The 56,983-nt window shown below is 37.8% G+C and overlaps 1 protein-coding gene across 4 annotated transcripts; it reads right to left on the reverse strand.

Moving 5' to 3' along the window:
- Positions 1 to 9,104: 9,104 nt before the first annotated feature.
- Positions 9,105 to 48,239, reverse strand: LOC107824625 (protein SHOOT GRAVITROPISM 6). Of its 4 annotated transcripts, none has more exons than XR_012698859.1 (51): positions 48,053 to 48,239; positions 47,858 to 47,948; positions 47,197 to 47,251; positions 46,958 to 47,089; positions 46,050 to 46,121; positions 44,481 to 44,571; positions 44,293 to 44,388; positions 42,535 to 42,613; positions 42,378 to 42,441; positions 40,384 to 40,487; positions 40,066 to 40,171; positions 37,757 to 37,846; positions 36,524 to 36,601; positions 36,174 to 36,241; positions 35,995 to 36,094; positions 35,724 to 35,900; positions 35,255 to 35,344; positions 35,046 to 35,111; positions 34,769 to 34,867; positions 34,611 to 34,685; positions 31,319 to 31,378; positions 30,155 to 30,244; positions 29,582 to 29,703; positions 27,529 to 27,658; positions 27,325 to 27,404; positions 26,322 to 26,457; positions 26,039 to 26,120; positions 24,870 to 25,015; positions 24,206 to 24,286; positions 24,028 to 24,128; positions 22,069 to 22,307; positions 21,885 to 21,994; positions 21,638 to 21,766; positions 21,367 to 21,441; positions 21,158 to 21,291; positions 20,964 to 21,036; positions 20,661 to 20,792; positions 17,465 to 17,646; positions 17,257 to 17,379; positions 17,087 to 17,147; positions 16,896 to 16,991; positions 14,256 to 14,356; positions 13,804 to 13,909; positions 13,321 to 13,434; positions 13,172 to 13,226; positions 12,474 to 12,572; positions 11,288 to 11,359; positions 11,128 to 11,213; positions 10,960 to 11,053; positions 9,675 to 9,782; positions 9,105 to 9,587 (listed from the first exon to the last, which is right to left on the reverse strand). XR_012698859.1 is itself a non-coding variant. In XM_075230252.1 (51 exons), exons 1-51 carry the CDS (start codon positions 48,090 to 48,092, stop codon positions 9,405 to 9,407), a joined length of 5,187 nt encoding a protein of 1,728 aa, XP_075086353.1. In that variant the 5' UTR covers positions 48,093 to 48,239; the 3' UTR covers positions 9,105 to 9,404. The 4 variants fall into 4 exon arrangements, 3 of the variants coding, with proteins under 3 accessions (XP_075086353.1, XP_075086351.1, XP_075086355.1); XM_075230252.1 differs by having other exon boundaries at positions 13,172 to 13,246; positions 21,891 to 21,994; XM_075230250.1 differs by having other exon boundaries at positions 13,172 to 13,246.
- Positions 48,240 to 56,983: the final 8,744 nt, after the last annotated feature.

Below are 56,983 nucleotides of genomic sequence, written 5' to 3' on the forward strand. Positions count from 1 at the left end.
GAGAACTTAAACACAAGAATTTTTCTCACAAGGATCTCGTCCTTATATAACTTCCACCGCATCTCGTAGCCCGGTTTAAACATATCAATTTGTATAAAAATGTAAGGATCTCATCCTCAGTTCTGAATCACAAGTAATATGCACATCGTGCCAATTGAAAATTTCTATTTTCTCCTTTTAAATAATTTCGGTTACACCAAATCACAACACATAATGAACCCCACACCGGTAGGGCATATAATTCATAATTTGCAATTAATTATTCAGAATTTACATCAAAATTTACCGAAATGAGTAACAGAAAGCCACATTTAGCCTCACAACTCTTATTAGTGACCAACACGAAATGATAGGCGTAGTTATCTCCATAAAATCTCCCAACAGGGGTAAACACATAAGTAGATTATAGAATTATGAAGCTCACTCATAAGTGGAGCACAATAGGAAGACTCGTTTCGATATTGGAACCGAATCAACTTAAGGAAATTATTCCTTTATATTAAATCGAGGTCCTACCTGTAATGACACCATCTGATGTAGCGACCTCCGCCATACCGTAAAATAAATATATCAACGGCTGGGTCTCCACCGCTAGGACGCCTTTTACTCATCTGTCCTCCACCCCTAACTGGTCGTGTGGGTGGTGTAGTAACTGCAATGGGGCACGTAGCGTGGGTGATTTAATGAAATAAGTCTCTCCCAAGTTTGGGAAATTTTTCTCCTGATGTTCCAGTATCACCGTATTCATAACAACCCTTTTTGCGGGTTAGGCTGCTCATATTGAGTCTGTGCCAGATAACTGGAATAACCATTGTAGGAACTCATGTTGGTGGTACATTAAAAGAACTTACTGGAGTACCCCGAGTAATCCGATGTGCGGACTAGGCTGGCCGACTGCCCGAGCCCCCTCCATAATGATTTATACTTGCACAGTAGAATCCACTGAATCCCCCAGAACCTTGAGACGTCTTGGTCTCCTTAGTTTCTTTTTTTTTCACCCCAAACACATTCTAATATCTTTTCTTTTTTCACCCCGAACACATTCTAATATCTTGGAAATTTGTACAACTAGCAGAAATGAAGTATCAGCTTGTAGCTCCCGAGTCGTACAAAATTGTACGATTATAATTAAGTCCTTTAATGAGTCTGTGGACTCGCCCTCTGGCTGTAGGAAGCAAAGTAGGAGTATGACGGGCTAACTTATTAAACTTGATGGCATATTCTGACATCGTCAATGGTGACATGACATAACCGTTCAAACCCTATGCGCCACGCATTACGGAGAGTCTAGAAAATAAACTATTTCAAAAGCATTTCTGAGAACTAAGCCAAGTGGGCGGTGTTGCATTGGCTGGTCTGCCCTCTTCATAGGCTTGCCACGAACACTAGTGGAGAATTATCTCTCCCAAGGCAAATTTCTTCTTTTGTTATGCTGACTCAACACTGTTGAGCTGATCAATTTCTTAACAAACTCTTCGATTTTTCTTTGGGGTAACCTTTACCTCTATTTATACATAACGATCACAAAAGTAGAGCTCCATACAGACAAATCTTGTCATGAACCACATAGTCCAGACTCTCGTCAACAAGTGCATTTACTCCGAAGCAACCCAAAATCCACAACAATGACGTCCACGCTGAGTAGACCTTCTACAAATTTAGAGTTGTTTCTATAACTCCTTTGATATTGAAGTATAGGATTATTAAGGAAGCGGACATACCGCAAGTCCCAACCTTATCCTCTACGAAATCTCAGGCCTTAAACATGTGTAAATTTTAGGGAACTTTCAGTACCACATATATACATTTCAGGCCCAAAACTGATATAATACATAACCCCGCAATCCACCCATTGGTAGTGGACTCCCCCCACTCGGCGCGAAGTCATAGGTCACAACGTCCAATGATCCTCAATAATAACTTTCACAGCTTGTATAAATCAACCAGACGCCAACGTCCGTTGCACCCCCACATGATTCACTAGGTGATCTCTCAATACGTCCGCATCTTCAGTCGGAACCACACGTTGAGGAAATGTTTGAGCATCTCTGACTCCCTCATAGTCCATATACGACATTACAACCATCGACGGACAACTGATACCGAGTGCGCAATGTCATACACGAGTGGATACAAAGGAATATAAGATATATGTTTCAAGCTAAATCAATGCCGCACGATAAGGAGTCAAAGAAGTGAATATTTTCTAACAGTTCCATAGCCTCTCGAAGATAAGTACAGACGTCTCTGTACCGATCCGCAAGACTCTACTAAACATGCTTGTGACTCATAACACCTATGAACCTAGTGCTCTGATACCAACTTGTCACGACCCCAAATTCCCTCCGTAGGATGTCGTGATGGCACCTAGTCTCTAAGACTAGGTAAGCCTATCAATGCGAAATAATAATAAATATATGAAATAAATAAACTACAATTCAAACAATTTCAACTCCCAAAACCCGGTAGAAATAAGTCACAAGCTTCTAAGAATTTATTCTCAATGTCTCTATATGTCAAGGTCTAAATAAAATATAAGGAAGCAACATAAAATGATAGAAGGGGACTCCGGAGTCTGCGGATGCTAGCAGATATACCTCGAAGTCTCCGTGCGCAAGTAAATCACTTACGTCTAGGCTGGTAAAATGTACCTGGATCTGCACAAAAAGATGTGCAGAAGCGTAGTATGAGTACACCACAGCGGTATCCAGTAAGTGCCAAGCCTAACCTCGGTAGAGTAGTGACGAGGTCAGGTGAGGCCCTACTGGAATATAATAATGGCATGGTAAAATGTTTATCAATGTAGTAAAATAAAATGACATTGAAAATGAATCAAATAGTATGTCACATTTAATGACACCAAATAATTGCAAATAATATCTCGTGGAAATCAAAACAGAATTTCCTTCAACTTTATGAAAATCACAATAATAATCAAAGGCAACTACGGCCATAAATCAATATCAACAAGGGCACTCCCGAGGTACCGCCTCGTAGTCCCAAATCATAAATAAATTCACAATATCTCATTTCCTTATATCACCGCGGGAGCCTTCACAATTTATTTAAAGAAAATATTTTTCCCGAAATAGCATCCCGCGTTTTAGCCACCCTTATCACACCGCATGACTTCTAGTAGTTCCCCTACTAGCCACGCGTATCAAGCCACCCTTATCTCACCGCATGCGTTTCAACACCCAGACCTTATACCACCGCATGCGTATCAATATCACAATATATCACAATTTGCACCTCAAGTGCTCAAATAATTTAACTTGCCAAAATAATTCAACAACAATATTTTTTCACAATAAAGAGCTCACGGCTCATGCCAAAATAAATCATCAATAATAGTTTGCCACAATAAAGAGCTCACGGCTCATGTCAAAATAAATCATCAATAATAGTTTTCCACAATAAAGAGCTCACATCTCATGTCAAAATAATTCATCAATAATATTCTTCCACAATAAAGAGCTCACGGCTCCCTCACAATGAGTATAAAAATATTCAGGAGTAAATAATTTAGGAAAATAATATTTCAAAATCTTTACTACGTTGCTTCAATATCAAGTTTAAAAATGTCAAATACTTCATATTAATAATATTTAATTTAAAGAAAATCAACCTTCAAATAATGCACAGAATAAAAGAAACCAAGTTTTAACTAAACAGGTAAAACAATTAGTAAGAAAAGATCAAACAAATTCGAAGTATATATCTCACATCAATGATGAAGAATATAACAAGATAAAATAATTTAATAAATGCGCAACAGTGATCTACACAATTTAAAAATATAATCTTTCGCAATTTAACCCGTGTACACACTCGTCACCTCGTGCACACGACTTTCAACACATTTCAATAATCACATCAATACCAATCCTAGGGGAAATTTCCCCACACAAGGTTAGACAAGTCACTTACCTCGACTTGCTCCAATTTAACCAAGTATTATGCTTTTTCCTCGAATTTTCGACTCCGATCGACTCGTATCTAGTCATAATTAATTCGATGCAGTCAACAAAAATTATAGTAATCACTTTCATAAGAAAATATTACATTTTTATTAAAATCTGAAATTAGCTCAAAATTTGCCCGTGGGGCCCACATCTCGGAATCCGGCGAAACTTATAAAATCCGACAACCCATTCAATTACGAGTCCACCCATACCAATTTTACCAAAATCCGATAACAACTCGACCTCCAAATCTTAAATTTTTGTTTTTGAAAGATTTTGCAAAAATCTTGATTTTTCTTCCATAAATTCACGGATTCATGATGTAAATGAGTATGGAATCATGAAATATAATCAATATAGGATAAGGAACACTTACCCCAATGTTTTCCCGTGAAAATCGCCCAAAAATCGCCCAAGAACCGTGCTCCAAAAATCCAAAACGAAATGAATGAAATGACCATTTTTGGTCCTTAAGTTTCTGCCAATCCGTCACTAAAAGTCCATTTTTCGTCACTAAAAGTCCACCAGAAATAGCTCTATCAGTCTTACTTCAATTGATCATAACTTTATGTAAAAATGTCCAAATGATAAATGGTTTAACTTTCTGGAAACTAGAATCCACGGACTACAACTTTCATGTTTTGCAATTATTCTGATTCCTTATGCATTGCGAGATATAAGCTCCCAAAATCGGCTGCATGCATCAGAATTTCTGGCGAAACTGCTCTACCAGCCTTCATTCAATCCGTCATAACTTTATGTACAAATATCCAAAAAATGTATAGTTTAACTTTCTGGAACCTATAATCATACGACTACAACTTTCATGTTTTACACATTTTCTGATTCCTTATGAATTTCGAAATATAAGCTTCCAAACTTGGCTCCATGGACGGAATTTCTGCAACAGAAATTTCTGCAAACAGAAATTTCCAGCACTTTCTCCGAAATCCATTCCGTTTAACTTTCGAAATCCACCCGAGACCCTCGGGACCTTAACCAATTATTCCAACATGTCCCAAAATACCATACGAACTTAGTCGAGGCTTCAAATTACATCAAACAACATCAAAACGATGAATCACACCTCAAATCAAAATCAATGAACTTTGAACTTTCAAATTCTATATCTTGTGTCGAAACACATCAAATCAATTCGGAATAACTTTAAATTTTGCACACAAGTCATAAATGACATAACTGAGCTATAAAAATTTTCAGAATCGGATTTCGATCCCGATATCAAAAAGTCAACCTCACGGTCAAACTTCCCAAAAATTTAACTTTCGGCATTTCAAGCCTAATTCTACTACGGACTTCCAAATAAAATTTCGATCACGCTCCTAAGTCCAAAATTATCATACGGAGCTGTTGAAATCATCAAAATTCTATTCCGGGGTCGTTTGCACATAATTTGACATCCGGTCACTATTTGAACTTAAACTTTTAATTTTTCATCAAAATTCCATATCTCTGGCTAGGGACCTCGGAATTTAATTTCGGGCATACGCCTAAGTCCCAAATCATGATACGAACCTACCAAAATTATCAAAATACTGATCCGAGTCCGTTTGCTCAAAATGTTGACCAAAGTCAACTTAGTTGAGTTTTAAAGCTCTAATTCACATTTTAATTCATTTTTCACCTAAAAACTTTCCGGAAAATTTTTACGGACTGCACATGCAAGTCAAGTAATGATAAATAGTGCTTTTCGAGGTCTTAGAATACAGAATTAATTATTAAATTTAAAGATGATATTTTGGGTCATCACAGAGGCAAACAATTAATTTGACGACGTATAGACACTTGTCACCTCGCCTATACGTCGTTCACATGCATTTCACATAACAAATAATTTAAGGGTTCTATTCCCTCAAGTCAAGGTTAACCACGATACTTACCTCGCTTTGCAAATTCCAATCAATTACTCAACCACAACTTTTTCTTTTAAATTTGACTCCAAAAGCTTCAAATCTATTCATAAACAATTCAATACACTCAATACAAATCATAGGAATTAATTCCCTATGAATTTATTAATTTTCCGTATACAAATCTGAAATTCATTAAAATATTCGACAATGGGACACACGTCTCAAATCCCGAAAAAACTCACGAAATCCAAACACCCGTTCCGTTATGAGTTCAACAATACAAAAATTATCCAATTCCGATTTCAAATGGACCTTCAAATCTAAAATTTTCATTTTTTGGAAGATTTTATAAAAATCTGATTTTTCTTCCATAAATTCACGGATTCATGATATAAATGAGTATGAAATCATGAAATATAATCAATATAGGATAAGGAACACTTACCCCAATGTTTTCCCATGAATATCGCCCAAGAATCGCCTCACCCGAGCTCAAAAAGGAAAAAGGGTTGAAATGGGACGAATCCCATTTTCCAGAACTAAAGTTGTATTTGTCCAAATTTTACCCTACACGATCGCAAAGCACATTTTTGGCTGCCCAGCTTTCCTTAATCGTGATCGCATGAATAGCCTCGCGATCGCGAAGCACATTTTTGGCTGCCCAGTTTTCCTTAATCGTGATCGCATGAATAGCCTCGCGATCGCAAAGCTCTACTTTGCTGCCCCAGAAATTTACTCTACGCGAACGCGTAGAATGTTACGCGAACGCGATGCTTTGACTCACGGACTTACGCGATTGCGAATGAACTCACGCGATCGTGATGAGTAAGCGCGTGGCTCAGCTTTAGCCTCTTTAACTCTACGCGAATGCGACCTTGTCCACGCATTCGCGAAGCACCTCTTCACACCTCTACGCGATCGCAACCACAAATTCGCGAACACGAAGAGCAACTTTGGCTGACCTCTTAGTTTGCCTTACGTGATCGCGAACGACTTCACTCGATCGCGATGAGTAAAAATTCTGCAACAAAACACCAGAAACCTGCCATCTTTCTTAAGTCCGAAATGGCCAGTTGAGCATCCGAAACTCACCCGAGCCCTCGGGGCTCTAAACCAAACATGCCCACAAGTCCTAATATATCATAAGAACTAGTTCGCATGATCAAATCGTCAAAATAAACACATAAAACTACGAATCGGACATTAAATCAAAGGAAGTTTTCAAGAAAACTTTAAAACTTATATTTTCACAACCGGACGTCTGAATCACGTCAAATCAACTCCGATTCTCACAAAATTCGGCAGACAAGTCATAAATATTATAGTGGACCCATACCGGACTCCGGAACCAAAATACAGACCCGGGTCAATAAATCCAATATCAGTAATTTCTTAAAAATCATTAAGCTTTCAAGCTTTTAATTTTTCATCAAAATTCTATATCTCGGGTTAGGGACCTCGGAATTCGATTTCGGGTATACGCCCAAATCCCAAATCACGATACGGACCTACCGGAAGTGTCAAAACACTGATCTGAGTCCGTTTGCTCAAAATATTGACCAAAGTCAACTCAGTTGAGTTTTAAAACTCTATTTCACATTTTAATCCCTTTTTTCACATAAAAACTTTCCGAAAAATTATACGGACTGCGCACGCAAGTCGAGGAATGATAAATGGTGTTTTTCGAGGTCTTAGAACACAGAATTACTTATTAAATTTAAAGATGATATTTTGGGTCATCACATTCTCCACCTCTAAAATAACTGTTCGTTTAGAAGCGCCTGAATGGTAAATGATTGAAGGTTTTCCTATGTGCTTAGTTAGATGGTCACTTAAAAATAATTGGATTCTATGCAACATAAATGTAATACTATATCTCAATCTCCCACGATGCTATATATGTCAATATATCTGATAAATATCCCTACATCTGCCTTCTTCCTTCAAGTACAAAAAGGAGGAAACTTATATAGAAAAAAGGTGAACATAGTTCTGTCAATTTTCGACATGTTTTGTACACCAGGCAAATAATCATAAAAAGGGATGTGCCAAATTCGTTCTTTATTTCGACATGTTTTGTGCACCAAACCAGAAGACATCCCTTGCACTGGCTATTAAACAATAGACCTGTTTCAGCTTTTAAATAAAATAAATTTGACATATGCTTACAGGATTGGAACTTTAATGAGATACCGAGCTCCCAAGTCTCCAAAATGGTTGTAAAATTAATTGAAAAAAGTCTGAAATTCGCCCCTTTATATAGCACAACTATCTGGCTCTGTTACCTTCCTATAAAGAAGGTATCTGAAAAAGGTTAAAAGCATTTTACTGCAAAGACAAATAGTTCACAAATATTTGATAATATTACACCACAGGATAAATATTCACGCTTATTACACCAGCATCCACCAGAAATAAAAGGCTAAGAAAGAGTTTAATTTAATTCTTCCTTCTATCAAGACGGCCAGGGTATGCAACATAAGTACTCTTTTACCCCATCAGATTAAAATGACTAGCAACAAGTACAACAACAACAACATACCCAGTATTATCCTACATCGTGGGATCTGGGGAGGGTAGTGCGTACGCAGACCTTACCCCTACCTTGTGAGGATAGAGAGGTTATTTCCAATAGACTCTCGGCTCAGGAAAGCATAAGCACCACATTAATAAAAATATAGACAAGAAAAGACAGTACCAAAAAGCCATATAAAAGCAGAATAAAAACAAGATAGTAAGGTGATCAACAATGAAAGAAAACGGCTAGTCATAAAAACCTACTACCAACAAAAAGCGAGACTACGTGCCAATCCTACTGTTATGAACACTCTAGACTACCTACTCTACTACTCTAATCCTCGATCTCCATACTTTCTTATCAAGGGTCATGTCCTCGGTCAGCTGAAGTTGTGCCATGTCTTGCCTAATAACCTCTCCTCACCTCTTCTTTGACCTACCTCTACCTCTCCGTAGTCCCACGTTAATGATATTACTTGGACCAGCAACAAGTAATATCTATAATAGTCATAATTCGGTAAATCAAAAAAGTGCAGTAAATAATTTGCTATGACCGATTAAAATACACAGATACTGTAAATATTCTTCCTGCTATCAATGCATATAAATTAAATCCAAACATAAAAGATGCTCGACAAAGATAAAGGTAGAGCAATTGAACAAGAAACAGCACATAAGTTGGTGGCTTCCAAAAACATTGCTCGGACAAGTAACTTTGCCGAATTGTCTCTAGTTCCAGAATTGCCAATTAGCGGTTGGACTCAAGCTTTTACATAAATAGAATTAAATGTTAACATGAGATGTTAGAGAGAATCACTTTACAAGGATGTACAAACACGGGCACACTATTTTACACAGATACAACAAAAAGCCAAACCTTTTATACAACCCTAATATACACAAAAAGAATAGAGGCATAGAGACAACAACAAAAAATATTGTCGAAAACTATACACTTTGAACCACCATAAGAGCTCTTGAAACGGGAAGATTTAACGTGAGAGTTTCCTGCTTTCATGTAGATGCTGTAGGTTACGCTAATTAATAATCATAATCTCCTAGCAGATTCTGGTTCATGGCCCCTATGCGATGAATCAACTCGATCAAGTCGAACGTCCTTCCAAGAGCTTGCATTGGATGATTTGAGCAACAAGCCTAGGGCTGAAGAACAAGTTGCTCTAACAATTGCATCCGTTGAACGACTCATTTTGCCAACTAGCATCCCGAAAACCTAAAAGAATGCAGATCCCAAAAAAAAATTAGAACATATAAGGATCCTTTATTACAATCAGACATGGAAAGGGTGACATGAAATGACCTGATTGTAGAAGAGGGCTGATATGTGCTTGTCGTCGGAGAGAGAAAGCACGCTGCTACATAAATAAACAGCATTTGCCTGGACAACTGGCCAAGGAGCATCAAATGCCTGTACACCAGAAATGTTTTACCAAGTTGTTTTCTGAGTTTAGATGAGGCTATAGAAAGCAATTCATCTCCAGTTTAACTTTAGAAAAGGCTATAAAATTTACTTGGTCTCACAGTTTTCAACTATTCTAGTGACACGGTACTCAAGTCGACTCCTATTAGCAAGTACATCAACAAATCAACAAAGAGAGAAAAGCTCCACCAAAATAAATCTGTGACTGTCCTTACAGCAATCCCATAAACTTTCTTACACCAATATATCAAGTTTTTTCCTCAGAAAATGTCTTAAATAGTTTCATATTATCAGCAACATAACTAATCATGCTAGAATTAAAATGCAACTGCAGCATCCACTGTCAACAGATGCATAGCTTCACTCATCTCTGAGACAGGAGCAACTTGTAAGTTTTCTCACTTTCAATCAATAAGCATCGGCTTATGCAGCCTTAAGAGTATTCAATAGATAGACAGAATCACAGAAGGAAGCTTCAAGATTATTAACTTAGTTAATTTCACCTTTCTCCCCCAGTCAAACCCTTCTAGGAGAATTGCAGTCAATCCCTAGGCACATTAGAGTAAAATTTGTAGGAGACATATTAAAGGGAATTTATTCATCTTTAATTTTTTATTTGTTACTCAGATATGCCAAAAATGGTATATCTCTATGACAACAACATTATGGCTTGCAATACATGCTAAATCTTCTTATTTTGCCATTCTCTAGCTTGGTTTTACATAGACAACCTCATCTTTTGCTTCCCATTATATGTTACTGCATGGACGAATCAAGCACACTGCATGAACATCAAAATTTGACAGCTATTTTAGCATGAAATGAGAAAACATTCATCCCAAAATTTCACAACTTCGTCTTTGGCAATTTTACTTGTTTCAGGTTGATTCGACTACGGTGTATATATCAGGCAACAAGTAAAGACATAATAATGGATCAGGCAACAAAGACGGTTTAAGAAAGTATTTAGTAGAATTTGATATAAGAAACCTACCATCCTTTTAGGAAAGGAAGCTGCATTTATCTTTGAATGGTAGGAGATCACAATTTTTTTCTTGTACCAAGTCATCATAGAGCTAAACTTAATGGCATTTTCAACACAAGGACAAGTATATATTCAATAGTTCTTCTCTTAATGAAAGATTAAAAAAGGAACAACATGGACCTGTATTATTGATGCCATGTACGTATCAACTCGGGCAGCAAGATGTTGAGTTAGTTGCCTTGCAAGCTCTCGGAGAAAGTCTTCATAGTCGCTTCTAAAAATAAAGGGAACTTAATACCATTTCTTATAAATAACCATTAAGGACTACTCAAATCAATGGATACATACCGGTGGTCCGAACTAAACCAATGAGTGTTCAAAAGAGCATTTATTCCATCAATTTCCATCAAGGGAGCAACGCATTTCAAAGTGCTCTGGCATGTTGAAAAGTTAACTCATTTCGCATCCTGAACAACGTAAAAAAGACAAGCTAGCAGTTTAAACTTACTCGGCAAGCTTGTCTCACACTAAGATCATCCTCATGAAGATGTAGAACCATCCGTGGGAAAGCAGCATGGACCTGACGAGTAAAAAAAGTGAAGATCATTTCTTGATAAAGTTCAATGAAAGGAAGGAAACAGACAAGAAATTGATTATCCAAATGGTGAAGTGAAAATTAACATATTTTTACTCAGCATACCTCTAACAGAAATGTAAGCTCAGTTAAATCATATAGCCCATTCATAAATAATGTGTGACCAAGAGGATGCGGATAGAAGGATACATTCATTACCCTTTTTTAACCAAGTAAAGTCTAATGATGGATAGCAGAAGAAAGAAGCATGAGATCCTTCAGATTAACAGTGAACTGATCAAGAAATGTGGATCGTAAAACAAAATATTTTCACTGCTGACTGAGGCCTCGGGGGGAAAAGTAAAAATGATGTCATCCAAACAAATGATGCCATGATGAGTGATAACACTGAAATTAACAGACCCATTAACAGCAATGAGTAGCCTAGATTATGCTCCTCAGAGAAACAAGTTTAACTCAAGCTCAAGAAAAATGTAAAGTGGTAGAATATCTCTAAGGGAAAAAGTTTATCACAGCATTGCTAGTAACAGTATTTCTTTATAACGGCTCCACATTGGGCAAAACATCAGACATATCCACTAATGGGCAATCCCAGCCTAAGGCAATAGATTAAAGGTATTAAAAGTCAAAGAGATCCAGCATAAAATAGAAATACATCTAGGAATTTCATGATTCAATAAATATACATAAAGAGCATCTATTACTGGAAAGTGAAGGCATTTTTATAAAGAAATGGCAGCATGATTGACTTGGCCAATTCAGCTACATAACTACCAAGTTTAGTTGCCCCTTATTTTTCCTCTAACAAATGAATTGTATCGTCAATAAAATAAACATTGTTCATTTGATGAAGAAGAACAGTTGAATATGAAGTTTTGGACAATAAACTCCTTTATACGCGCTCAGCGAAATATGATAAAGCCAACACAAACAAAACATCAAAGTCTGAGACATTCTTGACTTGTGATGTTGGATATAGGACCTTATGATGCAATCAAAATTGATGAAATTCAGAAGAATATCTAAAAACTATGTATTAAAGAGAAAAATATTAAATCAAATATAGGTGGTGACAAATGGTTGATGAGAAACAAGATACCTGCTCAAGAAAAGAGTCTCGTTGAGGCCCAGTTCCATAGGTGCTCAGTGCTCCAAATGCAGCATACGCATTGGCTCGGATCTTCTCATTCATGCACACCTTTCATTAGATAGCAATTAGAACTGTACATTATGACCATCTCAACATGGACTTGCTAATATTTCTAGTTATCCACAGTTTAGAAGATAATGATGAAACAATGTGCTTCTTTCCCAAGGGATGATAACACAATGATATGCACCAGTATTCAGAGACAAATTATAAAACCTACCATTAAGTTCGTGCAAAACTAAATTACTTCAGCTCTTATAGAACCTAGACCACAATAGTGGCAACAACAGCACAGTACATTATATTGGTGTCACTCACATACGTAAAAAACTTGCACATAAACTTAACAAGGGGCAAAATATAAAAAAGTACAACTTGTATCATGAGAGATGTCTTGAAAGCTGACAAATAATGCAAAATATTGTGATCAAAGCAAAACACACATCACCCTAGGATGTCCAAACAGAGTTGTGTTAGACACTGTCATGATGTAAAATTCTTTCTAACACAATGGCACCCTGTTATTAATAATTTAGAATGTGACACAACCGGACTAATACAGTAATTCAACATGTTTCAAGCTATTAGAATGGCACCAGAAAATCCAAAGTTGAAGAGAGGTAAATTCTGATAGTCAATCAACTTACTTGCAGATTTCGAAGCCGTATGGAAAGGTTCAAGAGAACAGGTTCTACAGCATCCCTGGATGAAGACTCAAGAACCTACATCATGGAATATCAGCAAGAACATTTGAAAGTAAAACAAAAGAAGATAACAAAGACGGAGCAAGTTTTACCATCAGCAAACATGAGACTGCAGTTAATTGAACCGACTCATCTGAATCATCGAGCAAAGCTAATATCACCCCTAGGATTTGGGTAGTATACTGGAGAACATGGATAGATGGCATCTGCAAGACCAGCATGCGAAATGAGCATCAACCCGAGAAAAGTGAAAGAAGTCGTCCAGCAATGATTACGGTGGTGTTTTACTAGTTCATCTTAAACATTTCATGTTCTTTTGGGAGAAGAATTAAACATGTATGTAGTCAAAGCAAAGGGAAAAACAGAGGGAAGAAAAATATTAACTAAAGGAGTATCTCCGAAGTGATGCCATGATATTATTTAACCAATGAAATCAAACTGACAGAGTGACTCCTTACTGATAAAGTCAAAAAAGGGGGGAAAAACACCATCCAGGAAAACTCCTCGAGAAAACATCCCTCCTCATGGCCCAGAGAAAAGAAAAAGAAAAATGAACACTATATGTCCAGGAATACCTGGACAAGCCCTCTTAGACAAAGGCGCCTAACAGTAGGAGAAGCATCCGATACATGCCGGCAAAGTGCTTGCACCATCTGCTCTAATAGGGGACCAAAGCCGTCACTGCATAAATTTGCATCCACGCCTTAGGAAGCTTAGGAGAAGAGTAGGATTTGAGAACATCAATATAAACATTACTATCACAGTGTAAACTATCACTTAACACTCTTGAAGGCTGTAAGCTTACAAAGCTTTCTATTTACTTGTTTTTACCAGCACATGCTGGGTGCTTTCAACATAGTTCATTGTGATTCATCAATTGAGTAGGGAGAACGGATGTACACAAGTTGCCTCTAACTCAACTAGCAAGCTCAGATGTGCCCCACACGTTTCATAACTTTGTTAAATTTCGAATCCAACTTCAAACATCATCAAATAATTAATAGAGCAGTTCAGAAATTTCATATACCTATGGCGTAAGAATTCCGACAAAGCCGCAGCAGCTGATTCTCTTTGAAATCTTAAAGATCGATCCAGTGCTTTGCTCAGTATCAAACATATGTCTGGAACCTGATAAAATACTCCTAGTGAGATTTTCAAATTTATCACACAAATTTAATCGAGGAACTAAATATCTACAAGCACACTTTACATAACAAGAAATCTGGCCGTCTCGTTGAGCTTTAGGGCCCGATATGGAGGCATGAGTTAGATGGACAACAGCTTAAGATGAAATCTGGATATTCTCATAGAGCATCATCTGGCTATGATGTTAAGGTCCTTTACATTTTAGGGTTCTTTCTCATTCACTTTCATTTTTTATACGTGTAAATACTAGTAAATGAACCAAGAACATGACAAAATGGTCCCTTATCTTTTGGGGATAGGTCTAAAGTAGTCCCCTAAATATTACCTTGAGCAGTTTTGGGCCTTTAAGTTTGTCAAATGTAAGCATGTTTGGTCTCCATTAAATATTTAACAAACTCCAGTTACTAGATATAATATAAACTGTGAAAGTAAAAAAATTAACGACAACTCACATTGGAGGTGCAGTTTTGGCTAATTTAAGTCTCTTTCTGGTATCTGTTGCCATTGGTTGAGGTGCAGTTTCTGCTAGTTTTGGTCTATTTCTGGTGTCTAGTGTAGCTTTTGGTGTTGCAGTTTCTAGGGTTTGACGGGATTTTTCCGGTGTTTTTGGTTAAACCTTTTTTTGTTCATAGTTCCCGTTAAATCTAACTGCCAGAGTTTGTTAAATATTTGACGGAGACCAAAAGTGATAAAACTTTTGGCAAACTTACAGGACTAAAACTGCTCAAAACTGCTCAGGAGTATATCTAAGGAAGTATTTTAAACCTACCCCCAACATAAGGGACCATTTTGTCATTTCTCAAAATGAATCGATAGTACTTTTTTGTCGTCATTCACATGGTCCTTTAGAATTTTGATGTTAGGTCCTTTATATTTTAGGATTCTTTCTTATTTAGAATCTTTGCAGTTATTATTACTTGTTTCACCCTTCCATCTCTTCATCTTCTCGGGAAAGTTCCTTTTTTCTCTTAGTCTCCATGTTCCCAAGTTCCTATCAGCTTTTCACTTGGCTTTTTTCACAAAGCCAACAGTTTCTAGTGGCATTGCATGGTTTTCAGTTTATTAAAAGGATCAATAGTAATGACAAACTCTAGATGCACAGATATAAAGGAAGTTCTCACTGATCTGGGTTGTAGGAATGTAAACTGTAAAACTACACAAGTATATTTCCATCTGATTTCAGTTTATTTCCATCTCTTTGCACCAGTCTCAACCAAAATTTATGACGACAGAATTAACAAGATGACGAGGGGATCTCTGGAACTTAAACATGCTTTTGAAAAGGGTTAAATAAGGGTAGAAATCTCTCCTGACCAGGTAACTTCTTCAAGGCTGTAGACGAATTAGAAATTGTTAGTTTTCCTTCCAAACTCAACAAGAGGGGAATAATAGAAGATTGTTACAAGACTGGGAACTAACTACAATAACAGAATTTTACAATACTTTGGAACAATGCAGAGGATTACAAGAGGGGGAAGACACTCTAGTATGGCAGAAACATAGCAGCGGGAGGTTTTCAGTAGGATCAGCTTATAAAAATCTGAATCGGGTAGGATCTCAACTCAGCCTATGGCCCTGGAAGCATATCTGGAAAGTCAAAATACCATATAAAGGGGCATGCTTTACTTGGTTGGTGGCTAAAGAAGCAGTACTCACTCAAGAAAACCTCATGAAAAGAGGGTTACCAATCTGTTCTAGATGTTATTTGTGTGGCCAAGATGCAGAGACATCTGTTTCTACATTGTAGAGTGGCAAGACAGCTGTGGGAGTTGTTCATTAACATCAGGGGTATCCGATGGACAATGCCAGGAAGAACCTATGAACTTTTGTCTAGCTGGAACCGGGGGGGTTGGTCTACACCTAACAAAGATAGATGGAAAATTGTCCCAGTAGCCATGGACAATTTGGAAGGAGAGGAATGCAAGGTGTTTTGAAGATATAAGTAGCCCTGTACAGAAGATCAAAATGAATTGCATTCTACTTTTTAGTTTTTGGTGTAAAGCAGAATATATAGATGGACAAGATTCAATCATAGAAGTCTTAGGCTCCTTGTATGAAGAACAAGGAAGTTTAATTTTTGTTTTTGTCTTAGCTCTTCTTGATGTAATCTTGGTTCCAGTACAAATTTTGTGCTGATGATTTATTAATATATTGGATCTGTTACCATCTCAAAAAAAAAAAACTCAACAATTTATTTCCACATCCACAAATTACTTGATCCTAAAAAAAGTAATTTTCTCACTTTAAAAAATTTTCTAGAGCAATGCACCTTGACAAAAGAAACAAAAACAAAAGTGATAGGAAAAAGGAATGGGACAGAAGAGGAAAAATAGGAAAGAAAGGGTAAACAAATATTAAAATGTGGGTATATTGTCATCCCAGCAAGTTTTTTCTATTTTCGTAAGTATCATTATAGCATCCATAATCTTGACAAAGTAATGCGCAGAGGGAGACAGGAAGATAGAAGTAGCAAATAATGGACAAAGGAAGCAAGAGGCAGTGTTTGTGCAGGATATCCTACCTCTTTTGGTCTTTTTATAGAAATGCAGCCAGACAGATCTCTTATAAGGTTGATCCACTTCTCATTTTCACTTTGCTCTCCATCTCGCGCAAGAATCTGATCATACAACAGAATCCTTATCATCAAAACCATCTTTAAAAAGGTCAATTATTTAAGAAGATTTCCAGAAGTGTAGTCTGAAAAATCTTCACCTTTCCCATTTCCAGATCACCAACACATTCACAGAATGCTTGAAATGCAGCCAGTAGAGCACTAGATAGAGTAGGGAACAGGTGAGGTAACTGTAATAGGTACAACAAATAACATGCTTTTGAAATCTTTTGATAACCATATATAAAAAGTGAGTTTTCTGGAACACTACCGCAGTGGTTCTAGTTCACCAGTCCTAGCTAAGCCATGACAACTGCCCAGGTGAAGCGTAAGTGTTGCAAGAACAGAAGCATAACTTTGCTCAACTGCTTTTTTACCAACTTTACCACCACCCCTGATGAATTGGAAGAGCAAAAATGATAGGGCAACAAATTCAACAGGAAAGAAAAGGAAAAAGACAATGCAATTGGAAACAATACCTGAAAAAAGCAGTAAGCGCAACAATAGCTGCTCTTGCAATATTATCTTCTACAATACTATCAACTGCATGCTCAGAACTTTCATCGTGATCCAGATCCCCTCCAAGAGGAGGCAACTGATTGATGACAGACATAACATGGTCCAGAAACGTGAATGAAAGTACTGAATGCTGTGAGAACACCTATTCAAGACAAATATAAATTGGCAATTAGTGGCAATTCAACTCAGATAAATAAAACTAGAACACCGATGAAGAAAAGAAATAAGTTGGTTAATATAGCATATATTAAAGTTTCTTTTTGACAAGGAGCATATGATAAAGTTTCTTGTAAAGCATGATCATGTTAAACATTTAGATTTTAGGTTATATGGGCAAAACCAAGATGATTTTGTTGTCCCCTATTCTAGCATTCCTTCTTTCTTTCATGGCATAGGTTCTCCTCGTTGCTGTTACCAACAAAAGGTTTGACATCATTGAGGATCTCAGATTTCCCCAATGACATATAAGCTAGGAAAAGAAGAATTTTGAAGTTGTTCAGCTTGTCCCACATTGACTGTAGAGGGATGGGAAGGTCTCTTTATATGGTGTTGGGCAATCCTCACCTCATGAGCTAGCTTTTGGGATTAATTTAGGTTCAAGTTCCATTTCTTATCATGATATCGAACACGACCCATCCAATTCTTGGTTTACCCGACCCCCATATTATGTCCTGCATCGGCTATAGAGGGATGGGAAGGTCTCTTTATATGGTTTTGGGTGAACCTCAGCTCTTGAGCTAGCTTTTGAGGTTGAGTAAGGCCCAAGGTCCATTTCTTATCAAAAGCAACATGAGCTAGGAAGAGTACATCTCAAAACACTATAAAACAATACATTTCTAAAAAGGTGAAAGCTCCAAGGTGTGGAGTTCCCTCTAAAAGTAATTCACCCCAGTTAACACTTCAAATATTCTGTAATATCTTAGCCTTTTAGGTACGAACTGTGAGAATGCAAGGGATAAAAATCTATTTTAACAATGATACAATGAGCCCTATATATAATACATATTCTACTCCTACTACATATGGGACTAGGACTATTTATACATAAATCTAACACTCCCCCTCAAACCGGTGCATACAAATCATATGTACCGAGCTTGTTACATATGTAACTAATATGAGGACCAGTGAGGGGCTTGGTGAAAATATCTGCAAGCTAATCATTCGACATGCAAGGCCACTACACTCCTCTTGAGCAACAAAACCAGGTGGTTGCTGATAAACAGAAGTTTGCCGAAAAGTCACAGGAAAAATTTGAATTTGAAAATAATGAGACTAAGCCGAATTCCACACTACAAAATAGGTTCTAAAACACCACCAGAAAACAGAAACTTTTCTGGAAATTACTGTTCATATCAGAAAATCATTGTTCACACCGGAAAAGGTGCATTGTTCACGCCGGAAAAAAAGTAGTTGTCAGAATTTGATGTAATTTATATGCGTAGGCTCGGAATCACGGGACGAGTAAGTTGCCCTGAAGAAGTTTTGTCAAAAAGTGGCTGGAATGGCTCACACGCCCCGGAAAAATTACTGTAGCTCGCCAGAACCCTAGTTCTGGCGGCGCGTGGAGGCACGTGAGTGACTTTCTGCCGGAGCGATTGACTAAGGTTTTGTCACCTGACTTTTTCGAACAAGATGGTAGTATTGGTTTTCGCATAACACTTACCAATGAGGAGATAACGCAAATCAATCTTGAGTCGTCAATCGAAAAGACGCACTGACTTTATGTTCCGCTGGGACTGGAATTTCTGGGGTTTGGTCGCACAAGAGTTTTGGATCTGATGGTGGTATATGCACAGTACCACAGTAGCAGTGATGAACCCTGGGAACAAGACGAAGTTGCCGGAAAATTACACGGCGATGAGATCTTTCTTCCCGGATGTCGCTGGAATGACGCACAACGATAAATTTCTCACTGAAGCTCCGATAGCATGTGAGAATGCACGGGAGAAAAATCTATTTTGACAATGATACAATGAGCACTATATATAATACATATTCTACTCCTACTACTTATGGGACTAGGACATATTCTACTCCTACTACATATGGGACTAGGACTATTTACACATAACTATCTAACACGAACATGTATCACCAGATAAAAGAGAGTAAATGGCCACACATAAGAACATACTGATTCATTTTGAATGTGCTATTCATGGTGCTACGGTAGAAAATACCATATTTGAAGACGGTGATTCATTTAGACCCTTGTTCACGACCTTTACCAGTCGGAATTCCTAAGGACCAGCTATGTAAATTATACTCGTTGGTTATGATCATACATTTGGCTAAAATAACCTAAAATCCTTTAATAATTATCCAGCCACATAAGCTTTGCTAAATGAAATGAGGGAGCAACATAAGATGCTATACTTACTTATCTCACATACACAGTTCAATAAAGGTCTTCTGTCTACTGTCTTGCCAGATTAAACATGAGGTTCTGAATCTATGACTCGTCTTTTGGATGTTCTTTAGGTAGAGGAATAGTAAAATATTGGAGCCTCATTGAGTGATGTAACTTTATCAAGCCATGTGAAGATCTTTAGCACCTCTTGAAATCTCACACATCAGATTATTTTCTTGTTCTTACACTGACTTTTACAAAACTGATCACCTATTTGTCAATGAGAAGAACCAATTCAAGGACTATCGCAATGCCAATTCTAGCAGCTCCTGCGCAAATAGTTAATAATCAAATAACTGCCTTAATCCCAAACTAGTTCCAGGGATATGCTAAAGGATGGAAATAATGATCCTCCATTTATTCATGAGAACCTCAATAAAAACCAGCCTCAGTACCTGATTCAACGAGTTGCAGTTTACTTAGTCATGCAGAGTATGTCAATGTGCTTGAATTTTTCAAGAACATAAAAGTTGATGTATGAGAAGACAATATTTTTCATACTTCTATGTGGCTGTCTTGTAACTAGTCCTTCATGTTCAGTTTTATTTACTTACATTCTGTTGAGTATTTCCTCCCTTTTCGTGTCCTTTACTTATAGTTCCTCCAATTTGATACCCAGTTCATTTCTTGATCGCTGATGCTTCAACTATTTTCTATGGCGCGATGCAGATTAATTCTACTATACATCAAGGCAGATCTGAAGAACGAAAACATGCCACCAGACTACAGATTAGGATACTCACATGGAAGGCATCCTGTATTGGCCACCCACCCCGTAATCTAGATATATCTTTTGTGGCTATGTCCTTTCTTGCAGCAGCTAAAACTTCGTTGAAAACAATTCTTGAGCTTGTGTTCTCCGCAAGGGAACATATCTTCTCACAATTAAGGAAAAGATTGATGGCAACCAACACTTATAACACTAAAAAATGCAACCAAAACATAGGGCAGTTGCTAATAAGGAAACCAGAAAACGTTGATAATCTAGCCATAACTTGTAAACATATTCTGCTTCAGTGGTTAAAAAGAAATTGCCTCAAAGATACAGCACCAAGAGCTTCCTGACGTAAATACTTCTCTGTCACATGAATTACCGCTGAGAGCAATGATTGTGTTGTTCTGTTGGCATAAAAATATAAACCAAAGTTAAACAGAAACCTTGTCAATCCTTGGAAGAAAAGTTGAATAACTACTTCAGTCAGTATCAACGCTAGTTTAAGATTGGTTTGGCTGAGAATACCTTGCAATATCTGTCTCATTCAGCGCATTCCCTCTCTTTGTAACAAACTCATTAACTGCTTGGATTGCACCTTCTGCAGATTGCTTGATCTTGTCACATATAGCACCCGAGCAACCATGCAAAGCTGCAGCAAGCTGTACATATTGGAATAACATGAGGCTACAGAGAATGCGTAACTGGCCAGCACTTTATAACAAGCTAAATGATACCTCATCCTTTGTCAGCAAGATGCAAACAGATGAAACAACCCTGTTAAACACCTCTGACGGATCAATTGAAGCATCCTGGAAATATGAATGAGTTCAGAAGTAAAAAGGTTTATATACTGAAGACGCAAAGTGAAATAAAAATACTAAGGTATTACAGCGCGCTCTCATTAAATACTTAGGTATCACATCGTTCTCTCATTTTACTATTTTTTCAGCAAGCAAAGATTTACAAAGAAGAAGAAGAAAAAGGGAAGCATTCGGGAAAACTCACACTCCGTAGAATAGCTATAACATCCTCAAGGGAAGACAAAGCACTATAGGATGATTCAATGTCATTGGTGAAACTAGAATTTGCAGGCCTTGGAAGTGATAGAGATATACTGAAATATAGATGAAGGATCTGCCATAAGAAAACCATCAAATCTGTTAGATGCAAAGAAACGAAGAACAGAAGAAGAAAAAATCGGCATGCTAATCACATAGGCCACTTAGATTCGTTGGAATAGATCGAAGCTTTCCTGAACAGAAACTTTTCGGACTTCAGAACTTGTATCTACAGATCGCGGAAGATACATCATTGTACGCTCTCCCAAGCGCAAAGCATCACGGCTTGGTAAAGCAAATGCAGCTGGTATCAAGGAAAAAGTATTAGGTCTGTACAAAAAATCTAGTATGAAATCTATGCAAAAGAAAGGCACTTACAAGGCAAATTAGATAAGGTGTGATGTAAAGCACGGTCAGTTTTCTCTCTGTGGGTGCAAGTTCCCCGACATCCTAGTGCACAGTATCCACTGATACAGATCATCCGAAACTTGAAAAGTAGCTCATGAGCTGCAAGACACCCTCTTTTCCTCTGGTAGTCCAAAGAAGAGGAAACATACAGATCAACCTTTCTCAATATGTGCAATAATTGCTCTGCTCGACTTCTTCCATCCTCTCCACTAATTACAAGAAAGCAACAGAAACATCAGTTGAGAGAAAAACAACAATCATAATGCATGGCCTGCGGTCTACTTGACTGCAATTAATGCATACATTCATGTCCTCCTGTACCAAGAAGACATCCAAGCACAGCAAGAAAGTTTCACACACAGAGACATAATCATGGATAAATCTTCTCATCTAATCTGCCGCTACTGGAGTTATTGCCAAGCAGTTTTATACACGTCTCAGTCTACAGAATAACAGCATGCAGCTCTGCTTTCTAAAAGTTTTCCAAACATTCTTCTGCATTTTGATGAGCACAATTTTCAATCGAAACTGAAAAGTTGTTAGATTTTAAAATACTGATGGGCAGTTTAGACAATTTGACAGACACGACCAGCAAGTTTGTCCTTTCCCAAAGCCTCAAGCCATTTTTCATTCTGGGAACATATACTCATGATTCTGATATCCTAAAAAGTACTCCCTCTGTCTCATTTTATGTGATGCACTTTGACTGAGAACGGAGTTTAATTAAGAAAGAAAGAAAGACTTTTGAAACTTATGGTCTAAAACAAGTTTGTGGCTTTAAATCATCACTAGGGGTAAAATGAGAAGTTTAAAGTTAAACTGTTTCTAAATATAGAAAGATATCATTCTTTTTGGAAGAGACTAAAAAGAAAAGCGCATTACATAAATTGAGACAGAGGATGTATTTAAGATCTGGGCTTAAAGGAACTTTACACGTAAATGACAAAGAAGCATAGGATGTAGATTTCTTCAATTATGTGTATCAAGCTCATAAGAAATATCTGCATTCCACTAGGAACAAGAGAATTTTTGCCTCACCTAAGCTTCACACCAATTTTTGCCAAATTTCCAGAATCTCATGGCTAACCAAAGCACCATAAGCTAAGAAAACCAGTTTTATTTCACAATAAAGCTGCAGGATTCAATTTTGGCTATAACAAAAAGAAACTGTAGTACTCCTTTGACAAAAATGTCAAGGTAGCAGGTAGAAACATTGCTGTGGCAACCTTCCCCATTCCCCAGAGACTGGAGGGTGAAAAAACCCATCAATTGTGCAGCTTTCAGGATACAACAGATTTAGCATGTGTAATCTCTAAGCAGATAGAGACCTACACATAGGCTACAAAGTGGCAGGGATCAGAACTCGGATTCAGTATGGCCTCTCTGAACATACAAACATATCTTAATTGTATGACCGGTATACCATATTCTATTAATTGGATCAATTAGATTGTACTAGTCAAATATCGGACGGTCATCACGCGTATCAAAAATATTAACCATCAAAAAGTTGTAACTTTAATCTCATAAAGTACTGTTGCCAAGTATATTATCGAGGATATGTATGCGTGAGCGCCCACATGCACGTCATTGTCTTCAGCACAGACAACGAAAATAAATTTATGTACGTTGTGCATGATTCACTTTTTTGCCTTTAGAAACAGCCCCGTAATTCTTTATTTGTCAATAGCTCAATGCATTGGCTAAATTAGACTTCAGAATCATTTTTATTACTTTTGCAACATTTCGTAAGAACAGTTACTTTCTTGGGGTAATTCAACTATAGCTAGTTTCGTTTATTGAATATGCACCATGAATTAATCTGATTGGCTTGAAAGTACATTAAGCTGCTGCTACACATTAAGAATATAGCTTAATTTAACAAACTATTTAAAAAAGAAAAAGACAAGTTAACCAGAGAGGAAGTACCTTGTAATGAGTATTGTACATAGAAGAGTAATCAGGTTGCCAATAAGGGGGTCGATAACATCAGCAGGCTCATTAGGCAAGCCAAAAAATCCAACTGTGGCCTGCCAAGTGAAAAAAGATGTTAAGAGGACAAACAAACCAAGACCACCTCACTGATGAAGAAGCTCAACACTATCACCTTCATAACAAGGTTTCTTGTTTCAGTAGTCAATTTTGGCTCTACGGAAACCAGAGTAGTGCAGGCACTTAAAGCAAACGACTGCAATTCAAAAACCAATTTCCAAAACAAGAAGAGGAAATTAGAGTAATTTACATTCTATTCACCATCTTGGTGTCTGGTTTTATTACATCAATGCGATCTCTTGATATCATAAAAGTGGTTTATAGCATGTTTGGCCAAGCTTCTAAAATTTGCTTAATTTGAAAAGTGCTTTTTTCAAAAGTGCTTTTCAAAAACGTACTTTTGGTGAAACTCAGTTTGTGTTTGGCTAATCAATTTGAATAGCACTTTTGAGCAGCAATTGCCAATTAGTGTTTGGCCAAGCTTTTAAAAAGTGCTTCTAAGTGTATTTTTCTCAAAAGTACTTTTCAAAAAAGTGCTTCGGGGGAGAAGCTACTTTTTTTTCCTTCTCAGAAACTGCTTCTGCTTCTACTCAAAAGCACTTTTTTTCCTTCAAATAGCTTGGCCAAACACCTTAACTTTGGGGGGGGAAAAAGCACTTTTGACACCCAAAAAAAAAAAAGCACTTTTGGCCAAGAAAAAAGCTTGGCCAAACAAACTATTAATCCTGATGAAGATATGAAATGGCATTGAGCAGAGAAATCATAGGCAATACACAAACCTGAGTGCGCAGATGCTCAGTGTTGGATTCAGAAAATCCATCTTCCTCATCGCTGCCCATTAATGTTAATATATAATCAAGTAACTGGTCTCTTCTTTTCAGGGGGAATGATATACCACTTTCAGCTGCATTTATCACTGCTTGACCTAAAGCACAATGATACACACATAAACACCACTTTCAGCTGCATTTATCTTTGCAACACTCATCTAGTGGATGTATTGGCCCTTAATGGCCCAATATTCACTCCCGTATAGGACTTATAATCTAGTGGATGTGACAGACTCTAGCAATGGTAAATGCTAAAGAATCATGTGGGGGAGAGAGAGAGAGAGAGAGAGAGAGAGAATGCTACCCGGCATCATTTCACCCTCATATTTAAGACTTCATAGTCTAACTAAAGAAGGGAACTTATCAGATGTTATCAATGTGAGAAACTATGTTGCAAACCTAATAAATAAATAAATACAAATGCCCCCTCTCTAGCAACTTAAATTTTCAGGTCAACCGGCGTTTAGAGAAAAAGAAACACTTTTCACTATCCAGTAATCAGTGCCACAATTAGAAAAAGAATATACACAAACAGAAAGAAACACCAGAATGAAGTTGCCTAATTTACTTTTTAATAAAAGAATTGATTTATCATATATTTTAAATTTGTGATATATGCAACAAAACTACTTTTGCATTTCATTTTAGAAAACTAACGTTGAATAAAGGAAAAAACTTAATCAAGAATAAGCAAATAAATTTTGAAGTTAATTTTGTAAGCATAAATAGAATTATTTAAGCCTTCCTCATTTCTTACTGGGAAAAATAAAACTAGGTTTTACAACTTCATTTTTTTCAATTGTTAAAACTATTTTACAACTTGTTTTTTAAAATAAAGTATATTAATAGAAGGTGAACAAAATGAAATCTATGATAACAGAACAGAACTCAAAACATACTTCCAATATTTTATATCTTAACACTTTGACACTAATTTATTTTAATATAATACCTGGTGTTATCAAACTTTTGGGTAAGATGACCCAATATCTATTCATTGTTCTAAGTTTTACAACCACGTGCACTGCACGCAAGCTAGTATATATATAAGAAACTGAAAAGTTGTTGATATGGAAAACATATTCCATTACCGCAGCAAAATTGGAATCCATACAAACCTAATAAATCAATCGCTGTGATGACAGCCTGCTTAGCTGTAGGATGGCGGACATGAAGAAGTCGTGACAGCACATTGGTCCCCTGTAAGGAATACAGCAGCCATATAGTTCGAAAAATTATATTCCAGAGCTGATTATGCAATGCGCTAAAAAATGAACTTAAGAAAAAACTTGCACCTATTGACAAGAATAGGCTTATAATACATGGAACCCAAAAGATCAAAAAGTTCATATTCTAATAAAGGATGAAAATAGAGGATTTGGGGAAACGAGTATTACATACCACTAGCGCATCTATTCTGGCTTCAATAACAGTTGAGGGAGCATATTTTGCAGCATATCCATACATTAGCGCCAAAGCAGCATGGATATCATCAGATTCTTCCATTTTACCTCTATCCGAGAAAAATGATAGAATTCTGCAGCAATCAAATCTTCACAATGCTTACAATACTCTAGATGCAGTACCGAGAAAATAAGAATTGTAGTACACAGTTGCCACAAACTCGTATGTCAAAGTGACTGTTGCTATCTATTACCAAACTGACACTAAATGTGTTGTTACTCTCTAAGAGAATTGCATGACACGGCAGAAGCTGTTCCAACTTCTTAATTATAAGGAGGATGATATACTTTTTATAGGGTTGCCATGCTGCTACTTTTTTCCGTTTTCTATTCTTTTAAGTTAGATGGACATGTCAGTTCATTTATTTTGATTTCCTAGTTTACCGTAGTTGGTAACATCTTACAACCTGAAACCCGAAGCATCGGACAGACATCATGAACCAGTTTCTACTAGGGAAATAGTTAGATGAGAATTGGGGGGAATCAAGTGTTTTATGATCCTACTTTTGCATGGAAAATTTTATTTTATAGCACATAACATAAAAGCATGTATAAAACAATGAAATAAGCAAAACAATACTAAATAACAATTACCATATGCAACTAGGTTTTATTTGAAGTTATTACTTAAGATATTTGTAACATAGATAACTTTGATAATTGGATTGAGACAGAAATCCTAATTAAGTCCATAAGACCAATCACATCTAATCCAATTCTCAAAGTACCCACACAGTTAGAAAGTTCCAAATGATAAAGGTTACGAAATTCCAGCCTTCAAGTTAATGAACTTAGTTACCAAGTCTAAAGTACTACTTGTTAACAGGAACTTTCCTGCCACATTAATAAAATAATTACTTTATCTGAATTACCAAGTCTAAAGAAACTTCAGACGACAAGAAGATGCAAAGAACTCAATTAATTCATGGCTCAAACATCACCTTTGGAAGATACTTTTCCCAACATTGTCGAGGATGTCTTTCAACTTATCCAGAACTGTGTCTAGGTGTGATGCAGCCACCTATGCAACATTGAATCAGCACACTGTAAGCAAGATAACTCCAATGACTCAAAGTCCATTAGGATTCTATTTCTAACAAATTTGCCAACTAGGAAAAGCAATTGTCTGATTTCAAATTAATTACCAATCCCATGGCTTTTGCTAAGCCAAGTCTATTTGTTGGAATCGTAATATTAGCTTGTTTGTACATCAGATAAATCTTAGCGCGAACATAGGCTCTGTCATGAACCTTCTGCAGCAAAATTCCAAGACACCTGAAAAGAAATGACGAGGTTTCAAAAAAATCTTTCTTACAAAGGATGGAAATTGCTGGCTAAGCATCAAACCACATAATTCTGTACTATTGCAGAGGCAGGAAGCTATTTAATCGACAATTGCACTTAAAGCGTAACTGAACAGTGAGCAGCGAGGAAGTTTAACTTGCACATTTTAATGGTTGTTCTGTGAGAAGAGCAATATGCGGTACCTCAACCATAAAGCTGATAATTTTCTCTTCTAGAGATTCTTCCTTTTTTTTTGGGTCTTCAATGCTGATGAAGGAAACATATTTTTCAAAGAGGCTCAAATAGTTTTATGGCCTCAAAATTAAAAGCCTTTATTCAGTTTAGAGTGAAGAGGAGCTGGTAGAAGGTGAGATTTGGGAATTCAAAAAACCCTCCCAAAGAATCGAGGAAGAAAACTAGGATGAGCCTGCAATTAGTCACGAAGACAACCCATCCTAGACCGAACAAAAAAATTCAACAAGTAAAATATCTTAAAATTAACCATGTCATGGCTATTGTCAACCCCCCCCCCCCCCAGGGGGAGGGAGGTGGTAATTTAAAGCTATAAGGTCTTCCTTTTCTATTTGCACCTATTTCAATGAGATATGGCTATTGAAGGTAGTTATGTCCCATCCTTAGGGATTAGAAAGTCAATAATTGGTAACTATTAAGATACTGATGAATTGATTCCTACGTGGAAGATCAAAAGAACTAGAAGAAGAAAATAGAGCAGGACTGTTAGTCTGTGACCCTAGTGCACTATTGCGAACAATCTACAAAGAAAGAAATTGGAGAGTTTTTGTAGGGCAGGAATTCCCCTTATACAACTTTGATGGGTCTTTTTGTTTCTTGAAAGTTAAAGCACCTCTGGGATTCCTATTAAAACAGATGACTACTCGCTATGCAGACAATAATACATTGTCCTAAAACTATCAATTGTATATACCTGTACACTGGGTTGCATCACCTTTTTGGAATCAATACAATAACTTTATTTATCAACAACAACAATTAGCAAATATTAAGTGTATTTTCAATTATGCTCTATCCCAACAAAAGCTTATTTCCACGGGCACGCAATGCAGAAAAATCAGGAACCTTTTCCACATTTGACGATATCATTTTCACAATTCAGGGGTTTCTCTTCCTCTCATTTCATTTGAAAAATGGTCGAGCAGACAAGAATAATGAGCGATTAAAATCATCAAGCATCGAAGCATCAGCTGCAGACTAAACAAGGCCAGCATAATGTGCAGGTTGGTTTGCAAAATTTGTAGTCAGGATCTGCGGAGTTAAAGATTCAATGGCAACAAGTAAAAAAGAAAAAGTGCTATATGAGAATAAAGAACGATTAGTAACTCTCAAACTGAAGAAGAATGAAGAAAAGAGGTGGAGGGTCTCCTTGATCCTTACTAAGCAGACTTCAAGGGCCTGCGATGTAGTGTACCAAATTATTCTAATAAAAAGTCTCTCTGACAAATAATTGGAATTCTTCCTACATCAATAATAAAATTCTTTATTCCCCAGAAAATAAGTGTTTGATATCTGGAGTTAGTTACAATTGTTAGACTTCTGTCAAAAACAAATAAACAAAGGAAATCTTTTTTGAGTGTTAATAAACCAAGCAAATCTAATCACTATGCTTTTAAGAAAATAAAATAAATTAAAAGACTTCCAAGATAAGATATCCAGCTTTTTGATAAAGACAAGATATGCAGCTTTTATGACAATCCATATGTTGAATTAGCCAAGTGAGATTAAGAAAAATTGATTTAATCGTAGACTTTCATTAATTAGGCATGCACAACAGCGTACATAACACAAATAAGCAAATTAAGTGAGAGTAGTAAGAGTAGAATAAAAAGAATTTGCAGTTCCAGGTGATGTTATCAAATTGAAGATAGCTGACATTACCGATGAAGCAATGCAGAGTGCTCGTCATCAGGACTATAAAGTTCATATTGCTTTTCAAATGCATTTCCAAGTGATATAATCCAGTCAACATCCTGAATTACATCCAAAGATTCTGCAATAAACTGTCGATAGATAAATTTAGGTCCAATACATAGAGGCAGGGTGACACTTACTTCAAGTTGCTGAAAGTTAAACATGAGATGCACCATCTTAGTGCTGAGTTATTAATGAAATTACCCTTTTTACAGCTAAAAAAAAGTTAAAACATGAGATGCAATCAAAGAACTCGCATAATCGGGAGCTGATAAGTCATTGTTTCCTACAGAGACGACATGCTTTCAGAGATTGAGAAATGTTTATTGTTCCAAGTAGTGAAAATTACTCATTGCTTTTTTGTAGTTTTTTCATGCTTATTCTCTGCGGCAATGTTATTTATAATATAAAGCAACATATCAAGGATCAACAAATCCCCTACACGTTGATCTATCTAGTCTTGAACAATAATTTGATCATAAAGATAGAGGACACAAATTTCAATGTTTCAAACATGTGGATAAAGTTACTAATGCTTACATTGATAATCATGTCATCCCAAGACTCTTGATATGAAGGATCCTGCTTTAAGTCTTCTGTATCACTCACGTATGCCTTCATCTTCGGAATCTAGAACTTAGCAAACAAGATAGCCCATTAAGACAGAGACGAAACTTGTCTCCGAACTACATACAAAAGCAAAGTATCCAATATTTCTTTGGAATAAACAGAGTTTCTATCCTATTTATATTACAAATTCTAGAGTTCAGATCTGCATTTTAGTGTCCCCTTTCGTCCCGAACTATCATTTTTCTTTTCCGTTTATTTACCTTTTGCTAAAACCAATATAAATTTTAGGACATGTTAGCAATATAAGTTCATGGCATTTTGCCTACCTTCTCTTTGCCCCTTTGCCTCACGCTCTAACCCTCCCGTAGCTCCTACACTATACCTTCCCCCTTCCATGCACCCTTGTTGCACCTTTCCCTGCAAGCCTATGTGCTGTTGTCGACTACCCCTCCACTACCCATTTTACCCGAACCTATTCCGTCCACCTCCATGAAAGGGGTTATGGGGGCTGTAAAAGGTGGAGCGGCAGTGTGATGCGATGGTTGATAGGGGCTTAGAAAGAAGAGTGAAGCGACAGTGTGGAGAGTAGGCAAAGGCAGAGAAAGCAGATAAGGAATGAATTGCGTAAACTGCTCTCAACATCTGCTAATTTAACTGGAAAAATAAGTCAAAGCAAATCCTAAAATGAACCTAGTCGCAAGACATCAGTCGAGGAACTTCAAAGATCTGGTCTCAACTCTCGAAAGTACGCCAATAGTTTAGTCTTGTGAGGGGTAAACAAACTAGAAAATGATAACTTAGCCAAAATGTGGTAGCAGTAAGTTCAAATTAAAAAGTGTTACTTTTAGAAGTTCCAATATAAATAAGATGATCAAACCATGAATGATGAAACATACACTATAACCCCATAATTTAGGTTGAAATATACTAGGCACCTTAATAATGTAGCTAATAGTTATCAAAATATTTATAGTGATAATTCAATTTTAGCTAATTAGTAAAATAATTAGACCTTCAACATCAACCTTCAATTGTCGGGTTGTTCATATAGCGAATAATTTCAATGCATAAAACCAGTAAAAAAATTGCAAAAGTAGAAAGTCTCTTTGTTAACATATTGAATCTATTTTATACCTCATCTTGCCAAAACAAGTTAACGTTCTTTGGAAAGAGCGGCGCCAGATAACACAAGACCTGAAAAAACAAAAGTGAAACGTGTCAAAACGACAAATCAAATTATTATTAGATTTCAGATTCATTTGACCTTCATATACAAATAGAGGACCCTTCCCGATAAACTGATGCAGAAAAAGGGGAACATCACTTTGTCAGAATAAAATGAGGGTCACTATCATTTAGGAGTTAACAGCAGAAGGAGACAACTAAAAAGAATACATCCAGATAGCCTAAGAATCATTGACATAATAGTGGGATGAATTTATGAAAAGGCCATGAAGAAGTCATAGAAACTATTCCGGATGCTGAAGACTTATCATGCAGAAGTTCTTCTCCCCTGCCTTCCTTACACCCTTTGCATTTAGAGGAATTTTATATGCTTATAAATATATGAAAACTATATAATATTTCTACAGTTCAAATTGGTGGAGTGAATGCCTTCTATGTGACGATAGAAGACAGTCAAGTGAAAAAAAAGGATTTCCGGGAGAAAAATTTTTTATGATATCTACTTAGGTTTCCTAATAATCTAATATAACCCCCCGGAAAAAAAAGGAATTTCAGGAACCTGTAAAATCACTATAAAAACATAGAGCCTGAATGACATTAGTCTACTTTGACTCTCTCAAGCAGTTCATCATACCTATGACCCACTGCTTTGGCATCTAAATCACAATGTTATCCAAGTTTAAATGTCCTACTTCCAAAATACCCAATACAAAAGCCACGTCTCACTTACTCTGTTCATTCCAATAACCATAAGAATTTCTTTTAGAGGCGCAAGTGGATGACGAAAACAAAGGTACATAGAAATTTCTCCGGGTCTTTCTAGAGTTCTGTGCTTTTCTATACCATCTTGGTACCTTTTCAATAATACCTTCAGTCCTTTACCGTTTCAAGAAAAAAAGTACTTAAAATTTTCATCTTGATGTCGACAAGACAGATCATTGGGGAATAGGTCAGAAAGTTCAGGATGAAGCACATTCGACATGTACATAAATTAGGTCAAAAAGTTCAGGATGAAGCGAATTCGACATGTAGATAAATTTGTTCTACAAGTGGAATGTGCTTCATCCTGAACTTTTGGTAAGTGCATTGGAAAAAGAAAGACAGATGCCATCTACTATTCAAATATTGGCAGAGGGGCATACCAGACACGACAAACAATGGCCTTTCCATAAGCTTGACACATAATTATCAAGTTAACTAAGAACTCAGCTGTAATGAAACTGGCTAATCTCCCACCTCTAGCACCAAGTATGTGGCTACATGCTGATGGGCCAAATCATTTTCATGAAATAATGCTAAACTTCTATTCTAGAATGAAAGCAAGAAAACTACTCTTTTAGCCTCACACTTTGAGCATGAATATGTCATAAAAGATCTGAGCAATGCCATCCAATCCAAGCACACTAAAAACCACAGAGTAGCCACTCATAGCAGGTTTATATGGCACCGTGTAATCTTTACTTCAGCATCCACACCCCAAAAACTTAGTGAATAAGAAATCATTTACATTCTACCCAAAAAAAATAGTAGTCTCTGCGTGAAGTACAAAATTCGCTCTACAAAATCAAAGATGGAAAGTCATGCAAGTGAGTCACTGCTGTCCACAGAAAAAAACACAAGTTTGGAGAATTGTCAGTCTCAGAACTCCATTTGCAGAGTCCTAGAAGTGTTTCTTCCACTTTGTTGCCTTGTTCGAAAACCACAGCAACAGACTACTACTCAGAACATGACAATAATCCCTCCAAACAGGTAAGACTCACATACATCTAAAGCACCCCTTCTATACCACTGGATAACTATTCAAAAATTCTTCTTCAACCAATTGACATCCAAAGTCAATTCACTAACTTTAATCACACATCCTGTAATAGTCAGCAAGTACAGTTTCAATTATTAAGGACGATAATCGGTAAATATATAGCACCTTTTTCCTCGTAAACTTTCTTTCAGGTCGTGGATGGTAACAAACTTTCCTATACACTACTTCTCGTCATTAGCCTTTTAATTTTAATAATAGATTGTGTAAAAAAAATTGAGCATCCAACCGAAAATCTTAGGACAATGGGTGGAGTGTCCCAAGACATTAAAACATCCTTTACACAACCAATAAAGGACAAGTGTATTCTCTAACACCCTTCCACACATGTAACCCAATTCTAGGGTTTATGCATGGACATAAGACTTCTTTTTTTCATATTTCTCCTTTTTTTAAGAAGCCTGAAGGTAGATTTGAAGGGGAGAGAGAGAGAGAGAGAGAGAGAGAGAGAGAGAGAGAGAGGGAGGGAGGGAGGGAGGGAGGGAGAGAGAGGGAGCTGGCTCAAGAGGGAGCCTAGAGTAGAAAGGGAGAGTAGGCTCAACAGGATGGAGTATCCTAAAGCAAATTTATGGCTTGGATGATAAATGAAGAGATAAATGAGACAAGCCCAAAGTGATAGAATAGATAGAGAGAGAAAAGGTCATGAAACGAACTTAGTTTGACTCTCATACCATGTGAAAGAATCAGAGCATTCAGCCCAAAACCTTAAGGCAATAGGTGGAGTGGCCCAAGACATTACAAACCCCTTTGGAAACCCTTACACAACCAATGAGAAGCAAGTGTATTCTCAAACTGATTGCTTCATCATTGAGTTAACAGCTCCAAACAACTTTCTAGAAAGACCAACCCAAGATGAAATAACCCAAATCAAGTCGTCTGGACTTAGCTGAATAATGCTGTCCAAAAGGAGCCTCTTTAATGTTGGACGGTAAAAATTTATAAGGAGAGATCAGAGAAGATCATGGGATGTTACACTGCAAGCCATGATGCAGATTGTTTGGAGGGACAGGATCATTAGGGCTTTCGACGGAAGGAGTAGACCTTCAATCAGATTCTGTCATATCTTTCGTATTTTTGAAGCACAAATAAGATTCACACATGCACATATGAGTGGATGGATTGTGTCAAAAGAATATACGCCTCTAAAGTCCATTGATGTAAACTCCTTGTTTTTTTCTTTTTTAATATGCGAGGAATCCTCGAAGACCAAATGGCACACAGTACAAGACCTCGTGATGATGTTTGCCTAACCCAGACATCACGCATTGTGCTCTTACCATTGAATCAAAGCCTGAGGGGCCCATTGAATACTCCTAATATTCAGCTTTTGTTCTTTTACCATCAATAATATACCTTAATTAATACCCAAGAGAAACATTTTGAAAACTACAACAATTATTATAGTCTAAGATACACAGGACTTACGGTTAGAATCTGGGTTGCCAACTGCTCCCTAGCCAGAGGATTATGGAGAAGTACAACCAGGCGTGCAAAAAGCTCCTAAGAGACCAAAAATGAGGTTAGGTAGCTATATACATTAATATACAAATTCTCCGCTGCTCAGTGGAACTAAAGTTGATTACCTCAGGATGCGGAATATCAGCACGAGCTTTACATTCCAAAACCCCTGCACCACTTTGAGAAGATCTACGCCTGCACAATTCTGATATGCATTTGCAGACCTACATAGAAGGTACTTGAAGGAGTTATTATGATATAAAAAGTAGATGTGAGACCCATTATCGATAGCAAATAGAGCATGTAAGCTTGACTTAAAGAGAAGAAATTTTCAGCAGGAAAAACAGGTAGTGAACCATGTCAAAAAGGGAAAGTCAAAAGTAGACAGAAAATATCTCATACCGTGGCAACCGCACCCGTGTAAACTCGTGGGATGATCATCTTCAACAAAAATGGCCATAAAACATGCTACAATCAGCACAAACTGAATTCAGTTAGTCCCACAAATGATAATAAGCATAAGAAGAGGGGGTAAAAAGTAAATAACTAAAATTTGTTCAAACAAGGGTGCAAAACTGAAATTTCTTAACAAAGGAGGGAAACTCCCATACCTCCATCTCAGGGACAGTAACAGTTATTAGAAGAAGACCCGTTTCACAGATTGCCCTCAATTCTGACAGTGTACCAACCTCCATCTTCGTCTGAGAGAACTCAAGCATCTTATAGTTTAGAATATAAAGGACTAAGTCTGTGCAACAGGTATGGCATTCGACGGAAAGAAATTCTGACACACTAATTGAAACATATGGGAGTCATTTCAAGTTGAAAATTCCCCATTGATGGGGAATAGGAACTACCTCATCAGACCACAAAGATAATGACTGAACTCTCCAACCCTCCCCCCCTCCCCACCCTAAAAAAAGCCATAGGGAGCACTCCTCTCTCGATCACACATGAAGAGAAGGGCAAGCAACGAAACATAACCATGAATAAGAAATGAAATTGGTAGCAATGTTGAAACAGAGACAAGGAACAGACCACTCATTGCAAGTTCCAGAATATTTTACAAAGGATGCATACCTCCGTTTTCTTGTACACAAAAGGGTAATAACCATCATTTGACGAGTTCAATTCCCTGGATCTCTCAGTATCATCTCTGTGCAAACCAAACATTGCAGAATGGCGAACAAGATATTCAATGAACAACTCTCCAGAAGGACCAACCAAGTAACAGTGGGAAGCCATAACCACAATTAGCTACAAAGCCAGCAACATAATCACATAGAATCTATAAGTAGAGTAAGTGTCTGCATAAATTGGTCACTAAGGCAAACTTGCAAATATTAAATACCTCTGCAAGAGCCTTACAGACCCCTAAATTAAGCTCATCCAATAACAGCTTCACAACTTCAATTAGTAAAGGCCTCTTATTATGCCAAGCCTCGGACAATCTATAAAAGTAGCTGATGACAGTCACATGGGGAAAGAGAAGATAAAATTAACATTTACAAATTAAGGTGGAAAAAAAACCTGGGTAACAAATGCTTTAATACACAAAGTGCACCAACAGCCTGTGGTTCTTCTTTCAGCTTGCATTTCTGGCAGCGGCAAAGAGCAAATACACAACATTTAGTGGAAGAATTACTTAGTAAATAATCAAGTCTCACTGTCTCACAACTAAGTTCGCCATTTCATTTTTTTAAAGAAAGGGTTGAATTCTAGAGTTCAAAATCAAGAAGAGGAAAATGAAAAAAGGTTGTTTTATTCCCTATTGCAAACTTTTGATTTCCTTTCAATTGCCTCCTTGGTAGGTGATACACTGAGCATAATATCACAAAAACAGTTCACGCATTGGAATGCATGAAAGAGAAAATACCCACATTGAGAAGGAAGACAAACAGATCCTCCGGGTACACCAAACCAATTGTTAGGAAACAATGCTGAACTTCATTATAAGTCTGCCATTCGCATAAAACCAAAAGAACTATATATTAGTCAAATATAACACCGTGAAGATACATTAGAACAATTTTAAGAGATGAAGCAGATCTTTGTCACATGGCAACAAGAAAGCCCTGGTATGTTAATATGGCCAAGGACTTGGGGCAGAAAGAAAATCAACTCTATACTACCTTCAGAGAAGCTATTAATTTTAAGAATGGTATTTAGGGTGGTCAGTGTTGTTAGCCTCTCGATATTCTAAAGCTTTAGATGTCTTTACCAAGACACCCAGAAAGTTTCATTTTTTACAGGCCGTACATTACCACTTTATTATCAACAGAGCTTCTTTCTTCCAAATTGAGGAAATAATAGCAGCAATCTTCTTCAAAAGGACAGCACGCAAGTACCCAAACTACCTATTCAGACGTGTGGATGAACAGACTAAGGCCACAATGCAACCTGGGAGTGGAAGGAGTATCATCGGACTTTTTTTAATGTAAGATCTTTCTACAATGCTCTGTTGAAGAGAGAATCCAAAGGCTTCCCTCACACAGGTAGCTATCTGCAAAATAACGGCACCGAAAAAGTTCCCTTTTCTTAGTGGCCAGCTGCTAGTAGTGTGATTCTCACTACTGAAAATCATAGGAGAGAGGAAAAATGTGTGTTGGTGCTTCATGCATAGTCTGGAGAAGGTCATACAGGTTGCACATCTACTCTTGTACTGATCTTTCTTCAAAATTGTGTAATTTTTCATCTAGTCTGATGTGTGTTAAATGGGAGATGCCGAAAAGTAATGTGATCTCCTTTAGAAGCTGGAGCGGGAGAACCTTAAAAGTTGGAGAAGGAGAACGAGGAGGACAATCAGTTAAGGTTAGGGAGATCCTTCCACGTGCCATTTTTTGGACAGTATGGCAAGAAACAACAGAAGAGATTTTTAAGGAGGAAAATTCACTGGTCATGAATTAAGGACATTTTGTTATCTCTTGAATATTTTTGAAGGGCAAAGAAAATCCCCGTGTAGATGATTGAATGGGATTCCTAGAATCTGACTCATTTTCCCCTTTTGTTAATAAAATCTAAACTATTTCCAGCATGAAAAGACCATGAGCTGGTAAATCAATTGATTTCACTCTTAACGAAAAAAATGAATAAATGAATCAATAAAACAAGACCTTCAGCCCAACTGAGAAATCTGAATGCTCTTTTTTGTCATTGCTTCTACAAACCACAGGAAGAAGTGTTGATAATATGACAGTAAGATCCTGCACACATTACAGATAGTCAGCTACCTCTCTTTATCAGAATGATGCTACAAATGGAAATGATCTAGCAACATGTAAACAATGAAATGATTGCATATAACATCAGTCATACATCACTCTAATGGGTGAAACCTAAACGGCTCTCAAGATAAGTTACAAGCGGCATCCCAACAGAAATACAATTTGAGGCAGACTATATCCAGAAGAACATAGAATAGAACCTCAAGTTACCATTAATAAAATGAGTGGGTTCAACAAAGTTTTTTTGGTCAAAGGACCACATAAGGAATATTTGCCTGCACTTTGGTCAAAGATAAACCCCTTGGACTGAATTCTATGCCCTTTTCTTCAGACCTTTTTTCCATGTGGTAAAGGCGTAAGGGTGAAATAAGTAAGGTGGTTAACAAGTTATGTCACATGAACTTGGTTATCAAACATTTCTATATTCTTTCGATAAGTCAGATTTTAGCAATCATCAATAGTAGCACCACGGCATAAAGTTCCTCTAAGGAGTTGAGGAGTTCGAGTAGCGTGGTTACCTTGTATACATCTTTTCATTTTGCAGAATAGCTAATAGATACAACACTTGTATTTAAGAGTGCACATCTGTCATTTCTCTTTCCAAACAACAAATAAAAATGTATGCGGACATGTTCTAGATCAACCTAAACTGCTTGTCTATCCTCCTTCCTGACTACCTTCCGAATTCTTCCATTAGAGTGCTAGGCGCCCAGTTTGACAACACAAGTATATTTCTATTCTTCCAAGTAATGTATATGTTTTGATTTTTTTATAAGGCTGTGTATATTTTGATATATCCGGATACAATATCAATACCGATGTCCTGCCCTGTGACGCAAGTTGCTCGAGAGAGAGAGAGAGAGAGAGAGAGAGAGAGAGAGAGAGAGAGAGAGAGAGAGAGAGAGAGAGAGAGAGAGAGAGAGAGAGAGAGAGAGAGAGAGAGAGAGAGAGAGAGATTGGAGCAATCAAATCTACACCCGTGTCTTTGCAGCGGTGGCCTCTTTGTTCATAGGAAGTTGAAGGATGACTCTTTTAAACACAAGGAGGAATGGAAAAAGGAAGCTCCGGTTCTATTATTTTTTCTGGTTGTTATTGCTTCTCTTCCGTAGTTCTTTGTCATTAATGCTGTGATTATACTTTTCTAGAGCCGAGGGTTTACCGGAAACAGCCACTCTACCTTCACAAGGTAGGGGTAAGGTCTGCCTACATACTACCCTCACTTGTGGGAATACACTGGGTATGTCGCTGTTGTTGTTGTTGTTGTTGAGGAAGGGGAAAGGGGGAAATTTCCAGGTTGGACCAGAAGAAGGTGACACATGCCATTGGAATAACAGACTTGAGAGGAGGCAATCTGAGCAGCAGTAATGGCAAGTCACCAGTTGATGTTGTTCAAAGTGGAAGTGCTGACTGCTGACAAAGCAAACAACTGGATCATGTATGTGGTCCAAATTGTGACTGCCTTCTTTTTCCCTTTTTTTTTTTTTTTTTTTTTGACAAGGTAAGATTTTATTGATTTATAGCACTAAGGTGGTAGTGCTATAGAAAATTTAAAAAAGAAACAGAGACTTTGTGTTGTGGGGGAACATCAGAGTCCGAATGTCTCTTCAAGGATTTGAGGAGATAGCGATATAACTTTATCTGAGATAGAACAACAATGGCAAAAGGTGATTTGTTGAAAAGGAGATGAGGGGTTTGACGAAGATAAAAATAAAAAAGGTAATGGAGTTAAAAAATTTGCAAAGCTCTACCGATTAAGATTCACATGAGTAGAACGGGAGACAAAGTAGGGAGAGTTTCTTATAGAGACTAAAACAAGAATTGAGGGAAAGGAACCCAGCGAAAGGGCCACCATAAAGGTGATGTTGAGCGAGTGAGGAGCAAGGTTAGTATGTCTGCAAGAAACAAACGATTGCCTTTGTAAAAGTTATACGAAAACTGACTAAGAGGTGCCTCTAACATACAGCATACTGTTTACAATTAATAATGACCAGGCACGATGACTTTACCAAGATTAAGTCTTCTAGTAACTGATTCCAATTCCTTAATCCATGGCAAGACAAGTTATCACAGGAAATTAGCAGTAATTAGAGAAGAATTAGCAGAATAGCAAGCTATTCTACAGGACGTACCATAAGTACAAATTACAAGGTGTGCAAGAAAGAATATCAACTTAAACAGCAACATGACGTGTTTCCTACCTCAAGATCAAGTAATGGTGGACCACTTTCTGACAGTAATGAGGCGTTTAATACATTATGGAGGCTACAAGTTGCTACAAAGGCCACATCGTGATCCCTCTTGTACCTGAAAAATTGTAAGCTTTCGCTATTACAGAGCCCACAATGCCCAAGAAGATACAAGAAACAATTGCTCCACAGAAAGATTGTCACTCGCATTTCTAACTAGAAAATAGAGAATTAGCACAAGCAAGGAGCTGGCCATTTGATATCAGAGGTATTCACGTCATTTGCAATTATAGATTTTCTCAAAACATAGCAGTCTATCGTATGTCTTACAGTTCCAATATAGTTGGAATAAGTCTTGGCAAAGCTGCCTTCAGCTGCGTTCTAGTAATAAGACCAACCATCTGCCCTAATGCTTCCACAGAAGATAAGCGAACCTGAGAAAATAGTATGTCAGGAAACAAAACTTCCTCTCCCCTTGCCAATTCAAAATGAGCAATAAATGTAATGTATGGAATGGAAGGAAAGAAAAAAGGAGTGTGAAACTTCTTGAATATATTTTTTCAAGAAGGCAACAATTATATTCTTCAGCACCCAAAAAACAGAGCTGGTATCTAACATAAATTTCTTGAATATATTAGTAAGTGTGCTTCATCTCAGTAATATATAGCTGCTTTCACTTATTAATATAAATTTCTTGAATATATTAATAAGTGAAAGGCTGAAAGCAGCTATATATTACATGCTGAGATGAAGCACCCTTAGCTATTAATTGTTCGACTAGTTTCAATGTGATTTTACATCAAACTTGTACAAAAGCATGAAATGGAAGGAAATTAAATTAAAGACGACCATCAGGCAAGCTGCCTTCAATATCCCATGGCCTCTGAACTTCATCCACAGTGCATTTGCGGCACAAGGTGAAAATGGCCACTCACGAATTCAACTTGTTACACCACCTTAACAAAAGAAAATTTATTACCTTATCACAAAAAGATCTTAGCATCCAGGAATAATGTTTATTCTGTTCCCTTCAACCCCTTCACCCATTCTGCCCCTGCTTCACCTTCATTTCTCATTTCATCTCATACACCACAATCTTCTCGTTATCTTCTTTCTTCCACCTACTCTCTTCCTACCCTCCCTCTTGCCATCATTTCATCACACTTGCTCTACTAGCTCTTTGTTTACTATCTGTAAGCACTTTATGATTTAATCCTAAAAACCCTCATGGGAAAACCCCTGACAATTACCCGAACCCCAGAGTTTGTCCTCCCACTCATTCCATTACCCATTTCTCCTTATACGCAACTGCCAAAGATTAACTATTCTCCACTGTCTCTTCTCCCCCAATCATCCCTTAGCATTTTCACCTTGGTCCTCCTCTCCCTCTTCTTCTAAGCATTCTCGCCCTTCTGGAACTGTCACAATATCTCGATGAGATGACTTTTGAGACTACCTTTCTCCCCTTATTTCACATTACCAATGTCATAGTGGCTTCGACACCATGTTTCAAATTGGAACGAAAGGAGAAACTTTGGGAGATAATATTTACTTTTATTGAATTGAAATGCTATCGATTTATTGATAAAATATGAGATACACCTATTTATATTTGTAAAATACACAATAGTAAATACATAAATGTATATCAATCCAACTCAAAAAAAATGGAGGGTGATACATTTATTGCACCGCACTGAATGTTGACTTTGACTACAGTCATCTCCATGAAAATACAAGAACATACCTTAAAGTCCTTATTGATATTAGCCCTCTGTTGGTATTTACTAAAAAGTTAGCACCAAGGTTTTCGCAAAATTCAGAAAATTCACCTAACAAGGAAGGTAGTTTTCCTCAAACAAAAGAAATTGACCTCAGCTAAAAGTGCTTTAAAATGGAAGCGAAGATGGTCATAACACTTGATCTGCCATCACGATGAAACTTCCGTAGAATTTAGAAGGTTTAAATTTTTTTTAGAAGGAACTTAGCTATACTTCTAACAAGTAAAAAAAAGAAAAATATGGATGAAGGCAGCTAACCACACATAAAGAGAACATTCTTTTAGGTCTAGTGATAAGAGCACAACTCGTGATTAGTAGAGGTTAGGTGCACGTCACATATTCGAAGCTTGCTGCAGATAATAGCCTGGTATTTAAGTGGAGAAGAGTAGAGGGGTGGGCTCATTATCCATTGAGCTTCAAACCGTGTTCCATTCGCCATGGAAATTTCTGGGTTACCCCCCCCCCCCCAAAGCCCCTCCAACCCCCTCAAAAAAAAAAGAGAACATTCTTTAAAAAGTACTAAGAGGAACTGAATAGGCAAACCTTCAGATCCCGTGAAATTGCCCAAACTCTCAATAATAGTTCAAATGCCGAATTCAAGAAAGACCTGCACAATTGACACATTTAAATCATAATGAACAGCTAAATGAAAATCCTTGAAGAAAATCAAAACCAACCAGAAGCAGCAAATTGGTCTCACATGATATCAGCATCTAGAACTGAAGACAAAGGGAAGTCGATACTGCACTGCCAGCAAGATTGGCACCAATATTTGAATGCTGGAAAAAATAAAAACTTTAGACCCTTCAACGAAAACAAAGGAAATACTTGAGCAGTAAAGTCTAATCATAAAGCAAAACATTTTACTAGAACAACTTTTCTCATGGATAAACTGAGTTCGTGAGTTATATCCCTCTTTACCAATCATGTGCACTGATGTGAACTTTGAGATGAACAGAAGCTACACACAAGAATTTCAAATGTAGAGAAGAACAATGTTTATGGCTTTTACTCAAAAAATATTTAGGGGCAGTTTTCACAACACTGTGCCATTACTTTCCTCTTGCTTTATGAATAAACCTTTTTAAAAGGAAAAAGTGGTGCAAACCTCACAGATTGATTTCGCAATCATAAAACTATACTCCCTTTGTTCCAATTTATGTGGCAACATTTCCTTTTTAGTTTGTTTCAAAAAGAATGGCAGCTTTCTAAATTTGGAAACAATTTAACTCATACTTCCTATTTTACCCTTAATGAGAAGCTTTTGTAGCCACACAAATATTTATGGCTTGTTTTAGACTACAGTTTTAGAGGTCTTCCTTTCTTTCTTAAATGCGTGCCAATTCAAATTTTGCCCCAAAATGAAACGGAGGGAGTATTCGATAGCGGTATTTAACAGCCCAAACTACTGGCTTAGAGGTCAACACCTTGGACCTAAAAACTGGTATTAGAGCAGGTAACTAGTTCGACTCCCGTTGCATGCATCCAGTCTAGTGTTGGGCAATATAAAAATATTTTCATGCTCATAAAAAACGAAGCAACCAAAAAAAAAATGTTGGTAAACACAGTAAAGAACATCCTTGAATGGAGCAAATCCAAAGAAAATTCTCTCCCCAATGTTAGCCTCTCATGCCATCACAAATTTTCTACAGATTTTCTTTGCCACTGCCCACCTAAATTTTGTAGTCTCCACTACAGAAAATCAAAAGAAAACTATGTTGCACGGACTCTCCAAAGTACTGCTGCACCCGTGTCGAATCCTCCAAAAATACACACTACTTTTGGAGGATTCGGCACTCACCTGGCGACATTTTCGGAGAGTCCAACCAACATAGAAAGAAACCCCCTTAAATTTGTAGTCTCCTCTACAGAAACCAAAGAAACCGGAAGAACCCCCAATCCCATCAATGGCTCACAAATTGTTTGTCAACAGATTAAAGGGATAGCTGTTATCCCCTTTTTCTACGAACCCTTTCTTCATCAAGAGCCATTTTCAGTCCAGCTTCACTCCCTTTCCCCTTAGCGCCTCACCTTTTGTAGGCTCCACCTCCTCAGAGCACATAGGTGTTATCTCATGGCTACCACAATCTCAGACAATTGCAATTAGGAGAATGTCATCAGAAAAAATTAAAGAAAAGACAACTCTCTCTCGTCCCCATCGGCGCCATCACTGGCTCATACTGTTCCTTCTCTTCAGGAATTGCCAGCCAAGCAAACTTTACCAACTTCAATGACAAAAGGAATGACTAACAATTTACATAAAAATAATCTTCAACCAGATGTATTCCCAAACTGAAAATTTAGAAGTTATAGCTTCCGCGTAGTAAATTCTCCTATTTCTTCTGTTAGGAGAATGACATATTTTGCTAATCTTTTTAGAAGGATTATTTTGCTAATAATGAGCAAGAGAAAGCTCTATTTGATCTGTTAGAGCATAAAAAGTTCTGAGGTCTATTACCATTTGCAAATATAGGCCGGTGTATGTCCCTCACATTTCCAAGAATGGGCACCACTTGTGCCAGTACACCCTTAAGGTGAGGAGTAAACTGCAAAGCTTCAAATATTGTAGACATAGATCAGATAAGTAATTTGAGTAATAACGTTAAAGCGACCCACAAAGTATTTGCAAACAAATCGAAAACGAACCATCAGATGATGCAAAGTCTGCAAGAATTTGAACCATGGCTGGAAGAGCTGAATTTGACCCTGAGAGATGGAGGAATATTTCTTCCATCATCTGCCACGGATAATTGATGAATTAAAAACCAAGAATGGGGAAGCTTCAGAGTATCAAAGACCAAGAAGAAAGAAAGAGTGTTGGACACACAATTATCTATCAAGGAAAAGAAGCATTCATCTTTGAATTTTCAATTACCACAGAATGTACAACCTAGTATATATCATCTCGTGATGAAAAGAACAAAACACTCCCCAGCTAAAGAAAAATAACTTCTACCACAGCAGTCTACTCAGAGAGTAATGCATAAACAAATGACAGTTGGATTTTTTATGATTGCCAAGTGTAATGAGCCAGCCAGAAAGGAACTTCATATGGTCTCATCGATTGTAAGCGATTCAATGTTTTAGTTACCATAAAGGAACAAACATGCAAAACTCCAATTATGACAACAACAAAAAAAAAAAAAAAAAAAAAAAAAGTGTAAAATCACAAGTGGGGTCTGGAAAACTCCAATTATGAGATTTTTGAAAAATAGTTTTGCAAATGAAAATATATGTAGTCTGGTCACAGCCTCCCCATTTATTTCCTCTAGTCAAAGTCAACCCATGATATCACTATAAGAGCAAACTAGTTCAACCATCAAATAAATCCACTTACGTGGAGTCGTTACAGCAATAGTCTTCAGCTACTTATCTAAACAAACCAACTGCTACCGACTTATGTTCATGGAAAGCCTGTCGCTATCCAAATTATGCACTTTGCTCTTTTTCCATTTAGAATGGTTCATCCCCTCCCAATTTCCATCCAACTATAATAGTGTGATTCATTTTCTTTATATAGGGGGGTAAATTACATATCTATATCCAGTTATGTCACTCGAGCTTGTGAAAGAAGTTGAGCATCCTACCCAAAACCTTAGGACTGTTTTTTTGTAATCCCCTTTATGTATAAATGGAAGTATCCCATCTCTAACATTTTAAACTTTTAGATGAAGTGGTTCTACAACTCTCCATGGTATTAAAGTACATAGAGGTACTACGTTCGAGTTTCATCGCCACCCATCACAAAATATTTTCACACGTTTAGCTCAACAAAAGGAATCAGGTCTGGACGTGATAGGCCAAGTTGTAGATCTAAAATAATTAAAAAAGTGACCCCTCTCTTAACACATTAAACTTTAACACGAGGTGATGCACATAACTCAACAGAGCTAATATGAAAAGCATTGAGCAATTCAGGAGCTTCATGACACCTTTTTGGTAGTTAAACTGAAAATTCCTCAACTTACTGCTTGCAAGCTATGACAAAATCAACTCCTCCACAAGGCTCACAATTTCTCAATACTTTCAGAGATGCTATTGACAGTCATACAAATAAGAAACAGGAATGATAAAAGATATGTTTACAAAAACAACTGAAAGAAGATGTAACTTAGAAACTAACCAAACAAAAGAAGATATAAATTAGAAAGCACAGATTACATTCCCTCTTCTAAAATCTATTTTCATAAGGGGGGAAAAAAGGCAGACACTCACCAGATCAGGCATATGTGAACCAATTGATACAAGTACACCTGCTGCAGCTCTTTGCCAGTCAGCGTTAAGTTCCTATCATGAGATCGAACTAGCTGTTACAGCAATATGAATACTACCAGCATTGCGCAGGACATAAAGGAAGTAAAGTTGACTCCCATTATGCAAATAACAAAGTACTGATTCCCACACCAACAACATGAACAAAGTACCGACTACCACACCAATCTAAATCATGGTGGACAAAACCAATAAATCCACAATAAGGAAACAGGAAACTAGTACTTATTATCATTACAAATCCAGCCAATCCTCGGAAACAAACAAACCGGTGTACAAAACATCACATCCGATATTCCCATGTTGTAACATTATAACTTGACGGTATACCAAATAATCAATCTCCAACTCTAAACTGCCACATTTTGATTCCTAGGACATCGGTTAGTGACAAACGGATGCAAGGGTCCAACAGCAGGTTCGTCCAAACCCACCTCTTTCTACTCAGCCTCTATATAAATAGTTTGAATTTAAAAAAGGAAATACATATGTATGCTAATTTTGCACCCATTTCAAAAACAAAACTTAAAATTATGGATCCACAATTGGTTTGTGAGCATGGTAACATAGCTACTGCCCGAAATGTTATATCAATTTGTAGCATAAATTTAGTACTCTCTCTATCTCGATTTATGTGACACTCTTTCCTTTTTAGTCATTCAGAAACAATTTAATTTAAACTTCCCATATTACCCTTTTTGATAAAAAGATATAAAGCTATAGAAATGTCTGTAGCTTGTTTATACCACAAGTTTCAAAAGTCTTTTTTTCTTTTTTAAAAAATTTGTGCCCAGACGAACTCCCTCACATAAATCAGGACGGAGGGAGTAATATAGTGGGGTTTCCTTTACCTTGGTTGAGATCACCTCAGAAGTGGCAATCTTGGCCAACTTTGCCAGATAATTAGGATCAATATCTCCCTTATCCAGAGCCTGAATTGCCACTGACATCACTTGAAATAAACCAGCTATATTCCCAAACCTCTGAGAAATTTCATAAAATCCCAAATTAAGAACACTACACGCAAACCCAATTGTTCATATAATATCAAATTAATGAACAAGCAAAAACCATAGTTTCAGAACAGTACCCGTCGTCCACCTCTCGATACTGTTAGGCAACAATCAAGAACCAAAAGTGGGTTTCTGAAAGAACAAAAAATAATAAACTCAAAAGTAAACCCAGAACAGTTAAAAACAAGTTCTTGAAACCTTTCAAGCAAGGCAAAATACACATACGCACACACATAAATATTACTCCCTCCATTTCAGCTTATGTGTCTTACTTTCCTTTTTAGTCTATTTCAAAAAGATTGCGACTTTCTATATTTAGTAACTCTTCAACTCTAACATCTTACATTGCATGATTAAGACCATAAGATTCGAAGAGCAGTTTGGTACATTATACACATTTTTAGTTTAAGACACAAATTTCAAAAGGCTTCCTTATTTTCTTAAACTTCCTGCCCATCCAAACTAAGATACATAAATTGAAACAGAGGTAGTAATATATATACATAGGCAACAATCAAGCAAGGCAAACACACACACATACACACAAAAGGCGGAGCTACAAGGCCTAATACGAACCTGGTAGCTTTTGCTCAAACATTGTTTTTGTGTTAAAAGGTTAATTAAATATGAACAAATATTAAATTTAGAACCCAGTTATTAGCACTTTAAGTAATTGTTCTAAAATTTAGAACCCATAACATTGAAATCATGGCTCCAATCTATACGAAAGAGACATACAAGGAAGTGATGTCCTTGAGAGCAGCCATTGATGCTTCACGTACAATAGGAGAATCATCCGCCAATGAAGATACCAGAACTTGAACTGCCTCTATAAACAAAACACCAATTTAAATTTAAAGAAAAATTAATAAATCGAAAGCCAAAAGAAAATGAAATTCGAATTTGAATTGCTATGTAGGAAAAAGGGGTTACCGGCGGCAGGAACGGAGTTGCCGGAACTGGAAGACGCCATTAATTTAGGATGGGGATCGCCAAAAGAACAAAGGAAAGAAGGAAAGACCCCAAAAGGGAATATAAAGAAGGTACAACGACAAAGAAGCAAACAGGTTGTGCCAAATATTTGTAAATTGCCAGATGTTTACGTTGTTGAAAGTTGGCGTGTCGAGCCCGAGATGTTCACTTTTGGAACTGATTTTACTGTCCGCTGACGTTATAAATGTTGTCAACTGCTAAAAATTATTGCGTTGAAATGCATTTGAAGAAATGCTTTATTATAACCGTTCATTTTCTTTATGATGAGATCATTTGAGGATAACACTTTAATTGATATCAAAATTTAAATGGAAGGGCTATTAGGTATATACTTTGCGTTAAAACTCTAAGACTCATTTTGTATAAGGGATAAAGAATAATTAATTCAACTAAATAAATTTACAGTATAAAATTTTGAAATTAGTTATGCCTGAATTATAATGTTATTTTTATTCTTGTGGAATGGTAAGATAATTAATTGTGGAGCAATTTGTTTCCCAACCAAATGACCCCTAATATTGTTATCATATTTCTATTTCTTGGATACTAGGTTATCCCCTTTGGGATAACTATTGAAAGAACGGAATTATATTGATGAAAAAGACGACTCTAAAATTTGGTTTAAAAAATGTTGTAGAAAATAGAAAGGAAAAAAAAATGAAGACAAACCACATAAGTTGTGCATAAAATGGAAATCATAGAATTTCAGGAGCTTAACTAATAGTATCCACCAACAAAATAAAGGGAAAAATGTCATTATTGCCCACGTTTGTCCTCTGTTTTACTTTACGTCCAAAACCTACCATACGGTTAATAAAGTTGATGTAATTGCCCCTAACCCTAACGGATGGTCAATGTGGCAGCTGACCCAATCCATTTTTTCCACGTCAACTGCCAAGTCGGCTTTCCATTAAGTTGAAAGCCCAAATTCGACTCCCAAATTAGATTGACCCAATTTCACTCCCAAAATTTTGACCCCTAACCCAACGTCTTCTTCTTCTCCCCCAAAAGATATTTCATTGCTAAGAACTTAGGGTTCGACTTAAATCTTCCCAATATTTCTCTTTTCTTCATTCTCGATGTATCTTTGGTTGATAAATATCGCAAGGTAGTTGTTCATCACAAATTAGGTGTCGATGTGGCATTATAGCCAACCACTTCACTTCGTCTACTCCATATAACCCCGGAAGAAAATTCTACAAATGTCCAAGGCCTAAGGTTGTTTAATTTCAGTTTTCTCTTCTTCTTTTTTTAAGTTTACTGTAATTATGAAATCTACAAGTTTAGAGTTTTGTAATGATTAGCTAAATGATCTTTTTGAATTATGTTTGATAGCCTAGTTCATGAGGTTTTTGGGAATGTGATGAAATCTTCCCACAAAGTGATTGGACTAATATTAAAGATGTAACATCGTCGATGGATGAGGTTAAAATGTAAAGGGACAAATTGAAGGAAGAAGTAATTGCCATGAAGGTTATACACCAATATGAAGTGAATAAAGTCATCAAGTTGGTAGATAAACTTGCAAAGACAAGGATGCTGCTTATGATTTCTTGGGGATTATTTCTCATTTTTTTGCAGTCTCGATGATGAAGTGACTTTTTTGCAAAGACAAGGTTGCTGAATTTGAGTTATATATGTATAGCTGACTTTTAGGTCAATTAAGCCATGTTGTAGGAGTATTTGTTGCTATAGTAGTATTTGTTGCTTTCCAGCCATGTTTTGCAGATTTGATGATGTTGGTGTAGTAGTATTTATTGGTCAGTTTTTTCCCTTAGTGTATGATGATGTTGGTGTAGTAGTATTTGTTGCTTTCCCTTACTAGTATATGTTATGCATATTTGATTGTTCTAAATGGCATGTTGAATAACTAAGTCATTTAATTCCTTTCAATCCAATTCATTTGACATAAAAGACAGAAGCAAATGTAAAAATGAAAAACTTATATTCCTGTCGTAAAAATGGATAACTGAAAAACTAAAATTAAAAAGGGAACAAAATGGACAACAATGAACTGAACATTCATCAACAAATATTCACCTTGATTCATAATGTACCAACTATCAACATTCATAAAGTGTGTTTAATAAGACAACTGGATACCATATTATAACCCCAAAAAGATGTCAACACCTAGTTATAATATGGCAACCAATTGTCACAACCAATGAACCACAACCAAAATATGAAGTTTACTATCATGGCAATAATTACAACACTTCCAAAAATTTTACATCATAAAAGTTCACTAGAAGCAAATTTCCATCACTTATGCTCCTTACCACTACTCTTTCTTGCTTGCAACTTGGTCAACCTTTGTTTGTTTAACTGATTTTCAGTGATGGCAGAATTTTCCAGCCATGTTATGCCTTTTGCTAAGAAAGTAAGCTTCGGTGGTTGACTTACACCGCTTGAATCACCAACAAATCCAATTTGCATGGTTGCAACTGGTACACTTTGCTGCCTCAGCGGGAGTCTTGTCCTTGCTTATAAGATACTCTTTAGTCTTATAGTTATGTCATGCTCAGGTTCAAAGTTAGGGATCTCAACATCTGGACATTTATTGCTAGTTGGAAGCTACCTTTGAATTGCAGGGGTTTGCATAAACACAAAGTTGCTAGATTCACTAGCTTAACTGGTTTGACTTGGCCGGGGTGCTGATAAATGGAAGTCATTTTCAGTTGGGATATCTGTAGCACCTGGGGATATAGATTGTTCATCATCAGGTTCATCAACCAAAGTTCTTTGTTTTTGTTTCTATTTTTCCACCTATTGGTTGTTTTCCTTTAGAGTGCTATTATCAGCATACATAATTATATGTTAGAACAAGGTAGAATAAAATAGAAGCTTAAATTTATTGTTCAAAAGATATATTACCTTGGCACATCTCCTAGCATTATGTCCAGGTTCTCCACAACTATTACATGCCATTACTCTCCCTTCCCTGGACTGAGACCATTGCCCTTGCCTATTAAGGGACTCATTTGTCTCTCTTGTTCTTTTTACTTTTGGCCTGCCAGCCATTCTTACAAACTCATGTCATTCCATATTCTGCGAGGGGTCTATCTTCCAGAACTTTTCTCCTCTTACAGGTTGTAACTTATGAGAATAAGTTTGTAGATATGCCTATTTGTAAAGGTACTAGTGAATCTCACTTAAAGGGTCAACCTTTTTGTACAATAGGGCACGGATTACATGAGGACATGGGATTCCACAAAGGTCCCATGTCCTGCAAGTGCATGTTTTTGCCCCCAGATTCACAATGTGCCTAGCATTACCTTCTGTCACTTCATAACCTTGGTCAGCACTGCCATTCACATGACACTTTTGTGCAATCCTCGTGAATTGGTTATACAAATTTATAGTCTTGGACTGTATTCACTTCCCCACCCCACCACTTCAGCTTTATTATCAATCAACATATTCATAACCTTGATTCTCATCTCCTCTAACATCTTTATAATTGGCTTGTGTCTGGCTTGCAATATCCATGCATTGAAGGACTCAGTCAGGTTATTATCCACTGACTAGTTCTTGCAGGTAGTATCAAAGAATTTCCTACTCTAGCAAGTAGGTGGATACTTTAACAGATCTTCAACAGCATCCTTACCATCATCATCCACTTCACTCATACTCTTTAACTGATCTTGGAAGTCCTCTTCATATGTACTCCAAGCAGCCACCAAAGATATTTCTTGTATTCCCCAGACCCCATCTCTTGCACCAGTTTGCTTATATGTGTCTTACACAGAATCTGTGGTGGGCCTCTGGAAGAACTCATGAGATTGAATCAATCAGCCCCTGCATATAAAGTAAAGAAGAATTAAAATCTATATATACAGATTGATAAAATAATAAAATAATTGTAACGACCCGGCCGATTGTTTTGAGAGTAATAGCCCCAATCCCCTATTTACTGCTTCTCCCATATCTATTTCTGCTATTGTGACTTGCCATGAGGTTTCGTTTTAGTTTTTGGAATATTTTGGGACACTTAGTCCCTAAATGGAGGTTTAAGCCTTAGGATTTGGATCGTAGTCGGAACTGTGTGAAGACGACTCTGGAATAGAATTCTGTCGATTTCGTTAGCTCCGTTGGATATTTTTGGACTTAGGGGCGTGTCTGTATTGTGTTTTGGAGGTCCGTAGCTTATTTAGGCTTGAAATGCCGAAAGTTAAATTTTTGGAGATTTTTGGCCGCTAGTGGTCTTTTTGATATCGGGTTCGGATTCTGATTTCGAAAGTTGGAATAGGTCCGTAATGTTGAATATGACTTGTGTACAAAATTTGGGGTCAATCGGATGTGGTTTGGTTGGTTTCGACATCGGTTGTCGAATTTAGAAGTTTCAAGTTCTTTAAGTTTGAATCGGAGGACGATTTGTGATTTTTAGCGTTGCTTGATGTGGTTTGAGGGCTCGACTAAGTTCGTATGGTATTTTAGGATTGGTTGATATGTTTGGTTGAGGTCCCGGAGGCCTCGGGTGAGTTTCGGGTGGTTAACAGATTTGGAATGGAAGTTGAGAAATTTCTGAAGTTTGGTCTTTTGCTGGTATGATCGCACCTACAAGGGTATTAGTTGCAGGTGCGAGGCCGCATGTGCGGAAGGTTGAGCGCAGGTGCGGAAGGGGTGGAGATCAGCATAGGTCACATGTACGATGGTTTCTCCGCACCTGCGATAGTGCATATACGAACCAGTGGTCGCAGAAGCGGAGGCAGTTAAGGTTAGTCATTGTCGCAGGTGCGCCCACATTTTTGCACCAGCGGGCGAGCAGGTGCGAGCCCAGGCTATGCAGGTGAGGAAATGCCTGGGAGATCCTCCTCTACTGCATATTTACTGTAGGACTACGGAACGGTATTTCGGGAGATCCCCCTATCTTGCATATTTACTTTGGGACTACTGAACGGTATCTCGGGAGATCCCCTGTTGTATTTATGTGTATTGAGTTGTTACCTTCTATAAATTCTTTCTTGTTAAATTTCAGTCTTTATTTTACTGCGATATTTCATTTTTGCCTTGCTTTATTATCATATTCCAGTAGGGCCCGGACCTGACCTCGTCACTACTCTACCGAGGGATACTAGTTTCCTTCTGTAGCTTGTGACTTACGATGTTTCGGGTTTTGGGATTACTGTGTATTTTGAACAGTTAGTTGTTTTATTCATGTTTTCATTTTATTATTCCGCAAATATTAGACTTACCTAGTCATAGAGACTAGGTGCCGTCACGATGTCATACGGAGGGAAAATTGGGCCGTGACAAGTTGATATCACAGCTCTAGGTTCATAGTTGTCGTGAGTCACAATCCGGTTTATTAGAGTCTCGCGGATAGGTACGGAGACGTCTGTACTTATCTTCGGGAGGCTATGGAACTGTTAGGAAAATTTCACTACTTTGATTCCTTGTCGTGCAAAAATTGCTGACTTCAAAAATTCTAAACTTTTGTATTCTATTCTCTCACAGATGGTGAGGACACGTACAAACAGATTTGATGACCAGGCATCTGTGCCCCCTACTAGAGCCGCGACAGGCCGGGGCCGGGGTAGAGGCCGAGGACATCCACGTGGTGCAGCCAGAGCACCCGCACGAGTTGCTACAGAGGAGCCCCCAGTAGCTTCAGCTGGAGGGCACACACCTGAGGCACTTGTTCCTGCACCAGCCTTCCAGGAGACTCTACCCCAGTTTCTGAGCATGTTCAACACCTTAGCTCAAGCTAGTTTGATTCCACTTGCTCCTGCCACATCTCAGGCCGGGGGAGGAGCACAGACTCTCGTCGCCGGTACTCCAGAGTAGCGGGTTCAGGTTGACCAGGTTCCAGAGATTGTACCAATGCAGCCGGTAGCTCCAACTCAGCCCGAGGTTAGGGCACCATCTTTTGAGGTGGAGCAGCTCAGACTTGAGAGGTACAAGAAGTACCACCCACCTACCTTCAGCGGAATGGCTACAGATGATGCTCATGGTTTTCTGGAGTAGTGTCATCGTATTCTCCGTACTATGGGCGTAGCGGAGACGAACGAGGTTTCTATTACTATATTCCAACTTAGAGGAGCAATCTATTAGTGGTGGCGTGCTTATGAGTTGAGTAGTCCGGCTGAGGCAGCTTCACTTACATGGACTCAGTTCTCTCACATATTTTTGAGAGAGTATGTCCCTCAGAGCCTCAGGGACTCATGGCGCGTAAAGTTTGAGTAGCTGTGCCAGGGTGATATGACTGTGTCAGAGTATGAAATTTGTTTCACTGATTTGGCCCGACATGCACCGGCCTTGGTTGCCACAGTTCAAGAAAGGTTCGACGGTTTATTGAGGGACTTCACCCCAACATCCGAATTAGTATGGCCAGGAAGTTGGAGATGGATATTTCTTATCAGCAGGTTGTGAGTATCGCCAGGATATTGGAGGGCATGCTTGCCCGAGATAGAGAGGAGAGGGAGGCCAAGAGGTCTCGAGAGACTGGTTCTTATTCTGGTGCTCGTTCCCCAGCAGCTCGCCATGGTAGGGGTTATGTGAGTCACCCCGTCCATTCAGCTCTTCCAGCCGCCAGTGGTATTCCGGTCCCTTCTAGGCCCATGAGCCTTATTATGCACCGCCAGTATCTAGTGTGCCTCATGTACGGGGTGTTCCTAGCGGCCAGTCCAGCAGATCTGGCCAGAGCTAGTCACAATAGCCGCACCCTCCCAAAAGCTTGTTTTGAGTGTGGCGACACTCGCCATATGTTGAGGGATTGCCCCATATTTAGGAGGGGTGCACCTCCACAGACTTCTCAACCACAACGTGCCCCACCGGGTCCTCAGGCCATGATTACAGCACCAGCTGCCACCCCACCTGCTTAGCCAGCTCGAGGTGGAGCTCGGGGAGGTAGAGGTCGCCGTAGAGGGGGAGGACATGCCAGATATTATGCCCTTCCTGCTGGTACAGAGGCAGTTGCTTCTGATTCTGTCATTACATGTATTGTTCCAATCTGTCATAGAGATGCATCGGTATTATTTGACCCAGGCTCTACATATTCCTATGTGTCCTATTATTTTGCCACGTATTTGGGCGTATCGCGAGATTCTTTGAGTTACCCTGTTTATGTGTCTACTCCTGTGGGAGATTCTCTTGTTGTGGACCGCGTGTATCGGTCGTGTTTGATTGCTCTTAGTGGTTTTGAGACCAGAGCCAACTTATTATTGCTCAGCATGGTATAATTTGATGTTATCCTGGGCATGGACTGGTTGTCGCCCCATTATGTTATTCTTGATTCTCACGCCAAAAATGTGACGCTGGCTATGCTAGGATTACCATGGTTAGAGCGGAGAGGTACCTTAAAGTATACTCCCAACAGAGTTAATTCATTTCTAAAAGCTCAACGAATGGTTGAGAAGGGGTGTGACGCGTATCTAGCTTATGTGAGAGATGTCAGTATTGATGCCCCTACAGTTGAGTCAGCTCTAGTAGTGAGGGACTTTCCAAATGTGTTTCCAGCTGACCTTCCGGGCATGTCACCCGACAGAGATATTGATTTTGGCATTGATTTGTTGTCGTGCACTCAGCCCATCTCTATTCCTCCATATCGTATGGCCCCTCCTGAATTGAAGGAGTTGAAGGAACAATTACATGAATTGCTTGATAAGGGCTTCATTCGGCCCAGTGTGTCACTTTGGGGTGCTCCTGTCTTATTTGTGAAGAAGAAGGGTGGTTCTATGCGGATGTGTATTGATTACCACCAGTTGAACAAAGTTACACTGAAGAACATGTATTCATTGCCTCGTATTAGTGACTTATTTGATCAGTTACAGGGTGTCAGAGTGTTTTCCAAGATTGATTTACGTTTCGGTTATCATCAGTTGAAGATTCGGGAGCCAAATATCTTGAAGACTGCCTTCCGGACTCGGTATGGTTACTACGAGTTCCTTGTGATGTCTTTTGGGCTGACCAATGCCCCGATAGCTTTTATGCACTTGATGCACAATGTGTTCCGGCCTTATCTTGACTCATTCTTCATTATGTTTATTGACGACATTCCGGTATACTCCCGGAGTCGGGAGGATCATGAGCAACACTTGAGGACTGCGCTTCAAACCTTAAGAGAAAAGAAGTTATAAGCAAAATTTTCAAAGTGTGAGTTTTGGCTAAACTCAGTGGCATTCTTGGGTCATATAGTATCAAGTGAGGGGATCCGGGTGGATCCGAAGAAGATTGAAGCAGTGCAGAGTTGGCCCAGACCGTCTTCAGTTACGGAAATCCAGAGTTTTCTTATTTTGGCAGGGTATTGCCATCGATTTGTAGAGGGTTTCTCATCTATTGCAGCACCTACGACTAGGTTGACCCAGAAGGGTGCTCTGTTCAGGTGGACAGAGGAATGTGAGGAGAGCTTTCAGAAGCTCAAGACATTTTTGACTACAACCCAGTATTGGTATTGCCTACAGGTTCGGGGTCTTATATTGTATATTGTGATGCCTCGCGGATTGGTCTCGGCGTAGTGTTGATGTAGGACGGTAGGGTGATTGCCTACAGAACCGTATTTCTGGAGATCCCCCTGTCTTGCATATTTACTGTGGGACTACGGAACGGTATTTCGAGAGACCCCCCTGCACATTTACGTTTGAGACTACGAGACGGTATCTCGGGAGATCCCCTGTTGTATTTTTGTGTATTGAGCTGTTACCTTCTATAAATTCTTTCTTGTTAAATTTCAATTTTTATTTTACTGCGATATTTCATTTTTGCCTTACTTTATTATCATATTTCAGTAGGGCCCGGACCTGACCTCGTCACTACTCTACCGAGGTTAGGCTTGACACTTACTGGGTACCGATTGTGGTGTACTCATGCTACTCTTCTGCACATGTTTTGTGTGCAGATCCAGGTACTTTTTATCAGCCCCGCTACTAG

The sequence above is a fragment of the Nicotiana tabacum genome, chromosome 2, assembly GCF_000715075.1.
Source record: "Nicotiana tabacum cultivar K326 chromosome 2, ASM71507v2, whole genome shotgun sequence".
NCBI classification, from domain to species: domain Eukaryota; kingdom Viridiplantae; phylum Streptophyta; class Magnoliopsida; order Solanales; family Solanaceae; genus Nicotiana; species Nicotiana tabacum.

Excerpts from the sequence above, each read along its gene's own strand:
- LOC107824625 (XM_075230250.1), bottom strand. The coding sequence starts at position 48,092 with ATGGCGTCTTCCAGTTCCGGCAACTCCGTTCCTGCCGCCG. Across the intron at positions 44,572-46,049 it reads GTTCACATATGCCTGATCTG|ATGATGGAAGAAATATTCCT; the intron begins GTGAGTGTCTGC and ends TATCCGTGGCAG. Across the intron at positions 29,704-30,154 it reads GGGATGACATGATTATCAAT|TTTATTGCAGAATCTTTGGA; the intron begins GTAAGCATTAGT and ends ATCTATCGACAG.